At 31.6% G+C, this 65,395-nt stretch overlaps 4 protein-coding genes across 7 annotated transcripts; 3 read left to right on the top strand and 1 right to left on the bottom strand.

Moving 5' to 3' along the window:
* The first annotated feature begins 5,486 nt into the window (after positions 1-5,486).
* LOC129872957 (glyoxysomal processing protease, glyoxysomal) lies at positions 5,487-13,331 on the top strand. Of its 2 annotated transcripts, none has more exons than XM_055947915.1 (14): positions 5,487-5,780; positions 5,889-5,935; positions 6,019-6,205; positions 6,568-6,615; positions 6,737-6,799; positions 7,311-7,454; positions 8,179-8,301; positions 8,457-8,560; positions 8,910-8,995; positions 9,081-9,175; positions 9,265-10,006; positions 11,755-11,941; positions 12,340-12,431; positions 12,635-13,331. In XM_055947915.1, the coding sequence occupies exons 1-14, from the start codon at positions 5,715-5,717 to the stop codon at positions 12,898-12,900; spliced, it is 2,250 nt and encodes a 749-aa protein (XP_055803890.1). In that variant the 5' UTR covers positions 5,487-5,714; the 3' UTR covers positions 12,901-13,331. The 2 variants fall into 2 exon arrangements, with proteins under 2 accessions (XP_055803890.1, XP_055803888.1); XM_055947913.1 differs by having other exon boundaries at positions 5,488-5,780; positions 6,719-6,799.
* Positions 13,332-14,315: 984 nt separating this feature from the next.
* On the top strand, positions 14,316-17,817 carry LOC129872037 (mitochondrial arginine transporter BAC1-like). Of its 3 annotated transcripts, XM_055946882.1 has the most exons (8): positions 14,316-14,565; positions 15,665-15,754; positions 16,371-16,472; positions 16,646-16,750; positions 16,820-16,918; positions 16,992-17,180; positions 17,307-17,405; positions 17,478-17,817. In XM_055946882.1, exons 1-8 carry the CDS (start codon positions 14,473-14,475, stop codon positions 17,613-17,615), a joined length of 915 nt encoding a protein of 304 aa, XP_055802857.1. In that variant the 5' UTR covers positions 14,316-14,472; the 3' UTR covers positions 17,616-17,817. The 3 variants fall into 3 exon arrangements, with proteins under 3 accessions (XP_055802857.1, XP_055802856.1, XP_055802858.1); XM_055946881.1 differs by having other exon boundaries at positions 16,646-16,918; XM_055946883.1 differs by having other exon boundaries at positions 16,646-16,918; positions 17,515-17,607.
* A 1,866-nt stretch (positions 17,818-19,683) lies between these two features.
* On the bottom strand, positions 19,684-22,393 carry LOC129872038 (squamosa promoter-binding protein 1). Its single transcript, XM_055946884.1, has 2 exons — positions 21,188-22,393; positions 19,684-20,116 (listed from the first exon to the last, which is right to left on the bottom strand). The coding sequence occupies exons 1-2, from the start codon at positions 21,478-21,480 to the stop codon at positions 19,999-20,001; spliced, it is 411 nt and encodes a 136-aa protein (XP_055802859.1). The 5' UTR covers positions 21,481-22,393; the 3' UTR covers positions 19,684-19,998.
* Positions 22,394-48,460: 26,067 nt separating this feature from the next.
* Positions 48,461-50,729, top strand: LOC129874361 (dof zinc finger protein DOF1.4-like). The gene is made up of 2 exons (XM_055949634.1): positions 48,461-48,580; positions 48,811-50,729. The coding sequence occupies exons 1-2, from the start codon at positions 48,515-48,517 to the stop codon at positions 49,924-49,926; spliced, it is 1,182 nt and encodes a 393-aa protein (XP_055805609.1). The 5' UTR covers positions 48,461-48,514; the 3' UTR covers positions 49,927-50,729.
* Positions 50,730-65,395: the final 14,666 nt, after the last annotated feature.

Raw genomic sequence — 65,395 nt, forward strand, 5'->3', positions numbered from 1 at the left:
CCACAACCTATGTACACTATTTTCATTATAGCTAACTTTTTTTTTTCATATTACCCCAATGTAGGAACGACAGGTTACATGATTTGGAAGTTCAACTTTTTCATATTCATTACTCTTTTTCCTAATACTAAATGGACATTAAGTAATATACTATATATATATATATATCCTAACAGGTAATTGACAAAACAATTCATCACCTGAAACAAATTTTCTGAAGGAGGCCTTCGATTGCCTCTTCGTCCGCCTCTGCAGGTACACCCTTCTCTTCTCCTTTCTTTTCTAATTAAAATAATTATGTATTACAATTCATAAACCCTATTCTTTTATTTTAATAATTGGTATAGAGTATTAAATAAATTATTAACTTAACCCACTAAATAAATTAGTTATTTAAACTTACCCCCCAACTAAATAACCTTAGTTATCAATTAGTCCAAAGTACCTATTAAAAATTTATGGGGTGAGTCTTTTATGAAATAAAAAGCCCTAGTATTCAAAACGACCATTAAGGGTCGTTACATATCTTTTTTTTTTCCTTCTTTTTTCTTCCTATTCGTTCTTTCTTTCCTTTTTAATTTATTTATAGTAAATTTACAATTTTTATGCTTATTAGCATGATAGTTCTATTTATTTTTATTTTGTTACATTTATATTATTCCATTTAAGTTTCTTAGTAGAAAAAATATTTAATAAATGTAAGAATTATTAATATGCCTTTTATTTTACTTATCATCAATTTGTCGTATTTTATTAATTATTTTCATTAAAGCTATGATCTTTATTTGTAAGAGAGCTTTTTTAATGACTGCGCATAGCGCGGTCAAGTACACTAGTTTTTAATATATTTTAAAAATATTTTAAGTTTTTAATTATTATGATTTATAATGTTTTTAATTAACGTAATTTTCAAATAATATATGTTACTCCTTTTGTCGCAATTTATATGACAAGTGTAAAATTTTGAGAGCTAACCAAATTTAGTTTTTAAAAATATTTTTAAATTATCAATTATTGTGATTTATAGTACTATTAATGTAATTTTCAAATAATATATGTTACTCCTTTTATCTCAATTTATGTGGCACGAATAAAATTTTGAGAGTTAATCAAATTATTAATATATATATTTTTTAATTATTATAATTTATAATATAATTTTTTATTTAATTTGTAAATACATATAATATATTAAAAAGAAAAATAAAATAAATAAAATAAAATATTTAACTATGTGAAGAGCTTGGGATCACATTCATGCTTCTATAATAGAGTAAAATATGCCATGAAATAAACATAAGAAAATATTATCTAAGAGTGCAAATTTATCCCTAACTTTAAGAAAATATCAAATTTACTTTTATACTCTAAAAAAATGATGAAATTTACCACTATACTTTAAAAAAATGATGAAATTTACCACTATACTTTTTTTCCCTTGTCTCTTATAGGACAAGGGGTATATTTGAACAAAATACAACTGTGAGGAAAAATATGACCCCAAAGTATAACAACGAGGGTAGATATGACTCAAAAATACAGTAGAGGGTAAATATGAATAATTTTTCAAAGTAGAAGGATAAATATAACATTTTTTGCGTCATTATCTTCATTTTTTTTTCTCATTGTCTTGTTTATCATCTAATAATCTATTTTTATTCTTTATCCTATTTTGTAAAATAATTTTTTATTGTATCCTATTTTTTTTGTAAATTTATATTTCAAATTGTTGATGTGTAGTGTTATGTATCATAAAAAATGCTATAATTTATTTGATGTTGTACGTATAAAAATAATAATATAATATGATATTGTTTAAAATATATATATATATAACTTTGTTTGGATGATTATTATGTATGTTTCATACTACATCGTATTGTAATGTGTTTTACTGTATTGTATTGTATTATTTTAATTAATATAATGTTTAGATAGATTGTATCGGTCTTCGTCGTTACATAATTTCACACATCAACAATTTGAATAATAGACTTACAAGAAAAAAGTAAGGTACATAATTGAGCTACTATAAAAAGGTAATTTAAAGAATAAAATAGGATTATTAAATAAAAGAAAAAATTAAGATAGCAATGTAATCACACTAAATCAATTGTTACACAAAATGAGACTTTTTGGCGCTACCTAATAATTAATTTAATATGATACGTTACAATTAAAAAAAAATTAAAAATAATATATCTAAATTAATAATACAATATACTACTAAGGGTAATAAACATCCAAACAAGATATAAGTGCTACGGGGTGAATTCATGCAGCAATTCAAATTCTTTTGCGCTAATTTTGATTATTTTATTTTTTTGAAAGAAAATGCTATAAACACCTAAAGAAAGAACTTGAAGAAAAGAACACATTCAAAAGGAAAAACAACCAAACGTTTTCCCGTGATTGCCACGCAACGTGAAAGATATGTTTAATTAGTCTAATTTTTTTTTAAAAAAAAATATATTTTAGAAACTTATTACCTTAACTTTTCATATATCTATAATTTAAAATCACAAAATTTAAAAAATCATTTATTTTCTCAAATTTTGCATCAAATTAAAATAAGAAAAACAAAATTATAATTGATACGACAATAATACATAATATCCATGATATATAATTCCACAAATTGGATTTGGGGAGGATGACAAATCTACTGATCGGGGTTCTCTCTTTACTACCAAAATACAACAATAACAAAATACCCAATATATATAATCACACAAAACGGGGTTTGAAAGGGTAGAATATATGCAAATCTTACATCTACCTCAGAGGTAGAAAGATTATTTCCAATAGATCCTCAGCTCAAGTGTCTACTTCCGAGGTAAAAAGATTATTTCCAATAGATCCTCAGCTCAAGTGAAAAAAAATAGTCCAAATCTGTCTAGAAAATGAGAAATAGAAGTACACGAAAATAAGACAGTAATTACAACAAAAATAATCAAAGTATAAAACAACATATAATAATGAGATAAATCAAATGGCGGAAAACTATATGAGTAGTACAACTACTAGTGTGGACAGATAATAAGACAACACATTATTGCCTATTAATTTTTTATCCAGATTTGTGTCCTTTACAACTTCAAATCTAATGTCATGTCTTTGGTAAGTTGGTGTTGCGCCATGTTCTATCTAATCATCCTTCTCTATACTTTTTCAATTTACCTCTATTTCTCATAAAATCATTAATAATTAGCCTTTCACACCTCTACATGAGAGCATCCGATCATTTCCTCTCCACACATCCCAACCATCTAATCTCACTTCCTTCATCTTTGTACTCCACCGTAACTACTCCCATCTTGTCTTGATTATCCTCAGTTTTAATCATATTTCTTCTAATTATATGCCCATGATTATAATTTCTTTAACTTTCAATTTCTGAACATGAGGATTCTTGACTGGTCAAACACTTCGCCTCATACAACATAGTTGGTTTAACTATCACGTAGAACTCGCCTTTAAATTGTGCGTACCTTCTTATCACGAAAGACTCCAGATACGAACTCAATTCCATTCACCTTGCATCAATACAGTGAGTGAAATCCTTGTCAATCTCCCAATTTTCTAGGATAGTAGACTCAAGATACTTGAAACTTCATTTTTTTGTATGACCCGTGTATCAAGTCTTACTTTCATTTTTGCCTTGTGCATTACATCTTTAAACTTGCACTCTAAATATTTTGTCTAGGTCATGCTCAATCTGAATCCTTTTGATTCTAGAATTTTTCTCTAAATCTCCAACTTAGCATCTAACTCCCTCGCGAGTCTCGCCATCAAAACTATATCATTTGCAAACAACATACAACATGGTACCTCACCTTGAATTTTTCATGTCAAGGCATCTAACCAAGACAAATAAAAATGGGTTAAGAGCTAAACCCCGACACAATCCTATCAAATTTGGAAAGTGCTCTGAGTCTTCTCCTACTATTTTCACCTTAATTTTGGTTGCATCGTACATGTCTTTGATCGCGCTAATATACTCCACACAAACACATTCAGTCTCCAAACATCTTCATACAGTCTTTATAGGTATTTTCCAGGTCAATAAATACCATGTGTAAGTTCTTCTTTCTTTATCTATACTGTTCCACCAATATTCTTGTCAGAGATGAGTGACTTGTTTAATTGAGTGTCCCGACATCCAAACTAGTTCGTGAAAACTTGCACGTCCCTCCTCACCCTCATCTTCATTACCTTCTCTTAATTTTTTATGTATGACTTGGCAACTTGATACCTTTAATGGAAAAAGGCATACTCCCTTGAAGTTGTATTGAAAGTCAGTTACACACTTTAACTATTGACGCGGCCTATTACACACCTATACTACTCAAAAGTGTATTTATTTACCCTTTCCTACACCCAACTTCAAGCGCATTTCAATCACCATATCTGAGCGCGTCACTCGCGATTTTTTATTTAATTAAAATGGTCCTCCAATGGTACTTTTTTGAAAATCAATGTTATAACTCACACCGACCCTAATTTTCATCCAAAAAATTAAAGAACCCTAAATTTCATCAAAGTATAAATTTGAAGCCCCAAATTGAAGTTCAAGCTTAGTTCTTTTCGAGGAGAATCAAATGTAACTTTTTATTCCTCTCTCTCTTCCATTCCTATGCTACCATGACATTGCTATTACTGGAATGCTGCAAATCAAATCGTGGAACAAATTCGAGTATTTCTATCTCTTGACAAAGGTACTATGATTAAGGCTAGAGGATGTGAAGATAAGGCAAGAGTAGAAATACATTTGAATAAGGAACTCCATGATAGTGTTTGGATAGACGAAGGTGAAAAAGAATGCTATTGGCATTCATTTGAATTGTTGTTTTATCAAACATATATACAAGAGTAGAATAAAAAAATTTGTAAATTGATAAATTGGAGAAACTGAAATCATGTACCAGATTCATTCCATGAACAACGAAATTTGGCATTCTAATGATAAGATGATGAGAATCAAATTTGGCATTTCAAAGTTATTGGGTGTAGAAAGGAAAAATAAGATGCTACCTCGATTAAAAGATTAAAACTTGAAGGTTGATTCAAAAACACTATAAAATCGAAGAAAACTGATTTCTTCGATTTACGGTAGAAATTATTGATTTCTTTGATTTTGGTGTTCTTAGATTTTGGTGTGGATTTGGGTGAAATGAAATGGGTATGGGTGAAATAAATGAATATGAGTAAAAAAAAATGAGTATGAGTGAAAAGAATCGGGTCGAGTTCATTTAATACGTGGTATCGCTGTAGGGCGAGAGACTCTCACTCACAACATAATATCTGGAATTGGGTATAGAAAAAGATAAATAAATACACTTTTAAATAGTACAAATGTGTAATAGATCGCGTCAGTAATTAAAATACGTAATTGACTTGTTGATACAACTTCAATGTTATTTATGCCTTTTCCCTGCCTCTAATTGTTGTTGTAATTAAAAGTAAGCGAGTGACAAAAAAGAAAATAGAACCGAAAAAAGGACAGATAGCAATATTTTAATTCAACAAGAGTTGATAGTTTCGAATTTCGATGTCCTGAAATTTCGTGAACCGCAATCCAACTGCGTTAGTCAGCCCATAGCTTCCAGGCAAGAGGCAACCATGTTTCGATTCTCCAAATTCTTGCCACAATTCTGATTCTTTAAGCTCCCAGCGGGACAGACTTAGCAGACCCCCAAAAAGTTCTTCTTCTAATGGGTCTTCCTGAACTCGTCGGTGTTGCCCGCAATTATGCCGTCATGGTCAGAATTCAAGGCCCGGTGCGTCCCTTTTCCAAGCCAAGATTCATATAAAACATGTATATGATTTTATATCACTTCGCTTATCTGACTGTTTGGTTATGAATTTTTAAATTATTGTTCTTGAAGGACCCAAAAGGCCTGAAGATGCGAAAACATGCTTTTCACCTTTACAAGTGAGTAATTTGCATAGCTGTATGTCGTTTATTTTATGTACTGAAGTGGAAGTTGTTTAAATTGAGTGTAATTTTGTGGGTAGTTCTGGGAAGACGACACTATCAGCATCTGGGATGCTTTTGCCCAGTTCCTTTGTTAATGCTTCGGTGTCTAAGCAGATTCAGGGTGATAGCAAGTTGCAGTTTTCTGGAGGTCACGATTTGGTTTTAACTGTGGCTTCTGTTATTGAGCCTTTTGTCGTACAGCAGGATAGAAGTGACATATCAAAGGTTGGATTCTCTGTCTTCTTTCAGTGATAAATTCTCCCTCTTACTCATTCTATATGATGATCTTTGATTGGAGAAGCAGTTTCATGAAGAAAGAACCACTTTTGAGACGCTTATTAAATATATGTATACTATATTAGAAGTCATCTAGTTGTCCTTAACATGACATGTCAATTCCTATAAGAGCATGTCATTAAGTGCAAAATGAGAATGTCAAGAATAAAGAGATCGTAAATTCAGATAGGTACAATTTTTGAATGGTTGAAAATCAGGAGTATTCTCCTTTACCCAATGGGCCTCATAAAAAGATTTTCCTGGTGTTATTTCATATTTTTTTATTTTTTTTTGGTTTTACCATTTTGCAGGATAAGCCCAAGCTGATTCCTGGTGCTCAAATTGATATACTGCGGGAGGTATTTATTTGAACCTACCAATGTTTTTTCCTCTGTAGTATAACTTCTGTCTAGGTTCCTTGATATTAAATTGATAGTGGATGTCCTTGCCCATATCTCACAGGGAGAAATAAAATTGCAGAATGATCTCAAAGAGTCTAGCAAGGAGGGTTTGAACTGGCTACCTGCTGAACTCCTAATAGTGGTAGGACATTGAGATGGATTTTGTATTCTGAATGATGATTATCATAAAACCCATTATTTCATCTTATATATGACTTTTATTTGCATTATTAAATTCTATTCTGATGTCATTTGGTATTTTGTGCCCGTGAGCTTGTGTTGTCTCTGATAATGATACATCAATGCTCCCTATATTTTGACACATACCAAAAGGACCTTTAGAACTGGTGGTCTTAAACACATCATGAATTTCTACAGCTATAAGAGCATATGCTGTCAAGGGTAAAATGGGATGTCTAAAGTTAGAAGTGTTTTCAAAATGGAAAGGTTCATTCTTTTTGGAATAGACTTAAAAGGAAAGAGTGTGTATAAAATGGAATTGAGGGAGTACCTAGTTCTGAACCACTCAATCCTATTTTTTGGCATGAGTTCACTGTTCACTTTTATGGCTAGTGTTCTTCTTTGTCACTTTGTTATTACTTATGAAAGATGAAAAGGTGTTTGATACTGTGTGTCTGGTATTTTTGCTGAAGGTTGACATCCCTGTGTCATCTGCTGCTGTCCAGTCCCTAATTGAAGGTTCTTCTAGTTCAATTGAACATGGGTGGGAGGTTGGTTGGTCCCTAGCTGCCTATGGAAATGCCCATCAATCATTTACTAACACGAAGCGCAGGCAGGTATGTTGTTTCCTTCGTTTGGCACTTGCAATGTGTAACCATAAAAATCTCTGCACCTTTATGTGTAAATGAGTAAATATGTAACTATAATCTCTATACATCTATAGATGATTGGTATAACCAGATCAATAGATGTGGTCGAGCCACCCACTGGGCCTTGTCAATAATTCTAAGCATTATCTAGGTGTGTTCTTAATGAATCTGATTTATATAAAAATGGTTATCTGTATACTTGAACTGTCTGGAATACAGGTAGAGTAAGTTAAAATTTGGTTTTGTACAATGTAGTTAGTGACGTTCTTAGATATCTAATGACTTGGGGGCATTTTTCCAAACATTAATGTACTTTGCGAACTTCAAATCAGTAAGCTATTATGGTTAGATATTTATATTTGTATAAGAATTGAAAAGTGTTATTGGAAAGGAGCTCATTTGAGTCTCAGGATTTCAAGTGCACAATGGCTTGAGAAAGGAACTCTGTTCCACATGAGTCTTTGACTGTCCATCTTAATCTAGCTCTATCTTTAGGATGGTCTAAATAGTATTTGTATTGAACGTTCTAGTCTCTTTTTTTTTTAAAAAAAAATAAATAATAAATTGAGAAAGATAATGTTCTAGTCTTTATAGGCAAAGATCTTTTGAGACTCTTGTCTCACACGGCCTTTAGAAACTGATTTTGTAGATTGATTATTATGTAACAGGAACTCTCAACTGATTATTTCAGGTTGAGCAGATTTCTTTCCCAAGCCAAACTCCAATGGTGGAGGCACAGTCCAGCCTTCCAAGTATGATAGGAACATCGACTACAAGAATTGCTCTTCTCAGAGTTCCCTCAAATCCATATGAGGTTTCATGCTTTTACTGCACTAAGTGGCATCAAACCTGTGAATGAAGCATGGCATTGCATTTGGCTGAATGATCTTGCTTTTTCGCTGGTAATTTTTGAAAGCTCCATTTTGTAGGTTTTTGATGATAATGACTGGCTTAGGTATTTCCTTTCAGGACCTGCCTCCATTAAAAGTTTCTCCCTGGAGTAGGAGAGGTGATCTTCTTCTGGCTATGGGTTCTCCTTTTGGCATCTTATCTCCCAGCCACTTTTCCAATAGGTAGTTTTTGGTATATTTTCTACTATATATTGGAATTACAACTTTCTGTAATTTTCCATCCTCGGTTGTCAACATCACAATGTATGATTACTAATATTCATGCATTGATCGACTCTCTGAATATCAAAGCACTGGTGTGTTTCTTGTTGCTAGTGGTGAAGATGTTTTAGCTCTTCTTTCCTTGATTAAGCTCAGTCTCGAGGATCTCGATCTTTCTGGACTTGATAGAGATGTTGTTGGATGATTATTTGTCTCCCAAGTTCTGATTATGCTAAGGATTAATTTCCCCTTTAATTCTTGTTACATCTCCTTGTAAAAACTCTAATTTGGTCTCTTTGTTGCTATACAGCATATCAGTTGGATCCATAGCAAACAGCTACCCACCTAGTCCTCTGAATAAAGCACTGCTGATTGCTGACATCCGTTGTCTCCCTGGTTTGTGATTTTACCTTGCAGCTTTAGTTGATTAATCCTTTCCATTGTTGGGTACTTTTATTAGGTACGGTGCGTTATGTTTCAGGAATGGAAGGTAGCCCAGTGTTAGGGGAACATGCAGAGCTTATTGGTGTTCTGACTCGGCCACTCAGACAAAGGGCTATGGCTGCTGAAATTCAGGTAACCGTTTATTGCTGAGCTCTATATTCATGCTGAGATCTATCTTCACATATATTGCCTCAATTTGATATTGAAGCATGGGGTGGCAGATGGTGATTCCGTGGGAAGCTATTACATCTGCTTGTGGTAGCCTGCTTCAAGAAGAGAAACAAATTAGTAGAAAGATCCATTTTAATAATGGAAACTTAATCAGTGTTGAAAAGGAATCACAGTCCAATAATATTCAGGATGGACCCACCAATGATACTCAAGAGCATCTCCTAACAAGTCCTATTCCCCCATCCTTGATTGAGAAGGCAATGACATCTGTCTGTCTTATCACTGTTGATGATGGAGCATGGGCTTCTGGAGTTTTGCTCAACAAGCAGGGTCTTCTTCTTACAAACGCTCATCTTCTAGAGCCATGGAGATTTGGGAAAACATCTGTAAATGGTTCTGGATATAACACCAAATCTGATGTAGTTTTCACGACATCTGATCAATCTGAGCATCCAGGGGATGAGAAATTTACCATTCACCGTAGGAATAAACATTTGCTTCAAAAGGAACTAAAAACTCCACAGTTCTTTGTTGACAATGAGCAAGGCAGCTTTAGAGTTAACTTGGCAAACACCAGCAGTAGGACCATTCGTGTTCGCTTGGATTTTATGGATCCTTGGCTATGGACAAATGCAGAGGTAGTTCATGTATCCAGAGGACCTCTGGATGTTGCTCTACTACAACTTCAGCTAGTTCCAAATGAGCTCTGTCCCATTACTGTGGACTTCATGCGCCCGTCCCCTGGATCAAAAGCATACATTCTTGGACATGGGCTATTTGGACCACGATGTGGTAAATATTGCTTACCTAGCTGTGTCTTGATATGTTCTTGTCTAAATAACATTTTGGGCCTTTGCTTTTATTTGGACACACGCATCATGGCAATCTGAAATTTTAGAATGTTCTACGAGAACTTTATTCATCTTGGATTTCTCTCTCCTACCTCTCTTCTCTGGTTATTATCAGTTTCACATTCTTGTTACTACTGGGATACATGATGTTTCTTCCTCTCAAAATGACGATCATTTGATGACTGATTGAGTAGTTATGAGGTGGTCACTGTCTAATTTGGTTATGAAGCCTTCACAAAGGGAACTTGAGGTATCCTTTAATGAAGAAATAGCAACCAGTTTGGCCAGTAAGAGGGCTCAAAACTGGTTAATCTTTTAGGTCAAGACGAGGGTTATTTGGGATTGTTTACTGATACTGATTTTAATTTGTAGTCCATGTGAGTGGTCAATGAAATGAGTTGAAAACCATAAGCTCTCAAGTTCAATTCCCTACGAGGTGATTTCTTTCCATCTGTCCAAGCCTTGGTGGAAAGAGTTATCCAGTACCTGTGCTGGTGGGAGTTAGCAGTTATCCCGTGGAATTAGGCAAGGTGTGCGCAAGCTGCCTTGACACTGCGGTTATCAAAAAAATAAATTGGACATGTCAGATTAAGAATAGGAAGGCTGTTTTGGGGCTCAAACAGGGCTAGTAGAACGAGGAGAAAGGTAGAAGAAATTAGAAGGCCTTTTTCTTTCTTGGGCTTATAAAAGCCATAGGCACTAACTTAGAACTTCATCCAGAAGAATGACCATATACACACCATCTAGAATTGGGGAATTAAATCTGGAGTGTTGGAAGTCACTTATCCAAAAAAAAGAAAGATAAAGTGGAGTCCCCTGTTAATAGCATTGACAGTTTTTTGGACATTGTTAGCTCCATGATATTAGTATAGCTTAGTGGAGTCCCCTGTTAATAGCATTGACAGTTTTTTGGACTTTGTTAGCTCCATGATACTAGTATAGCTTTTTTATAATGGAGGCTGACATGTTTTTGCTTCAAAAGCCTTCTGGTTTTTGCTTTTATAACTAGGCACCTTCCAGTAGCCTTTATTTTAATGACATCTTATTTTCTTTTTTCCTTATCGGATGTCCCGGAAGGAACATGACATCTTACTTCATAAAAAAAAAATGAGGCAAAATTCTTCAGTGTTGAGTTATTATTATCTAATGTGAAAGCAATTATAAATTGATCAGCTTTCAAGAATGGAGATTTGAAGTAGGAAATTTCTGCTAAACTCACTCAAGTCAAGCTGGGTTTCACATATATTTTAGTAGAAGCCAGGCTGTTTGTTGCAAATGCTGCTATTGTTTATTGAAACTTGTGTGTTCCATCTTTTTTCTTTAATAAGGTTAACTTGTCTGCTACGTAGACTTGTGCTGAACATTATTTTCTGAAATTGACTATCTTTGTGTGTGTGATGGTGACATGAGTTGATCTTAAATGGAATAGTGAGAATTCATATAGTTGATTCCAACTTTTTTAGGACTGAGGCGTAGTTGTTTGTTTGTCGATCTTTGTGCATCCAATAGTACTAAATCATGTTGCTCATGGAGGTTAAATTGCTTTTCTTGTAAATAATTTTGTTAGGCCCTCCTATTTTGAGCATGATGATATACCATATATTCCATACCTGCATTATTCTTTCTTTAGCTTCTTTTTTTTTTGTTTTTTTTTGTGTGTAATTTATCTTTCTTTTTCCTATAATATAGACTTCCTTCCATCTGCCTGTGTGGGTGCAATAGCTAAAGTAGTTGAAGCAAAAAGGCCTCAGCTTGATCAATCATGCTTAGGAGGACATTTTCCGGCAATGCTTGAAACAACGGCTGCTGTACACCCTGGTGGTAGTGGTGGGGCTGTTGTTAATTCAGAAGGACACATGATTGCCCTTGTAACTAGGTAATTGACTTCTGGATGACTACTGATGATGCTTATAAATTGTGGATATTTCTTTTCCAGTTTATGCATGTTTAAGTTGTAATTGTTCTTGAAGTTCAATATAACGATATTGTGGTTCATTGCATTCTGGAGTACTTTTATAAGTCGTTAAAGAAAAATATTTCTGTTTGATTGTATGTTAATTGTACTTACCAAAAAATGTGTGTTAATTGTATGCTTTGCATACAGGAAAAAAATATGGTGTCTAATTTAAATGATCTGATATTGGAAGATTGTTTCGCTCTCTCATTTATGTCAATATTCGGATGTCATGGTCTTTCAATAGTTGTCACCATCCATTGAAGTATTGAAATATTTCATGTTAAAACTTGGTCTTCATAGTCTTATTTTTGATGCAGTAATGCTAGACATGGTGGAGGGACAGTCATTCCACATTTGAACTTCAGCATTCCATGTGCAGCTTTAAAGCCCATCTTCAAGTTTGCTGAAGGTACTTTATTCGACTGTTCCTGATACTTCCATTCTTAGATAATAATGGACATAGCTTTTCCCAGTACGAAGAACCAAAGCAGTAACCTTTGATCCATAATGCTCTTAATAAGTTTTGCAACTTAATATTGAGAAATCTATTTGTTTCTGATAGCTTGGTAGGCACAAAATCGATGTCTAATGGTTTCTGTGTTTTTCTGGCAGATATGCAGGATCTGTCACCCTTAGAATATCTTGACAAACCAGATGAACAGCTTTCTTCTGTTTGGGCATTAACTCCACCTTTAACTTCTAAGCAAAGTCCCTCTCTGCTTCATCTACCAATGCTTCCTCGAGGAGACAGTAACGATGATGCAAAGGGTTCTAAGTTTGCAAAGTTTATAGCTGACCAGGAGGCCATGCTTAAGAGTTCAACTCAACTTGGCAAGGTTGAACACCCTTCAAATAAACTCGTGCAAAGTAAGTTATGATAGTGTACCATTAGTCTCACAAACAAGTCAGACACAGCAAGGAGGCATGACAACGCTGATGCCTCAACGACCATGACAACAAAGATTCACCAAAGACTGGAGCCACATGTATATGATAGAAGCATCATCCAAAGTTGGGATTGTATACCATGATTCTTTGTTGTTACAAATGTTGGTTGTCTGAATGTGGAACCAGGGGTGAAGAGGTAAAGACATGAGCTTATGATGAATAATTGAAATAGATAATAGCCAGACTTGTATAATAAACGTCAACTGCACGTATGATGTTTGATGATTTATTCTTCTTTTTTTTTTACAAAATTTTGGTGGAGGTGTGTACTTGCTTTTGGTTATGAGATAGTTTTTACTTTGTTGCTACTTGGCTTTGAGGAATGCCAAAACATTGTTTACACAAGGGAGAATTCTTGCAACTTGGGATATAACCAGTGAAAACATAATTAATTGAACTAGAGACTCACAAATTCTGTTAGTTACGAAATATCATTGAGCATTTGAAATTGTTTTTACTGGAGCATGTCTATTATGGAGTGTACAAATGTTCTTTTACTCCTTTTTCATGGCAGGAGAAAACTCTCGAAGTACACAAATATAAGTAGCTACAAGCTTCTTTTAGAAAAAATGTTAACTCTCTTCGTTCATTTTTATTTGTCAACTATTAAAAATATATTTTTTTCATTTTTACTTATTTATTTAGCATATGAAAAGAACAATAATTTATTTTTCATATATTATCCTTAATAATAAGTACTCATTTTAAATCATCTTTCAAGTCCATTAAGAATATATAAATTAATATGAATATTATGCTAAGATATGTACTTTATTTATTACATTCTCCATTCACTTCTACTTGTTCATTATTTCAAAAATAAATTTTCACTTTTAACATATCAAGAAATGACAATTTTTTTTCCTATTTTATCTTCATCATTAATTACTTATTCCCTAAATTATTTTTCAAGACCTAAGATTATACATCAATTAATATAGATATTGTGGTAAATTATTCATATTAATCATTAACAAGTAAAAATGAAGTTAGAGTTCTAGTTAAAAAATTTCTTTTGGGTTGGGAAACCACAATAAATTCATTACAAGATAAATCCAATTTTTTTATTTATGTTCTTTATATATTTAAATCAAATAAACCTTAAGTAAATACGAGAGAGGTAACTTTTCAAGGGATTAATTACTCCATTTCAAAATAAGTGATATATTTTTTTTAAAAAAAAATAAGTGGTGTTCACATAATCAAGAAGACATTAATAACATTTTTTAATTTTATTTTTATTTAAATAAATAAATTTTTTACATAACCAAAAAAGCTATATCTTTTTAAAGATATTTATTAATAATAAATTAATAAAAGGGTGTAACCAGACTAAAAACACAATTAATTTTGAAAGGGAGGGAGTAATGAATCTAATGATTTGGGCGAGGGATCCGCGGGCCTTACATCAATGCAACTCTTTTCCCCAAAATTTTGGAGCTAAAACCCCCAGCAGAAAGAGTATTAAACAATTGAGTTGGAGCAAGCAAGAAGAGTAGGAGATGGAGGCAAGCTCCGGTTATAAGGACTATGTAGCAGGTCTCATGGCCGGAATTGCCACTGTTATCACCGGCCACCCTTTTGATACCGTCAAGGTGCATTTCTATTTCCAATTTGTAATTTTTTTTTTAACATTGCTCGTTGATTGCATTTGATTTGATTATCAGTAGTTGATATGTATTGGGGTGAACAAAGTATGCCATCTTTTTGAATTGTTGCTGTGCTGGAAAAGAAACGGACTTGGCTAAAAAATAAATAAATTAGGATAAGGTTTTCCTAAATTGAGCAAGATCCCTAAGTTGGCACTTCTCAATGCTACTTCGACGGAATATAGTTTCTCTTTTTCAATTGAAATCTGTTTACGTTATTCCTGTTTCCACTTTCTGTGTAAATTTTGGGAAATTGAGAATTTTTTTTAAACTTTTATAAGTCCAATACTCAAATCTTTGCTATGCAATATTGGTGGATGATGTTATTCTTACTTTCACTATTTGTAATCAAGTTGTTCATCCTTGAAACTGAATATGCATAAATTTAATAAAATTAGGTGCTTTCTTCTTCTATTATATTCTTTTTTTTGAATAAGGAATGATATTTTGCTCGGGAAAACATACTCATCTTCTGTTTTTAAAAGCTTTATAGTTGATTTTGACGTAGATCTTTGAGTAAAGCTAATGGGAGAACTCATTATTAGATGGAAAACTAGGCTATAGTTATATGGTAAAGTGCACCATAAAGTGTTTGTGGTGGATGGTAGAGTTTATTTATGCACTAAGAAGATATAGAGCTCCATCTGTCCCAAATCAAATTTCAACTACCTACATCAGTTTATCCCAAATTGGTGTCCGCTTTTCTAAAAAGGGCAGCTTTCCCTTACACTCATCTGAGAGGCAATTATAAAAAGAGCTTCGTTGGACTTACTTTGATATGGTAAAAAAGTTCAATCTTCTATTAGAATTACCACTATTTTCACTTTTTGGGATCCACTCCGTAATAAGTTCATACAAACTTCTAATTTTGTTTTACCCATATAAAATATGAAACCTGAGATCGTGGAATGTCATATAGGTTATACTTGATCAGGTATTAACAGTGGTTGAAATTCCGTGTGCGCCCCTACTGAGATGAAGTTCAGCGAATTTGACAGCTTTGAACAACTATGAGTTTTAAAATATTTTAGCATGTATTTGTCAGGTGAAGCTCCAGAAGTACAACACTGAAGCAGGTGGAGTAAAGTACAAGAATGGTTTGCATTGTGCTACTAGGATATTACAGACGGAAGGAGTATTACTCTTAACTTTTTCCAGATCCCTGTCTACCATTATCTATCCTGTTTGTTCAAATGTTGTTTAGCTAGGAAGTTCTGATCTCTTTACTTGGATGTTTTGCTTGTAGAAAGTGACACTCAAAAGTATATGTTAAATTGTTCAGTTGTTTGCAATCCAGTACTCATTGTTGGATAATCCTTTTTTCCTCTCAAAAGTAACATGCTGCTGGTATATATTTATGATGCCTGGGAGATGCATGCATGCATTGCACACACATACTCACACACATACATAGACACGTCCGTATATGTGTTCTGCACTCAAAAGTATATGTTAAAGTGACACTCAAAAGTATATGTTAAATTGTTCAGTTGTTTGCAATCCAGTACTCATTGTTGGATAATCCTTTTTTCCTCTCAAAAGTAACATGCTGCTTGTATATATTTATGATGCCTGGGAGATGCATGCATGCATTGCACACACATACATAGACACGTCCGTATATGTGTCTGCATTCACAACAAAATTTCTGGTTAACCAACTCGTATGAAGAAAACCGATATGAGGAAACAGCTTCTTTAATAGCATCGCCCAGAGTCCTGGTGTGTGCTGATCTAGGTTGGATCTGACAGGTTAAAGGGCTTTATCGAGGAGCTACATCTTCGTTCATCGGCATGGCCTTTGAAAGCTCACTTTCTTTTGGCATTTATTCGCAAACAAAACGGTTTCTTCAGGTTTGTTACGTGTTAATTCACATTCTGCTTAGAAATTCAATTAATTGCACATTTTTATGTTGAAAATATGTTGCTTGTACAACCAATAAACTAGTATCTGCTGTTTAGATGCTTTTGCAACTACACGATGCAGGTAACTACTATTTTATGAACATCTCTTTTTTCTTTTAAAGGGAGAAGTAGATGGTGGTAAGCCCCAGCCTTATGCAATAGTTCCTTCAGCAGCCTTTGGAGGAGCTATTATCAACTTCATACTATGCCCATCAGAACTGGTGAAGGTAAGTGATGCTAGAGTTGCTAACTTCCTGCTTTACTTGGAATACCATCGTTGTAATGTTGTTTTCCAGTGTAGGATGCAAGTTCAGGGCACTGATTTTATGGGACCGAAGTCCACTAGATTCAGCGGGCCCCTTGAGTGTGCCCTTAAAACAGTTCAACAGGAAGGGGTGAGAAATTTCTTGATCAACGCTGCTACTTCGGCTTAAGCTGTGCCTTCAAACTGACAAAGAATCTCTCCAGCTTACAGGCATGTTTCGAGGAGGCCTCGCAACCTTACTGAGAGAATCTGTGGGCAATGTTGTCTTCTTTAGCACTTACGAATATGCACGATATTTCATGCATCTACAACTGAAAGGTGCTTCATCTGAGCCGAGCCAATTGATTGATGTTGGAGTTGGAATAATGAGTGGTGGTCTTGGTGGTATAGCAGTGAGTATTATTGATTGGAGTTAATTCCTTTGGGTTCTGCTTCTTATCTTTGATTAAGATACTGTTTGTACTCTCAATGTGGAAGTAACATATGTAATTACATTCATGCTTCTGATTTTTCTTCAGTTCTGGTCTGCTGTTCTGCCATTGGATGTAGCTAAGACGATAATTCAAACTACCCCTGAGAAAAACCATTCAAGAAATCCCTTCTCGGTTCTAAATTTGGTATTTATCATAAACTCTTGTACTTTGAAATTTGAAATACTAGAAAGTGCATGATTTAGTTCATTATGGTAGATTTACCGGAGATCTGGACTTAGAGGATGCTATACAGGTTTAGGTCCTACACTGGTAAGAGCTTTTCCTGCTAATGCAGCGGCTATTGTCGCATGGGAGCTGTCTGCCAAGTTCTTGGGGATCAGGCGTGACCAGTAATTTTTTTTTGATGCTGCTTATTTCTTCTGCTTGCTGCTGGTTTTAAGCTTTAGTGTCTCTTGAGAAGGTCACCACATGATTCTTTTGTCATGACATCGCTGCGCTACTACTAGTCTGTCACAAAACTTCTGATTTCTTTTAGTGATATTAATTTATTTTATCAGTCTTTCTGTTTTTTAATTTATCATCTGCAGTTCTGAGATTTATGGTTCTGTCTGTGGTGTTCCTCTCTTCAAAGATTAGTTTCTTAGCTAGGATGTGTGGTTAGCATTGTTCAAACATGTTAACAGAAATTGGTGGTATAGACAAGACTTCATTGAGATGATAAGCTGCCAGATATTATTGAAGTGTCCTATGGTTAGATAATTAATATCGAAGGAACTAACTGATAGCCTTTTGCATAAGTGGGACCACTTGATGAAAGACACCTGTCTGGAACAGTTATATCTTATAAAAAAAGAAAAAGAAAAAAAAAGAACAGTTATGTCTTGCACTACGAAAGATGGCATTACTAATATGAAATTCTCCCTCATTACACTTGCCATTTCTGAAAAAAATATATGCAATTCTCCTTTTTATTGCATGCTGCAAGAATTGGTTGTGCATATTCTGTGGCTGTTACATGTGATTCAAACTAGCATTTAGCAATTTTGCTGGTCATCATCAGCCTTCCTTCTGCAAGGAAAGATCTGATATATGGAGCTTGGTGCATGTTTCCTCTAGTAAAGATCTTCCGCTGCATAAATATCTTAGAAATGATTGGGCTGTTAAATCTTCTAAGCTTTTAAATCTAGAAGATTTAACTCCTTTCCTCGAGATTTTGCAGTGTGAATGTGAAAATACAGCTAATATGTGCCTGAATTTATATATTAGACAATCTTGTGCAGTAAGCGGCAGCAAAGAGAAGTAAGTTTTGAGTACTTCGAGATAAAGTTAACGTTTAGGCACTGGAGACCAACATTACAAGACTCTGCAGTAATTCTTTTATGTAGGGCAATTTGTTTTGCTCTTGAAGAACTTGGCCCTTGTGAGCTTTCAGCATATTTTTGGCACTTTCTGGTATATCATTCAGTAGATATTAGAATAGCTTGTGATATAAAGTCTATGCAGGAGTGATACTTCAACGCACTGTCTTTTAAGCCCGACACAAGTCATTCTAGGGACTAAATATCAATAAGGAGAAGAACTCCAAAAGATGTCAACATAGTTTTGAAGATCTCGTGCATGCCTTGTCCTATAAGTTTCTCTATTTTTCCATTGATGGCTAATTTGAAGTTTGTTTGTTACTGTTTTAAAAGAAATCGTGATCATTTGACGTTTGTGTCTTATTGTTTAAGTTCCACTCACGTTTGTTTGGTATGTTAGAGGTGTCATTTATATTTGATGATGTACATTAAATAAAATTGTAAACCGTGATACTTTTAGGGCTCTTTTGGTTGGGGACCAATTTATCCCGGGATAATATCCCAGGATTGATATCCCACCCTCAATTTGGGATAAGAATAACACTACAATCCCAGGATGACTAATCCTGGAATAAGTTATCCCCCGATTTCTTTCCAACCAAACATGGAAATGTGGGATAAACTCATCCTAAAATTAATCCCGAGATTAGTTATCCCTTATACCTCATACCATACGAGCCCATAGGTTATAACCCCTTGTATCATATATTGTTCTCAATCAAACACATTTTTGCCAACTCAAATATACCTGAGATAGGTCAAGCTCTGAAAGGCTCTATTTATATCATAGAATTAATGTTTACAATACTCATTGAGAGTTGTTCTGTTGCCATAAGCAAGAAGCATCTCAAAACATAGAACCTAACATATGGAAGTTCACTGCTCCAAGGCTTTGGTCTAGTGGTCAAGAGCACAACTCGTGATGTGTGTATGCACACATCATGAGTTCGAACCCTGTCGCTGACAAGAGACTGATGTTTTAAATGGAGAAGAGTACAGGGCGGACCCTTTATTCACCAAGTTCCGAATTGTGCGCCACTTGCCCTCGGGGATTTCTTGGTTATCAAAACAAACAAAAAAAATACCTTATGGAAGTGCATGAATTATAACTACAAGAAAAAAGTTTAAATAGAAACCTCGTAAGTGAGTTGGAATGTCGACATGGTAGACTTTCGAGCACCATGTGATATGCTATCATACTACAAATATTTCATTTTTCGAATAATAGCAGACAGTGCCAGCGGCTTACTCTTTTCGTCCTTCCCTTTACATGAGGGAAATGAAAGTACTATTAGCTAGATACTTGAAGGTCGCAAATAACAATTTGCTTAGAAATCTGGAAATTGACAGAAGATAGAGAGCATGCTTATTTACTTCAGAAGGTAGGTGATTTCACTGCCATTGATGCTGATGCTGCTTCAGCCCAAACTTTCTCCAGGAGAGTCATATGTAATTTTACGGCGGCGCTCATTGTGACCTGCCAAACGCCTTCGGCAACTCCTTTTAGCATCATCAAACTCTGCTAACAGATGAAATCTGCACCTCATCACGCGAACAATTGAAAATTTACATTAAAAGCTCTGTTTTGTCCCTACTCATTAGAAAATGATATACTCCTATACTTGGGAATCTGAAAGCAGCTGATTAGAAAACACAATGAGATGGCTGTGCCTGTGGCTGCAGCTAGAGTTTCTTGTCTGATTAGATACACTACATATTTTCATAGGAAGTAGAATCTTATTTAGAATACCTCGTTGTCAGTTGGGATGACTTCGGAATAAAGAATTATCTGAAGGATAATCTCTATTTGCATGTGCAGAAGTTAATTGTTTTCCTTACCAGTATTTATCTCTCCTTTCAAAGGGAAAAGAATCTTTTGTATACCAAATTCAGTTGGAATAAAGCTTAAGCTTCTACTACCTAAAGAAGGGATGATCAAGAAGCCCTATCTCAGACCATAGGGATTGACTATTGTCCATGTTAGCATTACTTATTCACATTTTGTCTTTCAATCTGAAGAAGCACTAGGGACAGTGAAATTAATTCAAAGAAGAAGTCATCATCATTGCTTAATCTGGCTTTTGTTCCATAGCAAGGAAACCTAGAGGTTATCGACTGTCTCTTAATTAGATGCAGCCATGGCCTTAATAAGCACATTTCAAAGTTATAGTCTAGAAATGTCAACGGATTTATTTGGAAGATCCAGTAGTGTCCTGGATTCATTGCTATATCACGATTTAAAAGACCGAGTTTTACTTTTTCACAGAGTCTATGATTAAATAAATGTTATGCATAGGGTATTGTATGAAATTGATTGTTGCGGTTGCACTTTTGTGTCTCCATGTGTTAGTTCTTGCCTATGTTATTGGTATTGGTTCTTGATATAAGGATTCTAATATGTTGCATGAAATGAATCTAGCACTTGAGCTTAAATTACATTCTTCTTTGTTTATTGGCTAATTGATATTTTGGTTTCTGTTCCTCATGACTTTAATCTAAGAAAGACTTTTTGAGTGTACATAATTAGTTTCAAAGAAATTGCCACTATACAGCTCAGAAGGCACATATAAAATTAGAGATGTTCATCAAAAGGTAGGGATTACTTACCTGCTACATTGCTGACAAAACCGCTGCTGGAGTCCACTAATAAGTACTATTGGAGACTTTGAATGGAACTCGCACACCTTGTGGCGGCGATGGTATGGCTTGGCATCTGCCATATCTGCAGTGCACTGCTCAACCTGGCAAGAAGGATGTGCTGACCCTCCACCAGATAGCTTCCTCCCAGAGCGAGTCAATACCCTCTTCCTTTTGCTATCCTCTTCAAAACTTTCATGTTCATCCTCTTCCTCTTCTGCTTCATTTATGCTTCTCTTCCCTTCCCATTTGTTAGTTTCCATCCCTGTGAGAAGAAACTAGTTGGGCCAAACTAGAGTGAGGAAGCCAGATGAAAGAGTATGAAACTTGAACCAAGGTAAAAAAAAAAAGAAGGTAAGTACGTGTGAGGACCACCAGTTCCATACTTTTCCTCCTATGTGAAGTCTAGTAAGTGACTAAGTGGAGATGATTTGGTGTTGTGATGAGGTAAAAATACTGATTGGTGTTCCGTACAAAAGTGGGCCAGCAAGGGGGAAGGTGGAATTATATTGAAAGTTGAAACTATTCTTGCTGGCCTCAACTTTTAACATGATCTAGCTTTAATGTAAAGAGAAGCGTGACCATTCCATAACATAGTACATGAGATGTGAAGAGCATTTATGATGACTTTGCTAAAGTTTCTTTCAAGATCTACCATTGATTTCACTCCTAGTTAGTTACCCCACTAACTTTTTGTCAAGGTTTTTTTTGGGCAGTCAGCAAGCCTCTCAGCAATCAATATTCATTGTTTTAGGATGTGGAGAAGCTGATAGAACATCCAATTTGGTGCTTGCTAGTTGGTGGTCACAAGATATTTTGACCAATTAGTCGAGGAGTTGTGTCCACCGTAGACTAAAGCCAGTGGTTTGTAGTGAACTCACTCACTCTTTTCCTCGAGCTTTGGAGGGGATCAAAAGAGTTGGCGTCGAACGGTGACACATTTACTCTTTTGCCCTTCCTATGTTCTCCTAAAGGCATTTAATATTCATATTAATGAACTATGTTACATGAGCTCATTTATTTGACTTTGCAACTTGCGATAAGGGTATGTATTAGTTATTTCTTTTTCTGGACATTTCGAGTGAAATACCCATGTAGTAATTTTTGAAGGGAGCCAACTAAGCTATTATTTGCACTTTTATAATACTTCAAGTTGGTCTCTCAGTTGTCAGTGTAGGCCCAGTAGAGTGCTTCCTGCACTTCTTGAGTGCTCAATTGTTGAACTGGCGTTCCATTATCACTAGATATCTAATTCATCTACTTAATCCCATCATTATCTTAGTTACCAAAAAGGAAAATAACCCATCATTATCTTGCACAGTATAAATTAACAAATGCCTGCAGTATCCCTATTTGGTAGTCTTTTTCAAGCTAAGAGAGTATTGTACTCTAAACATTTTTTGTATTGAAAGTGAACGGTAAAGAATTGCATGGTCCAGTGATTCAATGAACTTGTCCAGAATGTGTTTGCCGTGTGCTATTTATCTGTCTAATTTTGTGATATGGACTTTTGTTAAATGGTTTCATATCATAATTGCCTTTTTTTTTTCTTCTTCTTGAGGTGGATATACTTTTGTCTTAATAATTGTGGGCACCTAGCTTTTTGGTGATGCTGCATCTATCATAGCTATAGGCCCATAGGTATTAGTTAGTGCACTAATACAAGGACAGCTCTGTAGCTATTATCCATATGAATTATTCAGTTCAAAATTAAATTATTGAAGCTACAGCCTGAGTGCAATTGATGATTATATGTCGGTAATTCTTAAGTGTGTAGTAATGTTTTATAGTTTAATGGTTGAGTAGTATATCGAGAATATTAGGCTTGTGTAGGGAGCTTCCCAAAATGACCTCATTTGAATATTCCTCATGCCTGCTCCCTCTCTCGCTTCGTATCAGTTTTTTCTTTCATATCAGAGATTGTTCCAATTTCCTAGTGAGATAGGCATGCAGAGGGAGAACTAGACGTACGTTGCTAGGCAAAGATAAGTTAGAATAAATAACTTATGGGTAGGATCAACGGCACAAATCACTATTGCAACTACATATTCCCCTGTTGTCCGAAGTGATGACAATGAAGTACGGCAAAGAACTTTTTAGACAAGACGGGATGAGAAAGAATAGGCAAACTCCTCCATCTTTTCTTGAAACTTGAAGATGGCTGTCCTTTCTTAGCTGTTTATGGATAATTAATCGTGAAGGGAAGATAACAAACTGACCGACAAGGAGACTCAATGATTGGAAGAAAGCAAAACAAGATTAGGACTTGGGCCCCAAAAGAAGTGAGGTTATGAGTATCATTGATCATCATCGATAAAGAAAGTGATATTTTCAAAGGTTTAATACATAATCAATTCCTTTAAACTTGTCAGGGTATTTTATTTGATACAATTGAACACCTAAACTGTTAATAAAGTGTATCAATTAGACACTTTTGATTCAAATTTTTGAAAAATAATTTGTGCGTACTTTTTAGATAATTAAGTTAATTACATAAATGTCTTCTCCTTTAATTATACTCATCAACCTCAAGAATAAAATATTTATAGTTTTACAATTTACTGAGGCAAATGCGTATAACGAAAGGAAATGATAATGATGTATTTTATGTAGTTAACTTAACTATCTAATTGATAAATGAGAACACATGCAAAAAGAAAATCCAAAATTTGAACTAAAAGTATCTAATTAAAACATTTTATTAGGAGTTGAGGTGTTCAATTAAAATAAAACTTAGTTTGAATGTCAAAATAGAATATCCTTACAAATTTAAATCACTTTAAAATAAGCTACGCAGATGCGGGACTTCCTCAAATTTCTTTATTTAAAGTTGCTGGTTCTAGTTTTCTTATCTTCCGTTAACATCCTCAAATCTTTTTATCAATAGATACACAATTAATTTTAACTATTTATTGAATAACCCGAGCTTTTATTTTCTCCTCTAAATGATAAATGCATGTCTTTGTGGTACCGCAGGATTTGTTGTGTGCAATAAAGAAACAATAATAGTCAAAGGACGATAAGTTGTGATGATCAATTAACCTTGCACAGAACGGTAGATTTTGCAAGGTTAATTAATTATCACAAATTCACAATTGATTTTTGGTATTATCTCGTTCGTGACTACAAAAAGAGAGTGCCTATGAGTTATGATAGATCATCAAGAAAAGTCTTTTGGTGAGTATTGAAGAATAAAGTAGTTTTCTATTAGAAATACACGTGAAAGATATAATTACTAGTGTGAGAACAATAGCAGGAGATCGGAAGGAGTTTTTCATAACAATGGGTTCACATCAGGAATCGCCATTGAGTTAGTATTTATTTATCCTAATTATGGCTGAACTAATTAACGCGATACAAGATGAGGTAACATGATGAATGATAGCTAGTCGTTGACAATATGTGAAGGTGTTAACTAAGTTAAATTGTGGAGTTTCACCATATAGAGTAAAGATTTTTTAAAAAATTATAATAAGTAGAAGTTACACCAATAGCATTGCTAGTTTAGTCAGTATAAGAAAAGTGAAATTTTTTGAAATTAAATGGAATTACAATGCCCAAATGCAAAATAATTTAAATATATGGATTAATATTTCAAGAAATTCTATGATCGACAAGCTTAAACTTTCTTAGGGACAAAATATAAGATTATGATTATGGGCACCTTTGCTCTACTTCTGATCAGCAACATATAGGACCTCTAAAATTCTTGTTGGAGCCCATTTCATCAGCCCAATAACACCCAATAGTTCAGGCACGGAAAGAACAATAGGATGGCCCATTTAGATTTTAAGCTTGTCACTATTGCGGGAAGTGGGTAAATACTCACGGTTGATTGACTACCTGAATTTTCATCTTGTTGGTGAAGGTTCGATTCCGCAGCTTATAATCCCATCCCCCATTTTCAAATATTAGCCACTATTTTAAAAAGCTATATAACTAATACTTAACCATTCTTTTAGTAAGATATATTGATTTATTTATTTTTTTGAAAAACATATTCCCAACTAAAACATGGAATAAGTCCAAGAAACGTTGCTGGAATTCAAAGAATTGATAAGCGGAACCAAGAAACAATTCATGAGGTTCAAAAAGTTTTTTAGAGCTTCAAATTTCACGAATCATTCCTCGATTTTTTTTCCTTTGTAAGTTCAAAATTTAGGAATGATTCTTGTCACTTTTACTTTTAGAACGATGGCTAAAAACTCATAACAAATCCAAAAACATTTTGTCCTCCTTTCCTTTTTCCATGTTCATGGGTTGATCCTATCTAAAAAAAATATATTAAGCACATGAAAAAACAAACATTCATTTGAAAACACAATGTGTGATTAACAAGGCCTATGAAATATGAACGCCCGCACATAAGGTCAGGTCCAGTTGTCAAGTTTACATCACAATATATAGTGAATAGGGTCCATTTTCAAATAATAATAAAAAGAAAAAGAAAGGGAATATAATAATGAGAAAATGGGAAAAAATCAAACTTTGATTTTTTGTCCTAATTTTTAGGACTAATTTTTAACAGACTAAATTTTGAATAACTCGCATTATAACGTGGAAACGATCCCTAATAATTAGGGTGTGCAAAAATCGATTTAATCAATAAATCGAATCGAAAAAAACACAATTGTTTATCGATATTGGGTTAATAGTAAACAATTTTGTAAAAAAATATTATTGAGTTATCGATTCAGTTTTTGATTTTATGATTTTTGTTAATGATTCCAGACCCCACGTTGTGGGATTTCACTGAATTGTTGTTGTTGCTGTTGATTTTTGTTAATGATTAAACCGATAATCCAATAAGATTACATATAAATTACTATTTTACACCATATTATATAACAATGACTTGAACATTTTACCGATTCTATTTTCTGAATTTTAGTATTACTTTTGATCGTAGGCCACACAAATTAGCATCACTCCCTCTCTATTGCGGCACCTTCTCTCTTCTCAATTTTATATTTGATTGTGACAAAGACAGACAATTAATGTTGTTTTCTCAATTTATTGCATAAATCTTTTAGAACAAATTCGAACAATGATGTATTAAACAAAAGTCATGATCAATGTAGAAATTTGTGTTGAACTTCTATTCTTATGAACATCGTGCATATATGATCATATGAACATTTTTTATTGGTTAAATCCAACCGTAAGAACCAAAAACCAATAAGAAATATCTTATTGGTTTGATTATTGATTTAGCGTGTTCACAAACCAAAAATTGATAAATCAAACTGTTAATATATAAAAATCAAACCGAACCGATCGATTCGTACTCCTACTAAACATATAAATTGAATTATTTAAAAAAATGACATTTTTAATTTTTATGTATAAAATTGAAGATCTCATGTGTAAAAATTTCTTCTAAAAAAATATAAAACAAAAAATAAATTTGATTTTTTTTGTTCAAGAATATTTCTAATCTATTGAAAATGACTCAAAAATACTCTCTGACCACCATTTGGTCTAAAAATACCTCTACCTTTCTTTTTGGTTCAAGAATATTCCTCCTTCCATCTTTTAGTCTAAAAATACCATCAACCCAAATTTAATTGAATTGAATTCTTTTACTAATTAATTAATCATTTTATTTGTTCTAAAAGATAATTTTTTATTTATTCAAATTCTTAATATTAGCCCATCCCAAAATATTTAAAATATTTAAGTCTAACTATATTTGAAATGAAAAATAAATTATTTATATTATCAAACTTTTTAGTAACAGAGATTAAAGGAAAAAAAGATAAAATTTAGCTAATTAATATGTTTATAGACATAACGATTTATCCTCAACACTAAAGAAAATAATTATTTATTGATTCAAATTATAAGTAGAAGATTTTCTAATAAAATATCTAGTTACTAATTTTTTTAGTTGAGTAAAAATTATATTGGAGATTAAAATATTTCATAGACTTAAAAGATTTATCCTCAAATATATATGTATTTATTGATTCAAATAGAGTGCAAAAAGCTCTCGGCCCATGATTAGAACTCCTTGCTAACGTGCGCCTCGACTTCAATTCCATGGCGAAACGAGGTCGGGGACGGCCGCAGAAGGACGAAAGGATGATGAGGTAACTACAACTACCCCAGCTAGGGAACGGAGCACGGGGGAACTTCCCACAGGTGGAACTGGGACTAAAACACCTGTGATAGTGCAGGAAATCAATGGAACGGTGATTGGACCCAGCCATGTTTCCTCTACTGTGGAAACTGGTTCTACGAGTGGAACAAAGGTGAAATCAGCTCAGCAACAAGAGAAATTGCAGAGGACTTCTGAAGGAGAACCCCTCGAGTTTATTCTCGCAGAATCGCAATGCTACAGCAGGGCTACAACTTTCTTTTGTACCTCCAACGATTATAGCAGGTAATCCAGTTGTAGTTTTGGACAAATTTGAGGTTCAAAAACAGACGGAGGAATGGACTAATGCACTGGTAATATATATTGTTGGGGAAACTCCTACTTTCTCGTATATGGCTAACTAGGAATTAGAATACAGTAGCTGAGTCTAAAATCTATAAGCACGATGATGGTTTCTTTATTGCTAAATTCCAAAGTAAGCAGGACAGAGAGGATATCCTTTATTCAGGGCCCAATTCAGTAAGATTTCAAGTAGATTAGGCAATCCACTATTTGCAGATGAATACATGGCACAACAAAGAAGGGTTTCATACGCGAGGGTGTTGATTGATATGAATATTACTCAGCCATTGCTAACTAAAATTGATATTGCAGAGCCTAGTGGACGGATTTTTAGCCAGAAAGTGGCCTACGACTAGAAACCATTATTTTGTAGAACATGCCTCAAGCATGGTCACGATTGTGCTACTGAAAATACTAGAGGGCAGAGGCAACAAGGTGGACAAGGGCAAGAAGACAGGGGCTATCACAAACGAGCAGAGAAAAAATGGCTCTCTAAGCCTATTCTAACGGAGGCTGCACACAGGGTGTTAGAGTATAAAAAGGCACCTACGTGAGAGCCTGTGCAGGACCCAACACCCTCAGAGATAAAGGTAACTATGCAGCAGGATAGACGACTCAGCCAGGGCCAGACGGATAATTTAGACACCCCGAAAAGGGTCATTACTACGATCAATCCTAACACGGGACAAGAGCAACTATCATATGAGGCATTGGTACAACCAGTCACTCCTCACAATGGAATACCAGGATCTATGAGAGTTGGCAATAGTTTCTCTCCCTTATCTGGTACAGAATTGGATGATGTACTGGGTGGAAAACCTTCTGAAGGGAGGAAAAAACAAATCAACCTATTAATTGGTTATTTTGGAATGTAAGGGGTTTGAATAGGCCCTTCAAACAAAAGGAGATGAGGACATACCTAATAAAACATTAAATAACGTTAGCAGGACTAGTTGAAACAAAAGTGAAGCATCATAATTTTTATAAAAGCATTGCAAAGGTAGCATAAGGATGGAGTTATGCTCACAACTATAGTGAGACAGATAATGGTAGAATTTGGGTTATATGGAAAGCTACTGAAATAAGTCTATCAATTGAGGAAGTTCATGAGCAGTACATCCATTGTAAAATGGTCGATAAATCCTCAGATTTTAAATTCGCCTGTTCAAGGAGATATTACCACCATACCTTCCTTTCTTTCTCCTCTTCCATAGCTCAATGTTTATTAACTGGGGTGTATGGCAAGAACACAATGGAAGAGAGGAGAAGGCTTTGGGAGGGACTGGATAGATTAGGTGCAAGTAATACCACACCTTGGTGCATTTGTGGTGATTTTAACAGCCCACTTAAGCACAATGATAGAATTGGAGGGCAAGAGGTGGCAGCATGTGAGTTCAAAGACTTTCAACAAACAGTAGACAACCTGAAGCTCACTCTTATGAAGGCTACATGTCGAACCTACACGTGGTCAAATGGACATATCTGGAGCACTATAGATAGAGCATTATGTAATGATTCATGGATGATTTAATTTGGATCAATTACTGCCCAATTTAAGGAAAATGGATTCTCTGACCATTCTCCTATACATATTGAGCACCATATATGTAGGGTCTATCCAAAGAGGCCTTTTAGATTCATCAATATACTTACTGAGCAAGAAGAGTTCATGACAACAGTATGGAACACACAAATACAAGGTAATGCCATGTATGTGTTGTTGCAAAAGCTGAAAATGTGCAAAGATCCCCTAAAGGCACTACTGCATAAGGAAATAGATAGTATTGATAAAAAAGTCTAAGAGGCTAGAGACAGACTACAAAAGGTTCCTTATTTTGTGACTTTTGTTGATTTTCCTATGTAACCCTTAATTTTTATAAATAATTTATAACTTGTTGGAATGAGTGGCATAATTTTCATATTAATGAAAAAAAATTATTTTGTTGTTAAAAATAATTTTAAAAAAGAAAAGAAAAAGAAGAAAATAAATAATAATAAAAGAAAAGAAAATATATATATATATATATATATAAAATCTAATGGCATTAAGCCATCAGATGTGAGTATAGAGCAGCCGCGGCGTGAACGAGAAAGCGACAGAAACTGGAAAAAAAAATACGAAGGAAGAAAGAAAAGAAAGGGAAAAAGAAAAATAAAGGAGAAGAGAAAAATAGGGATTTTCATTCCAAAGCGTCAAGGTAATTATTCTCATCCTTTTCATTAAATTTTTATGTGATTATGAACATATTTTTAGGGTATATTGGTGGAGAAATAACGCTGAAATAAGAAAATATGACCCTAGGGTTCTTCACATAAAATCTTGATTTGGGGGTCAAATAACGATCCGTTTTAGCTGAAATTTGACATGTGAGTTTATTTTATTATGAGTGAACATAATCGAAAAGAAAATTTCAGATTTGACTTCAATGAGTCAGGATGACTTTTTAACCCAATTTTTTATCCAAAAATAAATATAGCAATATGGATGTCATTGGATTCGTATTCTTATGAAGATTATGTATTTGAACAGATTTTGATTGTTCGGAAGAGTTACGAAAGGCTTAAGTTTTAAAGTAATTATTCAATTTAATTGAGGCAAGTGAATTTCTAAACCTCAGTTTAAGCTTGTAGATGCTTGTATTTCTGTGTTATGTATACTAGAGAGTAATGCGAATTGAATTGGGTTATTGACTATATAATTGGCCTTAAAAATGGAGATGAGAGGTATAAAATGATGGTTTAATGTCATGTATTGGTGGAATTGATATATTGTGATTATGGGTTTATTTTGGACATGTGAAATGACTATGTTGGTGTGAGATAGAAAAAATTATTGTTGTTGTCATGTTATTATCGTGAATCATATGAACATGAATTGATTGCATTGGTTCTGACATACTGTACTAAGACTGAAAATGATATGAACCAATGGGGTCAGGTCATACGTTCTGTAGCAGAAACAAAGGGGTCAGACCACACGCTCCGTGGCAGGATATGTATATTGAGGGGACGGGTCACACGCTCCGTGGCAGGTAACATGGACAGAAATGTTCCCCATGGGTTTCGGACTGTAATTCAGTGGATGTGCACCGATAGGACAAACATGCATCATCTCATTGCATTGCATCGCATTTTGTTGATATTTGTGAATTCGTGTTTACCACTTATTGCTCTGTATATGTTGAACTGGACTTGATATGATTCACTTGATGAAACTACTGATGAGTATTCGTGGACTAAACTATTATTAGTTCTCAGGGACATGGTCTAATCATGAGGATAGTATTTTATTATGGTGTCGGATCCTAAGTTTTTATGGATTCCTTCTTTGTTACCAGCGGGGGCCATCGAAGCTATCTGCGTCGAGTGTTTCGATTGAAAGAGGAAGGAAGAGAACTCAAATGCCAGCACAGAAATAGAAAGAGTCATGCTTCAACGTGGTTTATGAGGTTTGGTGTGAGAGAAATGCCCGGATATTCCAACGAGTTATCAAAGCAAAAGAGGCCTTGCTTCACACTATAAAGACAAACAAGTGTATAAGAGTGAGGGGTAATAGGAAGCGTTTTGAAGCTATATGTTCATTATAGATTTCTGTTTTTAAGATCCCTTAGAAATCTATAAGGATACTATGAGGAGTAAGCAGGGTGTTGGTATGCTCGTTTTGTATATATTAGTTGGTGATTAATACAAATGATCAGTTAATTGTCAAAATTTTTTTAAAAGTAGAAGTTCTCTAATAGATTTTAATCTTTTAATCTGGTAAGAATTTACTATTTACAAAAAATTGATTTAGTTCAATAATAAAATTACAGATTTTTATATGATAAAAGTTTAAACGATATTAAAATCATAAATATTAGATATAAAAATATAAAGAGGTAACAAAGGTTGATGGTATTTTTAGATTAAAAGGTGAAAAGGGGATATTCTTGAACCAATAACAAAAGTTGAGGATATTTTTAGATCAAAAGATGGAGAAAACGTATTTTTAAGCCATTTTCAATAGGTTAGGGATATTGTTGAGCCAAAAAATAGATTAGGATATTTTTAAACCAAAAAATAAAGGAAAAATATTATAAGCTTTTTTTTATAGATAAAAGATATTTATGAGCTTTTCCCTGTGATCTACTTTAGTATCCATACTCAGTGAGTTGATTTAAGCTCTGTTTATCAAACTTGACCTAACTTTTAGTTGTTTTTGCCACCATTAATAAACTGTAGTCATTTATCAAACTAATAACCGACAAATACAGATTTTTTTGTATAATAATATATAGGAGCAATATATACATTCTCTATATAAAAATAATAATTAAAGTTGAGAGAATAGTACATTGTTCAATCAAACAAGATTTGGAGGACCACAAATCCAAGTTAGGGACTTGATGCCATAGCATGGCCCCATAATGTGTAACATGTAGCAGGATTATTGGATTTAATTAGTACCATCATTAATTTCTCTCCTCAAATATTAGGGCTCATTTATTTTGAATACAAGTTATGCTATAATAAGTTATGTTGGGATAAGTTATAATGTGATTAATTATGCTGAGAGTAATTTTTATTGCTTGTTTGGTTGGTCATATTCAAAGTTATATTCATTGCATAATTTCTAAAAATAAGTTGTTTGTTTATGAAAATATCCTCCATCTTATTTAACTTTTTTTTTACGTTTTCTTTGCAAGCTTTAGTTATTCAATCCTAAAAATAAAATTTTCATCTTATTTAACGTAAATATTTTTATTTATGCATTTTCATGATTGTGCCACGTGTTTTTAAAATTAAACTTTCGTCTTATTTAACTTAAAAATAAAACATTCATCTTATTTAGCTATAAATAAAATTTTCATTTTATTTAACTCAAATATAAAACTTTTCTCCTTTTTAGCTTAAAAATAAAACTTTCATCTTGTTTAGTTTAAAAATAAAATTTTCATTTTAAGTTTATTAAAGTAAAAGAATTTTTTTATTAAATTATCTACATTTTAAAGTTATCTACTTTTTAATTGATATATAAAATATAATTTTTAAGTTAGTAATAAACTATTTAATTAAAAATATGTAATTTTGTAGTGGGGTGAACATTTTAAGAGAAATCAAAATATAAATAAACATAAGAATTAGATAAATAAATTCAACTTATAATATATTCATAAACAGAAAATTGTATTTGTAAAATATAATTTTTTAATAGAAAAATATATTATCATAAAAACAACAATTAATTAAATTTATGAATGTTATTATAAATGTATTTAAAAATTATATAAATATAAATAAATGTAAAAGTGGTATATATAAGAGAGTTTAAAGGATATTTTTGTTATTTTACATTTTTATCCATGATAAGTTATCCTGAGATTAGTATTCTCTCCTGGAGGGATAACTTATTTCAGTATTAATTATTAATCCTGAAATATTTGCAATCAAATAAGAGATTAAAGATCACTTAAAAATTATCTCAAGATTAATTCATCTTATTATGGAAGTTGACAGTCATGACCCGTGATTGTGATCCTTGTGGTGTAAGAATATGATCGCTTCTCCGTCTATTTTTATTTATTCATAAATAATTTTACTTTGCTTAAATAATGAATAAAGTGTATAGTTTTGATATACTTAAAAAATTAATAAGTAATATTAAGGTTAAAATATTAAAAAATAATTATCTTTCTTTTGATACGTTAAAATAAACACAAAATTTTATATTTAATATAATGAATAAATAAAAATAAATACAAAAATTATATAAACTGTGATCCAACGTCCACTCGATATTTGTTAGGATTATTTAACTAAAACTTTTACCTAATACCTAGATTTTCGCGCTAATCTAATCATGGCCCCTCCAATTATTCTTCAGTTACCAATTAAATTGAGTTGCTTGTTCCCTCCTAAATCCCATCAAATTTCCACTCTTTTGTTTCAAGTGAAGAATTTGAACTTATTCTAATTTGTTAATATCATTTTCTTCCAAATGGAAAAAAAATAAAGTGGTGACGCTATATATTACTGTTGTTATGATTTAATTTGAAGACATTTTCACGGGTGTGTTCGATACGAAAGAAGATAAATTTTTTTAATTTTATTTTGATTAATTAAATTATTTTATTTTTTTTAAAAAAAGCTACTTAAAATTAGGAAAATGAGAGAAATAAAGAAAAAATACTCATCGCCTACCTCCATATTTCATCTTTCATAGTATTTATTTAAATTATATACAAATAATTTTAAGATATATTTCTTACTTATCTACTAAATATAAAAAATACGTAAAAACCTAGTTATTTCCCTAAAAGATAAGTATTTTCCCACAAAAATAATATTTTGCATCTATGAGTAAACCAATTAATGCAAGTAAATTGTTGTGAAAATGATATACTTGGCGACAAAGAGTTGAATGAAGTCAATAAGAGCGGTTGACAGCTTATTTGAAAATGATCCTATTTTCTCTCGCACTATCTAATCAATATATTTTAGTCTATTATTTATATATTACTACTATATATCATACAGTACAGGAGATTTTTCTAAAGTTAGTAATTTGATTTAGAACGTTATTAATAGTTGTAAAAAGTGGCCCGTTAAAATTTGTGGAGGATCAGTAAGTATTTTTTAATTTTTAATATGAGATTTTAAATTTGAGATAGAATATAAAATCACTTTTGATAAAAAAGATTTTACTCATGAATAGAACTTTTTGATGCAGATTCAAATTAATTAAACTATAAAACGAATATCAAATATCGAGCAAAAATCCAAAACAAAGATGAAGTAAGTGGGGGAATCTATATTTCTGTCCTGTTCAAGGGCTTAGTGAACTTCCTTTTCATCATTAAAAATAATTTCCGATGTAAATTAACGTTTTAATTTTCATGAAGACGACTATAGCTCCGTGCCAAACCTTTGGAAATGAGACAAACATCTCCCTCTCCACTTGTAATAGTTTCTATTTTACTTTTTGTAGAAAACTTCTTCCGAATTACATAATTATTTAGTACTATGTTCCTCGTCTCGAAAGAAAATTAATCAAATTAAAGATATATACATACGTAAAATGGTGGTTACATTTTCATTAAAAAAAATACGGAAACTATATATAGTGTGGGGTGCTTTTTCTTTTTCTTTCTGCAGTAAAAAGGAAGCATAAAAATTTACTTGCTGACAAAAGAGTTGGTCAAGTGTTAAGCACCTTCCACCTCCAATTCTAAGGGATCGTTTGGTGTAGTGGATAAGGCAAAATAGTTTTGGGATAAATTTTTAGTAATTCTCAATTGTTTGTTTGGTTATGAAGTGTGGATAACTTATTCCGGGATTAATAATTATGATCGGGATAAATTATTCTTTCCTTTAAGTGGTATAGTAATTCCGAGATAATTTATTCCGGGATAAAGTAGATATTTTTGTAAATAAATTATTTATTCTAAAAATTTATATAATACATATTATTTTGAATGCAACAAACCAAACACTCAATAAAAAATAATCTCATTACAATTTATCTCATCATAATTAATCATATCATAACTTGTCTTATCATAATTAATTTAATCATATCTTATATTCAAAATAAACGAACTCTAAGGTTGTGATCAGTCATCACTTCAACTCATCAAGAGAGCAAAAAAGGGTGCTCTCTCGGGAAGGGGTAAAAAAGAGATGCTACTCCTTCCAGAATTCCACTCTTCATGTTAGTCTTTTGTACGGCGCGTAAAATACTAGATTCGAACAAAAACATTTTGAAGTTATTTTATGTGAGGTATAAAATATAATAATTTAGAGATAAAATATATAATTATTTTATTCAGTGTTTAATTGTAGATACTATTATTTATCCATAATTTATACTTTAGTGATAAAATAAGTTATCTCATATATATAATTTATCCCGAAATAATTAATTTCGATATAACTTGTTTCCGACCAAACAATCCCACACATAAACCCAAACGAAGTCAATATGGCACCACCTTAATGGCAAAAAATATTTGCACAAAGATTTTATTTTTTTGGGAAGTAACTTTGTCTTCCAAGCAATAGGATTTCAACTTCTCTTTCTATTTGTCTTTGTTTTCTTTCGTACCCAACAATATTAAAAAGTACATGTTAACTATCAAACATTTAGCATAAAATCCACCAAGCGCAGAAATTCAACGACAGTTTTCCAGGCGACATTCTTTTCCTTTGGAATCATCTTCATATTAAATGTATGTACAATTTCAAATTGTTGAACTTGCATATATACCTAACACCATTGCCCTTAAAGAAACTCAAATGTGAGAAATTAAATTGACTATGTAAGTGTCCAGGAGATACGGATAATGTTTGCGTACACTCTATGCTCTTTAGATTTCACTTGTTAGATTTACTAGATAACTAGATATGTTATTGTTGGTGTTAGTGTTGTTTCCAACATTTACATCAAGCAAATGAATGAAAGATATGTGTCGCATATATATATTAATGTGACTCTCTTAATTTAATTATTTGATTTGATATAAACATCGCGATACATAAATATTTTTCCATATGTAGCGTATTCATCCAGTGAACTGAAACGAGGACAAAGAGAGCAAAATCAAACAAGATCACAAAAGCAAGTTGAACAAGAAAAGCAGTGACTTGGACTAACACCAAACATGTGAGTTTTAACTTATCTACAATGGGAAAGGAAAAATGACAAATGCGTAGGAATCATTCTTACAAGTTTTCCCAAATTAAGCGTACGTGCGCATGTTCACTTGTTTGGTAAGCAATCTAAACTAGGATTTTTATTGATAAAAAGTTATATTGACATAGTATTATAGTCCAAGAAATGTAAAAAAAAAAACTTTGTTAGTTATTCATACTTTTTTTGTTATAAAGAACGTTAAGTGGTAGGTTAACGTCTCTCACTTAAAAAACTAATGTCCAATAATAATGATCACAATTATTTGTGTTGTTGATATTATAAGATTACAAATTACAATTAAAAAATAAAATGAAGAAAATAAATTCACTTCTTGGCTGAGGCGCGGATATTTCGCTCTCTTTAAGGAGATTCAAGCCCACCGCAGCAAATCTTTTCACCGGTCCAGCAGTAATACTCTTGACTTGTCCCCTTCAAGATACAACAGTTTTATCACAAAATGTAACTCAACAAACTCTGGACAAGAGTTGAATTTTAAAGCTCCACAAATAAGAACACCTCCCTTCAACTTATAAGAACTTTCTCTTTTTTTTCTTTTTTTTAACAAACTTAATGCACTTAATCTTATCTTATCTTCTTCTTTCAAAAACAAAGAAGACCTCTCTATTTATAGGAGAGGAAATCATTCAAAGATGAAAAAATAATGGAATGTCGTCATTATCATTTAGTGCACCATTATGATTTAGTGCACCACTTATTAGTGATAATTAGGTTAAAAATACATAATGGAATGAATAATCTTGCACTAACTAAAGATGATAATGAACGATATTTTTATGCACTAAAGAGTGAATTATAACATATGCCACTTATGCAAATTAATATCACTCAATATTGATATTAAAATGCTAAAACTAACAATCCCCCACTCATTTTAATATTATATAAGAGAGTTTATCAGCTGAAGGAAGACTACTATACATAATAAAGGTGTACTCTGCATTGAACCTCCACTTAGTGAAACAATAACATTTACTCCAGAGTTGTAGTGGTCTCAGACTTGAACTACGACTGCGTAAGGGACATAAAGTATTACTGCTCACACATAGTAATCAAGGTGTTGTCACGAGTTTTATAAGCCTGAACATTACGGCCTTGTGCTATCCCGATTTTATGAGTGCTTTTCACAATAAGCCAAATTCTCATAGGAAGCAGCCTACTTCCACACTCACATAGGTGAAATCTGTCGAGAGTGCTCTTGTAACTTTAACACTCCACCCATACGGGCTACAGATTTTCATTAAGAGTTTTTTAAACTCAACCTCCACAATTCACTACAGGAAACAATGCACTCACATCATAGGGAGGGAATAAAAAATAGTGTATTTTTTCACAATAAGTCATCATATGATTCCTTTTTCCCATTGAACCTGCTTATAGGATCTCTAGTCTTCGGGTTGGGTTTCCTCATATATGACTCGTGAATTTCTAGGCTTTAGTTCCATCCCCCTCGATGTGATCCAGTCCTTTTCACTTGTTAAGGCCATAGTAAGAGGGTCTGCAAGATTTTCACAAGAATTGACATAATCAACATTAATGGTACCACTTGTCAAATACCATTTTATATTACTGTGTTTCCTCCTTATAGGTATGGATTTACCGTTGTAATAACGATTTTGAACTCTACCAATTGAAGTAGTGCTATCACAATGAATTAAAATTAGAGGAATTGATTTTTTCAAAATAAGGTATTTAAAATAATAAATCTCTTAACCAATTCGCTTCCTCACTAGCTGAGGCTAAAGCAATTAGTTCAGCCTCCATGACGGAGTTAACAATTATAGTTTATTTTTTTGATTTCCAACAAACAACACCACCTCCCAATGTAAAAATGTAACCAGTGGTAGAACAGGAATCACTTGCAAGAGTGTTCCAATCTGCATCAGAAAAGCCTTCAAGTACAGCAGGATATTTTTTATAGAACAAACCACAAGTTTTTATTCCAATTAAATATCTCATAACTCTTGTTATAGCATGCGAATGTTCATTACCTGGCTTGCTTGTAAACCTGCTAAGTACTCCTACTGTATATGCAATATCAGGCCTAGTGCAATCAGTCACATATCTCAAACTTCCAATTAAGCTAGCATACTCATTTTGATTTATCATATCATTTTCACTTTGAACAGAAAAAAGTGTATAATTGAATCAAAAGGAGTTAAAACATGCTTACAATCAAGAAAGTTATATTTTTTTAAAATTTTCTCAACATAATGTGACTGGTCAAGAAAAATCCCATCACATGTTCTAGTAATTTTTATTCCAAGAATAATATTTGCTTCACCAAGATCTTCATATCAAAAGGGCTTCTAAGAATGTTCTTAGTATCATCAATAACATTCATATTCAAGCAAAAGATCAATAAATCATCAACATATAGGCAAATAATAACATGTGTATTATTTCAAGACTTGTGATATATGCACTTAGTACAGTCATTTGTTTTAAAATTATTTTCAATAATGCAGGAATCAAAATTTTCATGTCATTGCTTTTGTGCCTGTTTCAAGTCATATAGAGATTTAGTAAGTTTACATACTTTGCTTTTTGGCTAGCTTCAACAAAACCCTCAGATTGTTCCATATAAATTTCTTCATTAAGGTCTCTATTTTAAAAAATAGTTTTTACATCCATTTGATGAATATGCAAATCAAAAATTGCAATCATGGCAATTAAAAGTCTGATGGATGTAATTCTAGTAACCGGAGAAAAAATATCAAAAAACTCTAGGCCTTCTAGTTGCTTAAATCCTTTAGCAACTACTCTAGCCTTATATTTATCGATAGATCCATTCGGTTTTAACTTTTTTCGTAAGACTCATTTGCAACCAATTGTTTTACAACCTGGTGGTAAATCAACTAACTTCCAAGTTTTATTAGAAATTAGTGATTTTCATTTCATCATTTACAGCCTCTTTCCAGAAAATAGAATCATGTGAAGATAAAACTTATTGTAAAGTTAAAGGGTCATCTCCAACATTAAAAACATAAAAATTAGGATCAAAATCTTTTTCTACTCTAGCTCTTTTACTTCTTTTTAACACAAAATCATCAATTTCTTTATTTTTTAAAATGGAAGAAAAAGAATTAGGTAATGACAAAATATTTTGTTCTATTGTTTGACCCCCCACTATTTTTAGAATCAAAAGAAAATTTATTTTCATGAAAAATAGCATCACCTGATTCTATTACAATATTATCTTTAAGATTAAAAAATCTATAGGCTGTACTATTTAAAGCATAACTAAGAAAAGCACATGTAGTAACTTTCTTACCCAATTTTGTAACCTTGGGATCCATTAACCTCACAAAGGTTAGACAACCCCAAACTCTTAGATATCTCAAACTTGGCTTGTGGCCTTTCCACAACTCAAAATGTGTTAGTTTAGTCTTTTTATGAGGTACTCGATTTAAAACATAACACGCAGTCAAAGTAGCTTCACCCCAAAAATTTAAATGTGCATTTGACTCAATAAGCATGGCATTAGTCAATTCAATCAAAGTTTTATTTTTTCTTTCCGTTACACCATTAGATGAAGGAGAATAAGGAGGAGGAGTTTCATGAATTATTCTCAATGATCTAACAAAAGAATTAAACTCATTTGACTCATATTCACGGCCTCTATCACTTCTAATTCTTTTTATTTTCTTTCCAAACTGATTTTCAATCTCATGGAGAAATAATTTAAAATTTTCAAAAACATCACTTTTATTTTTTATCAAGTAAACATATGTAAACTTAGAAAAATCATCAATGAAAGTGATAAAATATTTATTTCCTCCACGAGTTAAAAATTTTTAAGTTTACAAATATCAGTGTGAACTAATTCTAATAAATCAGTTTTTCTTTCAACTTGAAAGTGAGGCCTTTTAGTGATTTTGGCTTTACTACAAGCTTCACACTTTTCAAAATTCTTTTTAATCACCGGAATTAATCCTAAACTACTCATGATTCCAACATAGCATCATTAATATGACACAAACGAGCATGCCAAAAAATTAGTAGAAGTAAGCATGTAAACAGAAGTATAAACTTTATTCATTTCAACATTTAGTTTAAACATCCCATCACAAGCATATCCTTTTCCCACAAAAATACCATTTTTCACAATTACATATTGATCAGATTCAATAATCTGTTTAAAATCTGCTTTGTTAAGAAGAAAACTAGACATCAAGTTTTTTCTAATGAAAGGAGAATAAAGTACATCTTTCAAAGTTAATATCCTTCCAGAGGTAAAACAGAATTCGACATCTCCCGTTTCAAGCACTTGAATAATATGAGAATAACCGAGCATGATGATTTTGAGCTCTTCTAAAGGAGTATATTTTTTAAACCAATCTTTGTCATAACAGACATGACGGTTTGCACCAAAATCAGCCCAACATACATGAACATTCTCAAACATGTTTATGTCTGTAATCATTGCCACAAAAGGCTCTTTGGTAACGTTTGCCTGAGATGTAAGACCACGTTTTCGGTATCTGCAAAATCAAGCAATATGCCTACTCTTGCCATAGACAAAGCACGGTCCTTTATCATAAACTTGTTGATTTTGTGCTTGGCTATTTTCACCATTATTTTTCTTGGGAAGTCTACCATTATTTTTCTTGAACTTTTTCTTCTTAGACTTCAAAGAGGAATTTTTATTAGATTCAGGAGTAGCATATTTTGAAGTAACTAAATTTACCTTTGTTGTGATGTTGCTCTCTTCATTTTGTAAAAGTGCATCTTGGCCCCTTGCCTCCTTTTCCATTCGGATTTTCATTATTAAAGTCTCAAGAGAGGTTTCCTTTTGTTTGTGGCACATATATTTTTGAAACTCCTTCCATAAAGGTGAAAGTTTGTCTATTATGCCACAAACAATATGGTTGTCTCCAATTTTGATTTCCTCGGACCTGAGATCTCCAACGATCATTATAAAATCTTGAGCTTGGTTTATCACTGATTTGTCATCCACCATTTGGAAACAAAAAAATCGGCTAGCAGCATATATTTTCGCTCCAGCTTCTTCGGCATCATATTTACTCTGCAATGCTTTCCATATTTTCTTTGCACTAGAGTAAGTTCTATCACAATAATCATAAAAATTATCAAATAAATAATTAAGAATATAATACCGACACTTGTAGGAATTATTATTGTACTTTTCCACTTACAAATTACAATTTAAAAAATAAAATGAAGAAAATAAATTCTCTTCTTAGTTGAGGCACGAATATCTCGCTCTCTTTAAGGATATTCAAGCCCACTGCAGCAAATCTTTTCACTGGTCCAGCAGTAGTTCTCTTGACTTGTCCCCTTCAGAATACAACAGTCTTATCACAAAATATAACTCAACAAACTCTGGACAAGAGTTGTGTTTTAAAGCTCCACAAATAAGAACATCTCCTTTCAACTTATAAGAACTCTTTTTTTTCTTTTTTTTAACAAACTTAATGCACTTAATCTTATCTTATCCTCTTCTTTCAAAACAAAGAAGACCTCTCTATTTATAGGAGAGGAAATCATTCAAAGATGAAAAAATAATGGAATGTCATCATTATCATTTAGTGCACCCTTTATTAGTGATAATTAGGTTTAAAATACAAAATGTAATGAATAATCTTGCACTAATTAAAGATGATAATGAACGACATTTTTATAATATATGCCACTTATACAAATTAATATCACTCAATATTGATATTAAAATACTAAACTAACAATTTGTTTAATAGCGCATTCATAAACTTCAAATTGAAATCCCGCCATTAAAACCAAGGAGGAGTATATAATGGGGGTATTTGGATAATAAAAGTAGTGACCCTGAACAGTTGGTTAGAAATCTTTGTCTGCACATTGTTAGGAGTTCTATACATACAGTTGGCTTGGATTTGATGCTTTTGGTCCCCCATTGTTTTCCAATATTTACCGATTGTTTAATCACTTTCCTTAGTGGTCGAGTCTTCAGTCTCCTTCTTCCTCCATCAGTACTCTTTGACCCTACAAAGGCCGGACTCCCTTTTAACGTGCTCCTTGGGTTTTTGCTATTGTGGAATCTCTTGTCCTTTTTTGCAGGTTAATTCGCTAAGGTGAGTGGAGGAGTTGGTTGAGTGTGAATCAATGAGTTGTGTACGTTTTTCATGATTATTTAATTTATTTTATGTAACTGTTTTTTCATTAATCTAACTGATTTAATTTAGATTCACATTGAATATAGAGCTTTTTAAAAAATCAAAAAAGTAAAACATTCTCGATTAAAATTAATAAGCAAAAAGGTAAAAACATCCATAAACTATTAGAAATGGAATTAAATTGCGATTCATTTTGTTTTTGGTTCAAAAGTCCTCATAAATTAATAGAAATGAAACAAAACTTGTCGTGCCATCCGAGGGTGGCGCCTGGTCGTCAATGAAATGGTCCAAAGTTATGAGGTCTTAGGTTCAAATTTCAACAGATATAAAAATACTAGGTGATTTTTCACATTTGTCTTAGTCGTGATGGACAGAATTACCTGATACTTGTTGCTAGTAGTAGATGACAGATATCCCCTGAAATTGATTGAGTTGCGTGAAAACTGACCCAGACATCACGAAAATAAAAAGTAAAAATAAAATACTATCGTGATTGGCAGATTGGCCAAATTTTTACAAATTTAAAGATATTTTTGAGCCAAAAATCAAATAAAAGACATTAATTTTATTTTTAATAATTCAAAAATATTTTTAATTTCTTTTCATAATTAGAATTCAAATACAATACTATGATCAGGAGTACGGGAAGGATCCACCCACGCCAACCTTGTCCTTTGGTGATTAGAGAGTCGTATGTTATGTACCAAAGTTGTTGATTTGACTGATGCTATACTATATTTTTTTCCCTTTAATGTTTACTCCTTAATAAGGAGTCCTTATATACTCTTATTTTGTCGTTTATTCATTAGGCCATTTTAATTTGTTATATGACCCGACACTGATTTGTGATCAATCCTCAGCCATTAACATAATTATCCATTCCCAACTACTCTAATGAATGATTATATATATAATCCAACTTTTATGTGTCTACTATTCTATATTGATTTTGATACACATCATTTTTTAAAATATATTCATGTTTACAAAGGTGTAAGATCATACAAATAATATATTCAAAAGTTTCCCTGATGTCGGTCAAAGTAGTTCCTAATTTACATTTTTAACATATACTGTCACCATTGAAGTTAATATATCAGTTTATCAGTAAACAGTACGTACAATTACAGGTCTAGTTAACTATTTATTTATACCTGTAATGCTTAAGTAATAAGTGTAACAACGACAAACCCATTACTTATTTACAATAAAAAGTATTATTTCATTGAACAACTTGGATTTATTAAAGATTTGCAAATGGTGGTCCATTGTCAAGTGAAGATTAAATATTACTAATTTGATCAGGGTAGGAAATTGGATTTAAAAATAATTTTCTTTTGCTTTTTGACGTGGATGGGTAAAAAGTAGGAGTAGTAAAAAATAAAAAGCCGTCTAAATGAGAATATGATTCAAATGTAGAGTGAGTGAATAGAAGAATCGTAATGATGGTATGTTTGGAGAAATGAGAAAATCCCTTGGGACACTACAAAATCTGTTTGTTCCCCTTAACCATTTGCTTATTCCCTTTTATTATCCTTAAATATTAGTGAGTAGTTGCTAGCTTAGCTGCCACCCCATGATTTTACATTAGATTGGAAATTTGGGTGTGTTCTTTACGGAGAAAAATATTTTTCGTGAAAATGAATTTTCTGTTTGATAATCAAATAATAAATTAATTTAAAAATATTAATTAATTTAATAATATTTATATATAATTTAATTATTACGAGAGATGAGGGTGTGGAGGTAGGAATGTGGGATGGTAGGGGTGAGGGTTATGGAGAGTAGGATAAAAATGAGGTGTATCGTAGTATGACACATCCTGGATGGGAAGACACATCTTATAATATGACTCATGATACCATATTAATTAACAACTTTTACATATGCAAATATGGAGAATAAACTCCAGTCTAATGTTATATTCAACATTGCTCCTTATAACAAGCAAAATTCCACTTTGCATAAAAAATAATACAGAGAAACTTACTAATTTTTGCGATTTAATCAAACTTATTTATCAATAATATGGTTTTATTATACAAATTTGATATACTAATTATGTTACTATATATACAAAAATTATATATTTACTGCTTATTTTAAATCAATCAAAGACATTAAATTGTAATTACCTCAAAAATATACTAGAGTAAGGGGTGGTCCGTAAAATACTTCACAACAATTAACGATATAATCTAATATATTTTCGAAGGAATATAGTACAGAATAAGACTTTTGGTATGAGTGATGTGATAAGATACAGATGGAAAGAAAGTTGGAGTGGAGGAGTTTGCATCATAAAATGCTTTCCAGTGAAGCATTCCAACTAAGACTTTAGTAATCAATTAATTGAGGTCTTCTTCCATCCTATTGGACAGACGGCTAGCACGTTTCTCATACTTATTTCTTTCTCAATTTCTGTTTTCTTACAATATCCATATCATTTTTGGTCTAAATCGATCGGTACAGCCTAAGAAAATTCATTATTTGACACTTCGAATTAGTGAGAAAAAAAAACCTTAATAGTTTGTTAAGAATATTAAACATTTAATTAAATAATTTATGTGTTTTTGATTCCCTTCATATCGTAAATGTGTGTGATTCAGACGATACTTTTCAAAAATAATATTACTAGTAACAGTAAAAATTCAACACAAGATATCAAATAATTGAATATTTATCATGTAATAGTAAGTTAATTTGTGACTATTCATAGTCTAAGGGAATAAAATACACGCATCAAATAATTGAAGGTTAGATATGTTTAATCAAAAATCACAAAATCAAAATTTATTAATATTTGGGAGACTAAAAGTCTAAGAGCCCGTTTGGATTGACTTGTATGTTACTTATAAGCTGTATTCAGCTTTTTTGAGTGTTTGACTGGTCAACTTAAAGTCATTACGTGCTCAAAATAAGCCCCAATAAATAATTGGATTTGTTTGGATGGACTTATTTTAAGTAGTTTATAAATTAAAAACAGCTTATAAGTAAAAAAAATAAATAAGTTGGGGCTGCATCTATTTTTTTGTATATAATTTATAAGCAATTTTCAACTTATAAGTTATTTAAAATAAGTCAATCCAAACAGAATCTAAAATTACTGATTCTTGGGTCACTAAGAATTATGATTCGACTCAATTCAAGCTTTGAGAATGAAAAATCTTCACAAAAAAGACTTCAACTCTTTAGTGAACCTTGTGGACGAATTTGGATTAGTTGAATTGATAATATTGATATATTGAAGGCCTAAAAATAGAGAAAAGTAAAACTTGGGAATAAAGGATAGCTTGTACTCAAAAATCAAAATGATGTACAAATTGCAATGAAGACTCAAGAGAGTTAGATGTGGACATCCACATGCAGACTCGTGTCACTTTCTTCTTGGAATTTTTCAGTATCTTAAGATACGTAGTAATTGTTTTAACATAGATATAGTAATTGTTTTAATACAGACGTAGTAATTGTTTTAATATAGATATAGTAATTGTTTTAATATAGACGTAGTAATTGTTTTAATATAGATATAGTATAATTAGTTTCTGCAAACAGCCCAAAGTTTACTTCTTTTTTCTTCATCAGATTCATCAATTATATATATATTACCTCTCCCACTTAAGTTTTTGTCGGATTTATCAAAATTATCACCGTACATCCTTTACTCCCTCCGCTCCATATTTGTTGCATACCCACGTTATTACGAATAGTTGTCCTGAATTATTTATTAATTTATAAAATTAAAATTGAATTAATAAATTATTTTTATTTTACGCTTACAATTATTATTTTTTAAAAGTCTAAACAAGTTTGTAAAGCTCCAAAAAGAATATTTTTAGGATAAATTAGTGAAATTATCCTTCTTATTTGTAATTTGTTAAGGAACGTATAAAAAAAATAGACAACTAAAATGAGCAAACTATACAGGAGAAAAACATGTACACATCGCATTCAAATCCACTAACACAAATTTTTGCATTTGCGGGGACACTTCAGAAATTGTTTTGTCCATTCTTAGAATCTAGATTGAGTTTGCTAGACGCTATATATTGGCTACGTTAAGTTTGATCAGAGTCCATTTATAGGAGGACGAGGTTTTAAACGTTATGAATTCTTACAATGATTTAAAAAATTTATTTTTTAAGTTTTCAAAAGTTCAAAAAAATAAATTGTCTTATATTGTTGTCATTTTGTAGGATTTTTCAAAATCCCCTCACTCAAAATTGTGATGTCAACAAATTTGCCATAAAACATTAGAGGGGAAAATAAAAGTACAGAATGTACTGTAATTGATGTATTGGACACACAGGCTCAATAATGATATTATGCTGCCACAATATTGGATGACAACCCACCATGTAATATTATAGACTACACTAGATCATAAGATGAGGTGACATTTTCCATATAGGATTGCACAATATAATTAATTATATACATACTAAGCGTATATCTTAATTTAATTAAATAAGCTATAGCTACACATTCCATACTACTTTTAATATAATCTATATTAGCTAGTGAAGAATATTGTAATTGATATATAAATAAATTAAAGTAGTGGAGTGGGATTTGCTGTATCGTGTTTGTGCCTCGGATATTGAACTCTAGGGATTCCCTCCTATCTAACTATAACTCTCTCTGTGCAATCAAATTTTAAACTAAAATTTGTATAGTTATTATTATTAGTTAAATTTAGCGATGTTGATGTTAGGTTTTTCTGCTTTATTCAACGACTACTAGTAGTACTAGAGAATATTTTCTTTCTTTCTTGAACCTCTCGAGATTCATCTACCATATGCTGCTTGCTTTATCTCTCTGTCCTCTTCTTACAATAAGAATGTCTCTGCGTATATTTTAATCGTTTTTTTAAAAAAATAATTTTTCATCTCTGTTAACGTAATAGTTTTATGTCTCAATTTATCTGATATCGTTTACATTTTAAAAATCAATTTTGTAATTTTGATTGTAAATTTGAACATGAAATCCTTAGGTTTATTTGATTATTTTTTTACATAATTGTAAACTACATAAAATATTATAAATCACAATAATTAAAAATTTAAAAAATAAATATTGCGATTAAAGAAAAAATTGTTTGAACGACATGTGTCACTACCAAATAATCACAATTTTCCCACTGAATTGGAAAACTGAAAAATGTTTGGTGACTATCTTCACCGATATTTTGATTTAGAGCCCGTTCGGATGAGCTTAAAAAAAGTAACTTTTTATGTATGAAGTGCTTTTAGAATTTTGAAGTGCTGAAAATTATTTTTATAAATAAGCAGTTGAGTGTTTGGATAAAAGTGCTTATGATGTGAATTTTAGGATTAAAAGAATAAAAAAAGGTAGTTTGGGAATTTAGTTAAAATATAAGGGATATAAAAGTAATTTCCATGGTCAAAGAAAATGACTTTAAGCACTTTGGGAAAAAAAGTTAGGAATCCTAACTTTTCATTTTTGACTGACTTTAAGAACTTTATGGCTTAAAGTCAGCATTAGACAAACATGTTCAAAAGCTAAAAAGGGACTTTAAGTTGGTTTTGACCAACTTAAAGCCAATCCAAACGGGCTCTTAATCGGTGTGAAAAGAAATAAATAGTAAATATTTGATCCGGAAAACTTAGGAAGCTTTTCTCTATTTAAGTTTTCCACCGGGCATTTTTTCTAGTGAATTGATTCAATTAAAAATGAATGAAAAATTATATTTTATAACATAAATTTTTTATTAATTTGTGATAAAGAAAAACTTTATCTTTTTATAACATGTAAACTCACATATAAGTTGAGACAAAGTAAATATAAAAGTAATTAGGCGACAGAAGTTTATTCTAGACCTTACCCTTCACGTGAAATTAGCAAAAAAGAATGATTTAAAACGTAACAAACAAAAAAAATGTTAGTTTAATTAATACTACTTTATAATTTTGTTTTCTCTAAATATATTTGTCTCAAACCGTCAAGAAAGAAGACTCACGTCGCCACCTAGCTAACTTTGTCTGCTTATTCTTTGTTTCAAAACGATTCCTTTTTGTGAAAGAAGAAAAATGGTGGGAGAGTGTGAGAAGATGGTACTCATCTCTTCTTCCACTACTAATCAAATATGGCCACAGGTTTCTTTCCTTTCTCTTTCTCAATTATTAGACTAAATACCCCCACCCCCACCCCGATGACCCCATCTTTGTCTTCTAGCTTTTGGAACTAGAATATCTCTACATTGGTCTTGTTATTATTTTTACCCTAAACCTATCACTCATCCACCCTTTGATTAGTTTCTCTTTTCTCTTTCCATCATATTTCGATTCGATTGTTAATACGATATTTTCTTTTTTTTCTTCTTCAGATAGATGAGAAAAGTAACTTGACGATGGAGTCAAATGGTACTAATACTACTAGAGATATGGAGAAACCAATTCAAGATCCATCACAACAACCACCACCACCACCACATCTTAAATGTCCTCGTTGCGATTCGTCGAATACCAAGTTTTGTTACTACAACAATTATAGTTTGTCTCAGCCAAGACACTTTTGCAAGGCATGTAAAAGATATTGGACTAGAGGAGGAACCTTAAGGAATGTACCAGTTGGAGGTGGCTGTAGGAAGAACAAAAGAATCAAGAGACCATCAGCTAATTCTTCTTCTACTACTACTACTAGTCACGATATAATTGCTACTTCTACTCCAAATATTTCTAATGTAAACCCTAGCCACCATCATCAACATCATGGAGCCCATAATAACAATATTGATCATCTATCTACTTCAAATTCACCAAATCATCTTAACCCTTTATTTTATGGATTGACTAATGAGAGGTCTGATCTCAACATTCCATTTGCAAGGCTATTCAATTCTAGGGTTTCGAGTCATGCTGGAGGAGTCGATGAGGGACAAGTGTATTCTCTATCAGACAGTATCCCGGGATTAATGGATCGTCGTATTGGGCTAGGGTTTTCTAATTCTTCTGGAGGAGTAGTCAGTATGGGTCATGAGAATAATAATTATGGGCATAGTGGGTTCAATCCCATTAAGCAAATCCAAGATGTTCATGTTATGACTACTAGTAATTGTACAACTTCAAATACTTCACTTCTTTCAAGCTACCATAATATGTTTGGATCTTCATCATCAACTTCAACTATGGCTTCTCTTATAGCTTCAAGCCTTCAGCAACAAAAGTTCATGTCCAATACTAATGGTAACAATTTTCACAACTTATTGGCTCCTAATTATGAGGAATTGCAACTGTCAAGGGGGCATAATAGCAGCAGCAACAATAATAATGTTCATGGTGGAAATGGGAACACAATGTTGAAAGAAGAAAAAATGGATCTTTCAAATCATCATCAGATTCATGAACAAATTATTAATTCCTCTGATCCTTCTCTTTCTTGGAATGGTGCTTGGCTTGATCCTTCTAATATGGGGTCTAATTCAGTCCCTTCTCTCATCTAGGACAAGTACATTTAATTTGTCGTTTTCCTTTCTTTTTTTTTCTTCTTGGTCTCCCTCTCATTTTTATTAACATGTGTCTTTCCTAGCTAGGTAGGTACTTGTTCGTCTATGTTGTTCGAATCCTCCAAGAATGTCATTATACTCGCGCCGGATGTTTTGCTTTTTTGAAGGATTCGAACAACATAACTTCTTTTTCTCCTTTCTAATAAAATGTCAAGACTATAGAAGGAAAAAAAAAAGACAACATGACTTCATATTGATGGGAGGAGTTGGATCGGAGTGATCATGTCAGCTGCAAGAAAATTTTCAGCCCTACTAATTTTTACTGTCAGAAGGTTGAAAAAGTCTCTCATTTTGCGCTGAGAGGAACCTCGGATCCTATTCATCCCGTCACAATATCAAGTTAGCTTTATCATGAAGACTACAACATTCAGAGAGTTGAAGAAGAAGCTGCTTTCTAGTTCCTGTGAGTTAGTTTTAATTTTAATTTTAATCTTATTTTGTATGTATATAGGTGCATGACATTGCAATTTTCTTGATGTATTTTTCAGAATGTGTATTAGGTTTTGGGTGGGGGTTACAATGTTGGTTAATTCCTCATACAAGAGGAATTAACCAACAATGATAATTTGTTTTATTTGAGTTTTTTTTCTCTTCATTTTCTGAGAAATTCTTCCTCCTTGTAGCTTAGGGGAAAATGGTTGGGGTACATTTGGGTATAGAAGAGAGGGAGACTGTTGTTTTAATATGATTATCATTTTATTAAGTTGGCCATGCCATTTTCTTGTTTATTTCCTTCATCATTTTTGCCCTTGTTTATGATTTTGCCTTGGCAATATTCTTGTTTTCCTATGTGAATTTGACCCCAAATGTGCTAAGGAATCCATAATAATTGAAGAAGTAGTTCATCTTAATTAGCTTGGTCGATTTTTTGACTTGAAAATCTAATGAATATATAGAAAATCGGCCGGTGATTTCCTGATATCAAATGGTTAAATTTAAAAAATATATATATGGTGTCTATGTTATATATATATATATATATATATATATATATATATATATATATATAACTAAAAGACAGTTATAGATTCCTTCTAAACAAAACACATATGGGTAACATTAATGTGGCATTATAACTGTTAATAGTTCTAATAAATGAATAAACCCAAATTTAATGGATTAATTTATAGTAATTGATTGGTAAAAAAAAGGCCTAAATTGATGTTAGAGATTACTATGACATGGTGACCACAAAGAAAAGATAGGGTGAGACAGAGAAAAAAGAAAAGATTCTTGATGTCAGTACATATCCATGAAAAAAAAAATAATGGAGTAGTAGTACTGATGATTTACAAAGCTGAAAATTATTGGGAAGCATGCTACTATGCTAAGCTCATGTCGATTCAATATTATTATTATTATGTTATGTGTGGGGGTGGGGATATTCTTCTCTACACTGACAATTTGCTTTTTCCTATTCATATAACGCATACACACCACATTCTAAAAAGCTTCATCTCATGTTTTTTTTCCAACTTTATCCTATCACATTAACGCCCCCTCCGCTCACATCCCACCCTCTTCAATCCAACAACCACTTCTCCACCTTGGCTTAAGCATTTTAATTTACATCAGTGGTGTCCATCTACGGAGACGGAATCAAATTTTTTTATTTATATGTTCTGAATCACAATTTTTCTTTTTTATTGGGTATGACTAAATTATATATTGGCGCATTATTTAAAAATCACTATTTTCTCATTGAAAAATGTTCAGTGATTATTCCCACAAATATTTTAATTGAATAGTGAGACAAAAATTGTAATGTTTCATATAGAAAAATTAAGAAGTTTCTTACTATTGAACTGAGAATTTTTTTTCTAACATGTATGCAATTTTTACTAAGTTTGATTCGGTGGAAAATAAATTTTAAAAAACATGTTATGTAGCATAAATTTCCTACTAATTCGTAGTAAGAAAAACCTTTAGGGGTCGTTTGATGTAAAGGATAACATCAAATTATTTCGGGATTAAATTATAATGCCACTAAATTTATCGTTTAGTTGGCAAATTCGGAATAACTTATCCCGAAATTAATAATTTGTATTGAGATAAGTTCTTGGGTAGTATAGTAATCTCGGGATAACTTATCCCGGGATAAAATAGAGAAATGACAAAAATATCCTTTATATCCTTTTTATATATCATTTTTCACCTTCATGTATATTCACATCATTTTTAATACCATATATAATAATATTTACAATCTTCACTTCTCCTTATTTTTATTATAATTCTTTGCATTTTTTATTAAAAAATTAAACTATAAAAATATAATTATTATTTATTAATTTATTTGACTAATTCTTATATTTATTTATGTTTTGATTAATCTACTACTAAATTATATATTTTTAATTATATATCTTTTTAGTCACTTGAAAGCTTGTATTTAATATATCAACTAAAATGAAAACTTTCGTATTATACAATTTGAGAGTGATATGTACTTAAATGAAATGATATAAATAATAAATTCTCTTTTACTTTAACAAATTTAAGATAAGAGTTCTATTTTTAAATTAAATAAGATGAATATTTTATTTTAAATACATATGGTACCATAATGAAAATGTACACAAAAATTTATATTTAAGAATGAATAACTAAAGTTTGCAAAGAAAATATAAAAAAATTAAATAAAATGAAGGATATTTTTGTAAAAAAATAACTTGTTCTTAAAATTTATGTAATACATATTATTTTGAATATAACAAACCAAACAATCAATAAGATATAATTCCATCATAACTAATCTAGCATAATTTATCTCATCATAACTAATTCCAATATAATCGGCATTCAAACAAAACTACCCCTTATATTGGAAACAGATCGATTTTAGCAAGCTTTTTATTTTTAATTAGTCCATTAAGTTTGTCAAAGCTAAGGTGAAGGAATTATTAGTTTCATTAAGACATGCATGAGTCAAAGATATACATTAAAAAGCTAGTATTAATTAAGTACTATTTGATTGTTGACTGAAGTGCTACAGTTTTATTCTGTCTGATAATTGCCTCCATTAAGTAATGGACTTTTTGTTTATCCCTATAATTTTTTGCAGCTCCACTAACACAGAATCTAGTCAAATTGTAAATTTCCATAGTAAACTACAGTTTTCATTTTCCTCCTTTCTTTTCTTTCTTTTGAAAAATCCATCCATTAGCATCGATCAAATTCGATGCACCTTGCCTGCTGCAACGTGATTGACGGGATGATTCATAATTAATTTGAATATTCAATTTCACGAGGAAAGAAAGAAAAAAATATGTTCACGTGCTTTCAATTAAAATTCATATCTGGTACAATCACTCAATTAATAGTAACTATTTCAAAAAATTATATATTTTATTTTATAACAAAAAAATCAATCTATTATTTTCACTTACAAAGTCACTTAACTAATTTATGTGATGTTTTTTGTACACGTTGTTGAAGTGATTTTTTAATAACAAATTATTATTGCTAATCCATTTAATAACAAATTATTATTAAAAATTATATTAGCTACAAGCAATTTAGAGATAAAACTTATAGCTAATTTCAATATTTTTTAAGTACATAAAAGAGGTCCACCATTTAATTTTAGCCTATTGGATGAGTGGAATGGATCAATTTAGTGACAACAATGGATGATTTTTTTTTAACAGTTTGGATTTAAAAAAATAAAATAATTTATGCCCGCAATATCTATTCGAAATGTAACATTGAATAGGTTGAGTGACTTTATTTGTGGAATAAAAATAATTGAGTACTTTTCTGTTATTTTATTAAGGTGGAAGACTCGTGTGGGTGAGAAGGGTCATAATGGGCTTTGCACTCTTTATCAATACCGATTTTAACCATGGGCCTCAAACTATGTCTCGTGGACAAAAGCTCAAAAGCCTTTCTACTTTTTTGGTATACCAACATTCTACTCTCTTTTTTTTCCTTTTCAAGTTTTTGTACGGATTAACCCTATTTCAGAATGATTTTAAAATGGAAAAATTATTTGATTGAGTGCTTTTTAAAAATTAATTACTGATTTTAGTGATATTTTTTATTTATTACCATTTATAGCAATATATAGCAATATTATGATAAATCTACACTTGTATTAAAAGTGAATTATGCATACAATATAAATGTATTATAAGTGTTTTAAAATATATATTATGTTTGTGTAGTAAGAAACTAACATAATGTATTATAAGTCTATTAAAATATGTGATAAATGTATTATGCATCTATAAAACTTGTATTATATATGTTTTATAAATAGTTCTCTGCAATATGTATTAAAACTGTATTATAAATGTATTATAAGTGTTCAGTGAAATTATTTTTTTATTGCTATAAATGGTAAATATTTTCTTAATATTGTATATTTATGTAAGTTTCCCTTTTAAAATTGTAAATTTTACATAAATTCCACCGTGAAAAGCCCAAATACAATCTATTCCTACTTTTTCTTTAATTATCCGAATTTCCTGATTTTGACACATTTTCGGATACATAATTTTTTAGCCTGATACATAGCGAGTTGATACATAGTAATTAATGTTGTTGAGTTTTTTATGAAAAGATAATGCAAATCAAATTAAGTTTCCTTCTTTCAAGCAACCTACACACAGAACAAGTTGTATATAATGGAATTAAAACACTTTATGTATCAAAACCCATAATAGAATCTTGTGTATCATCATATGAAATGTCTATCAACACTTAAAATACAAGAAAAGAAATATGATACATATAGTCTATATCAAATATGGTTAAAAAATATTTGATACATTTGGTCTGATACATTTGGTCTGATACATTTAGTCTGATGCATTTATTCTCTACATTTTGATTTGATACATTTGAATCACTCATATCTTTGGAAGATTAGGGCGTGTTGTAACACCTTCGATTTTCTCCTCTACTTTTTGAGGTGATTGTTGAACTGTAGATTTTGATTTTGAAATTTGAGATTTCGCTTTTGCATGTAAAGTATTTATAACTATTGGATCGTTGTGATGTTTGGATCTAATCTCGTTATACCCTTGACGAGAAGAATCACCCCCGGTGAAGCAATTTTTCCTTGATTTTGATTTAACTGTGTGAGTCCAACACTAAAAGATGGAATAGAATCCATATGTATCAAGGAATAGAAGATTAAAATCAATAAAAAAATCAATTGAAATCAATGGAAGATCGAAGGAGATGGAATTGAAATGAGATGACAGAGAAGGAAGAAATTGAATTATCTTATTTAGAAGCTTGAAATTCAAAAAAACATGGATTGAAATTCAAAAAAGAAACCGGTGTAGTTGTGGCTTGAAAATAGGCGTGAATTTAAGATAGTTGGGGAGAACCGAAAAGGAATGTATCGGTGAGTTGAAGAGAGAGTGAAAAAAAGAGGGATTTTTGAGATTTTTACAAATGGTAAGAAATAATAGTAAATATAATAATATAAGGTGTGTAGATAGGTAATTTTTCCTTTAAAATTTTACCCCTACTTCTCATATAATAAAACACTGTTAATCAAAGTATATTTAAGGGAAAACTATACAAAATAGACCAATTCTGAGACTATGTACCCATATTGGACTTAACCCAAACTATTTATCTTCTTAGCCCACTTTCTCCCTTTAATTTCGTGCATGACGTCAGCATCACTACTTCTCTTTGATACCATCAGAGTATATTATACTCTGATGGTATCAAGTAGTTTCTTTTTTATAGTATCAAGCAGTTTTGCTAAAGCATTGTATCTTTCTTTTTGATACCATCAGAGTATATATATACTCTCATGGTATTAAACGAGTATTTACGCTAGTGCCCCTTCTCTTGTTCCTCTTTAATACCATCAGAGTATATTATACTTTGATGGTGTCAAGCAATTTATCAAACAGTTTCTTCTTGATACCATCAGAATATAATATACATTTATGGTATCAATAAATAAGAGACAGTGCTTCAGCGAAATTGCTTAATACTATCAGAGTATATTATATACTCTAATAGTATCAAATGTGCGAGATAGTTAAAAACAAAGGGTATGAAAGTAGTGGGTATCAAATAGTAAATAATTTCTTTTGGGGGGGTATAACAATAATCATCCCATTTAACTATGACCTAAGTTTCAAAAAAAAATTCTTATTCGACATAAGTTATGTAGTATTTAATTCACAAGACATAGTGTCACGACCCAAAATGGGCCGTGAGTGGCACCCACACTTAACATCCTAGGTGGGAGAACCAATGATACAAACCCCAACTTAGATTAACGATTCAACTTATAAATCACGATAACACTACGGAAGCTCAATCTTATTAAAGTCAGAAATAACAAAAGCCACTAAAATCTATTACTTGACGTTTCCCAAAATCTGAAAGTCATCACATTAAGGACATCTAAATTCTAAATCTAAGTCTGGAAATATCAAACACCAGAATAAACAAATAACAAAATGTGTCCGAAAACTAAAGACACCATGCCATAACCGAGAAATTCCATCACGAGCTAGAAGGGTAGCTCACCCTGAAATCTTCTGAATTGGAGACTGACTAGAGCTGAGGTCGAGTCGAAGCCGATGGAAGACTCGTTGCACTCCACAAAATAAAACAAAGAAAGATATACGTAGGGGTCAGTACAGGACAACATGTACTGAGTAGGTATCATCGGTCGACTCAAAATAGAAATCAATATACATAAAATAATAGTGGGAAATCAACAACAACACTTAACAGGTGGCAACCAACAAACAATTACATAACCGGTCAACAATATCAAGATCACACATGAGGACTCAAGCCTCCACACCACACTCTTTGAAATATGAGTTTTTGGAGATTGGGTAGCATTAAGTAATTTTAATTTATTTCCCTTTAATATTACCGTATCGGAACGTGACACCCGATCCAGATATACTGTGTCGGAACGTGACACCCGATCCAAATATACCATGTCGGAATGTGACACCCGATCCAAATATACCGTGTCGGAACGTGACACCCGATCCAAATGTAATTAATTTATCATTCCTTATGATTATATTCCCCTTCATTAACAATATTTCATCACGCCTTCTTTATTCAAGGCACCATTTTTGATAAGGCGAGTTCAAGATTATGGATTTCATGGCCTCGGGATTTTAGACCAATCACAATAACATATCAACCATCCAAACCACAACAATTAAATGCGTAGTAAACTTCACACATATTACTCCATGAATATCAATCACTATTAAGAGTCTATCTCTGATGTAGAATAAAAACCATAACCTACCTCAACCGAAGAACCGAAGTAAAGCAAGTTAATCCACCAATGTCCCTCCTTTCTTCAATGCCTCAGACCGTTTTCAATCTATCATGTATATAATATTTATAAGTAAACTAGTCTGTAGACAGCAATATTATTTATATGTTTAACCTAGACCCCACAACTCATCCAAATCTATAATCAAATTCTTAAGTTTAGATACAACTAATATCTCAAGTCTCATATTCCTAAATCTTAAGAAAGGGTTAAGCCTTAATTTCTTCCAATATCATAAATTTGATGATATTCATATAACACCTTACACCTAATATTTAATTACCCATCTTAATATATCAAAACATAAATTAAAATGTGATAATTGTAATAATAATTTACTACAAAAATAAGAAGTAAGTGCGAAGGTGGACAAACTGCAGAATTGAGCCACAACCTATGTACACTATTTTCATTATAGCTAACTTTTTTTTTTTTTCATATTACCCCAATGTAGGAACGACAGGTAACATGATTTGGAAGTTCAACTTTTCCATATTCATTACTCTTTTTCCCAATACTAAATGGACATTCAGTAATATACTATATATATATATATATATATATATATATCCTATCCTAGCAGGTAATTGACAAAACAATTCATCACCTGAAACAAATTTTCTTAAGGAGGCCTTCGATTGCCTCTTCGTCCACCTCTGCAGGTACACCCTTCTCTTCTCCTTTCTTTTCTAATTAAAATAATTATGTATTACAATTCATAAATCCTATTCTTTTATTTTAATAATTGGTATAGAGTATTAAATAAATTATTAACTTAATCCACTAAATAAATTAGTTATTTAAATTTACCCCTCAACTAAATAACCTTAGTTATCAATTAGTCCAAAGTACCTATTAAAAATTTATGGGGTGAGTCTTTTATGAAATAAAAAGCCCTAGTATTCAAAACGACCATTAAGGGTCGTTACACATAGTTATTAGAGAACTCCTGCCTTATTCAACATAAATTCTGTAGGAATAAGTTATGCAGCTTCGATATTGAACTTATGTCTCTATCGACATAAATTATGTCTTGCGATTATTTTTTTCAATGCCAGAAATATTATATCTACGATCACTTTTTTATTATTTTAAATGATGAAAGACAATAATTAAAGACAAATGGCATAAATTAACGACTAATTCAACTCTCAAGATAGGGGCATTCGTGCGAATCACCCTTTTTTCCAATAAAAACCTACATAATTTTCAATTTTTCTAAATTGACCTCTAGCTTTTAAATTTCTAGATATGAACTCCGCATAAATTGAATCGTCAATCGGCGAATAAAGGTCAATCTAAATAACCTTTTAAGTGAAACTGAAATATAATTACTTGACTTTAGATATAAAATTTAGAAGTATAAAAAAATGAGCGACATACTTAAAATTAGTATACTTTATAATAAAAGAAGAAACTTCTATTGAAGTAAATAACATCTGAAAAGGCCCAAATCCGAATTAGAGTTGCTTTTTACACTCTTAATATTGAAAATGTGATTCTATTTGTAACTCTTAGGTTGGTGTCACTCAAATTGTATTTGTTTTATAATTGTGGTATTCAAACTAACATATATGCATTTCGATTAATAGATTAAATATTTACTCTATCAGAGGCATATTCCATATTCAAATTTTACGAGTTTGAGATGTCATTAAATTAATTATATCATTTAAATTACTAAGTTCACAATTTAATAATTGAACATATTTAGTAGATTTTTAAATGCATATATAAAGTTTAAGTCATTTTTTTTGTATTTGATGTATCCATAACTCATATCATTCATCTGCCCCTACTTGGTAGATCTCACTAATACAAGTACGAAGTAATTATATCACCAAATTTATATTACTCTAACGCTCTTCGACTGCTAGGTTACTTGGAAAGGCACGTATTATAAATAAATTATTGAGTACTTCTATAACAAGTCAAGAATGTTGGTTCGTTCGATATTTGTCTGTATATCAACCATTCTACCTAATAAATTAAATTAAATATTAGACAACATTTTGAACTTTCGGCAAAGATAATGAGAAACTTCCGAAATTTCAAAATACTTCCTGGACCTTACACGGAGACTATATATTAAGAATAGCATGGAAAAGATCTATCAAATACTTTATTACGACTTCTTTCATGATAATATTGTGATAGACGTAATTTTTAGGCTAAAGTAATTTAAAAAATACTCACAACATGCGTGCATCTTTTGGGTTGTTTTAGAAATGTCAGAATGATGGTGGGAGACCCAACATATTGTTAGGATCGAAATAATTGAATGATATGCGGAAGTTAGCAAAATAAATTTCGAAAGATCATGAGTATATCTAAAGAGACACAAAAAATTAACGTGGTTCGATCAGCCGACCTACATTCATCAGAGGAAATGAACAATCCGCTATATAAAAGAGAGTACAAAATATTTAGAGAAATAACCTCACAAAATTCACTCAAAACAAAAAGAGGTTCACACTAGTTCATGTAAAATTAGTAATTAGTTCAATGAGGAGATTATTAGGTAAATAAAGTCCCGTGTTAGTAGCTAAAAATATGCTACATATCATTATAAAGTGTGTGGCCTTTTGGAGAACCGTGGGGAATATTTGGTGCAAAACGAATTAATCATATTACACCATGTTAAAAATATCTTTGATATTGGTAATAACTGTTGGGTTTAATTTAATTGATAGGTTGAATGAAAAATGAAGGGGAAAAAAAGTGGAGGGAAAAATATTTGTTCTCTTTTGCTGTATGAAATAATCATTTGTTCCACATAGGTGGTGGAAAGGAAAAGTCTCCTACTTAAAAGTGGAAGCACTCCTTCATGTTGCTAAAGGGTCAAAAGAGGGTCTCCCCTCGCGCCGTCGTCGTCGCTCGCTCGGCTTCGGCTTCGATTCAGTCAATTCCTGACCCATGATCCGGCCCGTTTCTTTCTTTTCCGGATTAATTTAAAATATTTTCCTTCGTTTTTTCCAACGGATTTTTGAAAGGTTGCCTTGTCCGAAAAGTTGCAAACTTTTTCCCAACATGTGCCTTTTCTTAAAAGGTGCAAACATGCTATATATATCTGTTAATCCTCAGAATATTCCATACAAAATTTCTGAAATAACATCTTCTTCTTCTTCTTTCTGCACTTCCTAAAATCGTGTGATATACAACCTTCGAGTGGTTCGCAGTCACCAGAATTTGCAGTACCTCTATTTTGGTGAGTAAATTATTCTATCCTGGGAGGAAAGATACTAAAACCTCGGGTACGTTGAGGGGAATAATTTCCTTAAGGACACACTGTGTATTCAGTGGGCTCGATTTTGTTCTTACAATAATTTTTCATATATTGTTATTATTTTCAATTTAATTCTAGATTCTGTCTTTTATTACTTTCAGAAGTTATTGTTACTGTTTAATATTTTTCAATACAGTTTAATAACAATAACTAGAATTTTTTTTTACATTATCTTTCTATGGCCGACAGCTACAGTAGCAAATCAAAGTTCGATTTATAGTGACGGAAATATGAAAAAGAATGTGAAATAAGTAATTGTGTAATAAGAAAGGACCATATTAAGAATTAAATATTCATGTAAGGGCTAGTTAAGGAATTAAATTGAAAGAAGGAATTCTGAGGTCAGAACAAAAAATACCAAGAAATATTATTGTGGTCAAAAGCCTAAAGGGTGACTTGCAAGCAAAACTAAAGATATTAGAGACCAACAAGTCTTAGAGAACCATCAAATCCATTCCCCCCGCCCCCCTCTCCCCCCTCCCCAAAAAAATCGAATATTATTATTTTTTATTTTGCTCATGGCTATAAAAACTAGTCTGGATTGACTAATAAGTTGATTATAAATTGTTTTCAGATTTCTTTAAATATTTAATTTACCAATTTAAGGTCATTTTATACTTAAAATAAATTCAAAATATATTTGGATCTATTTGACTTAACTTATCTAAAGCAGCTTATAAATTGTTTTCAGTTTATAAGCTACTTAAAATAAGTTAAGCCAAACAGGCACTAAGAGTTTGTTTGGATTGACTTATAAGCCGTTTTCAAATTTTTTGAGTGTTTGACTGGGCAACTTAAAACTATTTTACGCTTAAATAAGCCCCAAAAAATAATTAAGTCAAAAAAATAAGTTAAAGCCAAACAACCACTAACTTATTCCTCCCATAAAACCACCTAGAACCACCTAGAAGAAGAAGAGTGGCCCCCATTTATGTATTTTTAGACATGATAAATTGGAATTTCCTTCAAAAGATGAGCAGTTAACATTTTTTGAATATTTAAACCGTCATGACATACATGTAAATCTAATGCACCCTAATCCCCGCCATCCGTCTATGTTCAATTTTACGTATCGAAAATTACGTGGTTTTTAATTTATCTTAATTATTAGCTATGACAGTATTTCTTAATAAATTTTGAATTTATTATATTAAAAGGGTGATGTAGAAAAATTGTCATTCTATTTATTGACCATTATTAGAAATAAAAGTTTTTACCATCGAGAATTAGTGAAAAATATATTATGAAACATGAATTTCTCACTCATTACCCACCGAATCAGCTCACTGAAAAAATGTTTTGTGGGAGACAAATTCTAACTTAAATAGTGGAAAACTTCTTAATTTTTTTCATATGAAAACATTATTATATTTTTTCTTTTCTCACAGAATTAATCAAAATATCTATGAAAATAGTTACTAAATATTTTTCAGCAAAAAAATTGTGAATTTAGTAGTGACTTCTTAAGAAATGTGACAAGTGAACAAGTAAAAACAGACTGAAGGAGTATTCTATAACAACGGGCCACTGCTAAACATTAATCAAATCTCACTAAACATTATCTTTTTTTCGAAAAGGAGAAACCAAAATACCAAAAATTAAAATTAAGTTGATATAGAATGTCATCAACGGACATTATATTGAACACTATCTTCGTCTATTACATTAAAAGTTATCTACCAGAGAATTCTAGTCAAGTTAATTTATTACTAATCTCATACTGAAGTTGAAACGTATTAGCTATAATAAAGGAACTTCCAAAATAATAATTTTAAAAGAAAAGAAAAGGGAATAATGATCGAGCCCCATTTTACCTATGTACTCATTCTTTTTTTTAATTAAAAAAGAACTTCCCTTTTTGTTGTTGTGGAGAGCGGTCCAATTATACATGTAATCCTTAGAAAGAGCCAGAATATTTCTCCAAATTTGGAGATCCAAGAATGTCATTTGGGAGACACCAAAAATGGGGTATGAATTATGATCATCATTTTTAACTTCAAAGACTACTCAATTGTCCATAAGCCACATGTAAACGTGCGTATGGATGGACATGCTAAAAGCGTCTTTCCTTCTATTATTCAAATAATAATAATAATAATAATAATAATATAGGGCATATGTTTATTTATTTTTTAAATTTTTTCCAAGCTTTTTGATGATGAAAATTGAAACTTACGGTTGAAGTGATTAAAAAAAGAGAGAGAGAACCAATACACGTGAACTTCAATGTGGTAGGATTTGTGAAGTGAGCTAATTTATTGTGTATCCAATTCAAAATTACCCATCATTAGAACAATTCACAACATTGTAGAAAAAGCAACATAGTTTTACTTGTAAAAAGATAGTCATACTTAAAAAAAGTGGTTTCTCTCTAATTGGCCAATCCAAACTAAATCATTAAAGGTCCATACTATGTGTTCCTTTCATTTTCATCATTTCTTCTTAAGTACTTATGCCAATAATAAATGTGAAAAAATAAACAAGTTATGCCAGTAATAAGTACGTTGACAAAATGGTCCTGCTGGAGCTTACACGTACAGGTGTGTTTCGTACGAAGAAAGTTATTTTTCAAAAAAAAATAAAATCCTTTTATGAGGAATTCATTTTTGATGTTTAATAATATGAAAGCTATATTTTTTCCCTAAAAGGGAAATATGATATTGTTCTTTGCTCTTATTTACCCCAATTAAAACTTTAATATCATAATACTTAATTTTTACCACTTAGAAATTTCATCAAAACTTCCTGACAATGAGTCTAAAGAGAGAATGTTTTGATGAAATTTCTAAGTGCTAAAAATTATTTAAATTAATAATAATATTTAAATATTAATTAAAGTAATTGAGAGAAAATAATAATATCGTATTTCGTTTTAATAAAAAATAACTTTCATCATGTTAAACATTAGAAAATAAATTCCTCATAAAAAATCTCTTTTTTTCCCTTGAAAAATGACTTCTTCGTTTTGTCAATTGAACTCGAGTGTCATTCTGTTAGTTGCTTATCTATTGTTTTAAATTATTTATTTATTTATCATGACTATACAAATTAATTACAATTAACCAAACATAAAATAAATTTATTTTTCTGCGTTTAGATAAATGTTAAGTTCTTTTATAGGTCAAAATGAGCTATATATGCAATTCAAATTGACATAACCACTCAAAGTGAACCATTTAAAAAATAATCTTAATTTCAATTTCTTTTAAACTTTATCCATTGCATATATTGTATGATTAGTATAAAATCAGTATGTATAAAGTACATGGGAGAAATACTTAGACTGGATCATTGCTAAGACTAAAGACAAGTCTTAAGATGCATAAATCGTTATTCATGCAGTGTGGATGGAGAGGAATCAAATAACTTTTGAAAAAAAGTAGCTTGTATTTGTAATATGAGAGCCTCTTTGGGAATTAGAACTAAGGTTCAACAGTTTTTGAATTAAAATTTGTCATTAGCTGTTGTTGAAGGCTAGTTGAGTTTTAATATTAGATTGTTATATCGCGTTTAGTTAGCTATGGTTATGTAAAATAATGCTTAGTTACCAAAAAAAGAAAAAAGATATACATTATTATAATAATTTAGTATACATTGACTATAAAGTTGTATCGACTACCCAAGGTTACTACTAGGCAAAATTCTTTTTCTTAGATAGAATGAATGGAAAAGAACATATATATTTTTTGTCATCTGGATCAAATTGTAACCTTCCCATGAATACATACCTAGCCAATTTGGAAGAGCATGTTTGAATTGACTTATTTTAAGTGCTTTAAATACTTTTTGAATGTTTGAGTAAATTTTAAAAATACTTATAAACACTTGATTTTAAATTAAATGATAAAAATAAGTCAAAAATCATAAGTTAGAATTCTAACTTATGACTTTTGGTTTATAAGTCAAAAATAAAAGTCAAACCAAACAGACTCTAAGTCTAAGCAAACTGGGCGAATTGGTAAATTTAACAATATTGTCAATCTTGAATTTCAATTTTATTTTACGTGACACTATTTTATTATTTAACGTTTGTTCAATAAAAAAGAAAATATATAAAATAATTCAAATTTAAACTTGCTATTTTACCTATAATGACTATTTTTATAGTCACATAAAATTTCATGATATAAAAAAAGTTAAAAAGTTGGAGCAGGTTGTTCAACCTGGCTGACCAAATGATGGTGGAGGTAGGGTCTCACCCAAGTCCAAAGCGATGCATATGTTCGAAGGCTAATTGGAAATGCAGTTGATATGATATGATGAGGAAAAATTGTCGCACACTAGAAAATCGTCTAATTATGAATGTGGTGATAAAGCCACACAATGGATTATTATTCTTGCATGCATCTGTCACGTGATAATCCCTTACACTGCTCCATTTCTTTTTCATTGATACCAAAAAACTAATTACTTTCTCTATTTTAATTTATTTATTTAGTTTTAATTTAAAATTAAATATGTTAAAATATTTTTTAATTTTACAATTATAAACATGTCATATAGAAAACTAAAATTAAAATGTTATCAAAAAAATAAAGTATTTTTTTTTGAAATTGACTAAAAAAATAAAATAAAATAAATTAAAACAGGGCGAATATGATTTTTTATTATTTTTCATTTTATATTTGTAACTATATTAAAATTCAATTAATTTAAATTCATGTCGTGTAGAACTCCATTTGAGAGAAAGAAAACACTCCCTATTAAAAAAAATTAAGATAAAAACAATCTCATTTGCTCCACTACGTCCTTTGACCTTTGATAGTGAGTGAGTATGATTTTATCCCACACACATTTCAGGATTATAATGGATTATCATCTTTTTTTTTATA

The sequence above is a fragment of the Solanum dulcamara genome, chromosome 11 (genome assembly GCF_947179165.1).
Source record: "Solanum dulcamara chromosome 11, daSolDulc1.2, whole genome shotgun sequence".
Taxonomy (NCBI): Eukaryota; Viridiplantae; Streptophyta; class Magnoliopsida; order Solanales; family Solanaceae; genus Solanum; species Solanum dulcamara.

What these genes read in the sequence shown, in the direction of transcription:
- LOC129874361 (XM_055949634.1), top strand. Translation starts at nt 48,515, where the DNA reads ATGGTGGGAGAGTGTGAGAAGATGGTACTCATCTCTTCTTCCACTACT. An exon ending in CTAATCAAATATGGCCACAG is followed by an intron (nt 48,581 to 48,810) that starts GTTTCTTTCCTT and finishes TTTCTTCTTCAG; the next exon opens with ATAGATGAGAAAAGTAACTT.
- LOC129872037 (XM_055946881.1), top strand. Translation starts at nt 14,473, where the DNA reads ATGGAGGCAAGCTCCGGTTATAAGGACTATGTAGCAGGTCTCATGGCC. An exon ending in AAACAGTTCAACAGGAAGGG is followed by an intron (nt 16,919 to 16,991) that starts GTGAGAAATTTC and finishes GAATCTCTCCAG; the next exon opens with CTTACAGGCATGTTTCGAGG. An exon ending in GTGGTCTTGGTGGTATAGCA is followed by an intron (nt 17,181 to 17,306) that starts GTGAGTATTATT and finishes ATTTTTCTTCAG; the next exon opens with TTCTGGTCTGCTGTTCTGCC.
- LOC129872038 (XM_055946884.1), bottom strand. Translation starts at nt 21,480, where the DNA reads ATGGAAACTAACAAATGGGAAGGGAAGAGAAGCATAAATGAAGCAGAA. An exon ending in TTTTGTCAGCAATGTAGCAG is followed by an intron (nt 20,117 to 21,187) that starts GTAAGTAATCCC and finishes GATGAGGTGCAG; the next exon opens with ATTTCATCTGTTAGCAGAGT.
- LOC129872957 (XM_055947913.1), top strand. Translation starts at nt 5,715, where the DNA reads ATGGGTCTTCCTGAACTCGTCGGTGTTGCCCGCAATTATGCCGTCATG. An exon ending in CATGCTTTTCACCTTTACAA is followed by an intron (nt 5,936 to 6,018) that starts GTGAGTAATTTG and finishes TTTTGTGGGTAG; the next exon opens with TTCTGGGAAGACGACACTAT. An exon ending in CTGCTGAACTCCTAATAGTG is followed by an intron (nt 6,800 to 7,310) that starts GTAGGACATTGA and finishes TTTTTGCTGAAG; the next exon opens with GTTGACATCCCTGTGTCATC.